At 34.0% G+C, this 72,089-nt stretch overlaps 4 protein-coding genes across 6 annotated transcripts; 2 read left to right on the forward strand and 2 right to left on the reverse strand.

Annotated features, from left to right (window-relative positions):
• Positions 1-19,886: 19,886 nt before the first annotated feature.
• Positions 19,887-33,958, forward strand: LOC107887775 (histone-lysine N-methyltransferase ATXR3-like). The gene is given in 22 exon segments (XM_041089038.1): positions 19,887-21,182; positions 21,394-23,663; positions 23,666-24,001; positions 24,266-24,322; positions 25,177-26,355; positions 26,896-27,257; positions 27,342-27,896; positions 27,990-28,090; positions 28,454-28,671; positions 28,674-29,512; positions 29,653-29,724; positions 29,948-30,058; positions 30,155-30,255; positions 30,918-31,017; positions 31,102-31,197; positions 31,364-31,531; positions 31,634-31,759; positions 31,906-31,959; positions 32,305-32,552; positions 32,638-32,746; positions 32,869-33,168; positions 33,533-33,958. Coding segments are annotated over 21 exon segments (7,434 nt in total). The 5' UTR covers positions 19,887-21,182; positions 21,394-21,538; the 3' UTR covers positions 33,710-33,958.
• Positions 33,959-34,003: 45 nt separating this feature from the next.
• On the forward strand, positions 34,004-36,613 carry LOC107886911 (transcription factor bHLH117). The gene is made up of 3 exons (XM_016811011.2): positions 34,004-34,137; positions 34,249-35,536; positions 36,240-36,613. The coding sequence occupies exons 2-3, from the start codon at positions 34,633-34,635 to the stop codon at positions 36,296-36,298; spliced, it is 963 nt and encodes a 320-aa protein (XP_016666500.1). The 5' UTR covers positions 34,004-34,137; positions 34,249-34,632; the 3' UTR covers positions 36,299-36,613.
• A 924-nt stretch (positions 36,614-37,537) lies between these two features.
• On the reverse strand, positions 37,538-38,578 carry LOC107887774 (agamous-like MADS-box protein AGL104). The gene is made up of 4 exons (XM_041088359.1): positions 38,363-38,578; positions 38,005-38,202; positions 37,668-37,853; positions 37,538-37,579 (listed from the first exon to the last, which is right to left on the reverse strand). Exons 1-4 carry the CDS (start codon positions 38,576-38,578, stop codon positions 37,538-37,540), a joined length of 642 nt encoding a protein of 213 aa, XP_040944293.1.
• Positions 38,579-42,935: 4,357 nt separating this feature from the next.
• LOC107886910 (beta-amylase) lies at positions 42,936-46,031 on the reverse strand. 3 transcript variants are annotated; one of them, XM_016811009.2, is made up of 7 exons: positions 45,496-46,031; positions 44,956-45,027; positions 44,469-44,867; positions 43,958-44,386; positions 43,668-43,877; positions 43,321-43,560; positions 42,936-43,248 (listed from the first exon to the last, which is right to left on the reverse strand). In XM_016811009.2, exons 1-7 carry the CDS (start codon positions 45,742-45,744, stop codon positions 43,045-43,047), a joined length of 1,803 nt encoding a protein of 600 aa, XP_016666498.2. In that variant the 5' UTR covers positions 45,745-46,031; the 3' UTR covers positions 42,936-43,044. The 3 variants fall into 3 exon arrangements, with proteins under 3 accessions (XP_016666498.2, XP_040944973.1, XP_040944974.1); XM_041089039.1 differs by having other exon boundaries at positions 42,936-43,560; positions 45,496-46,027; XM_041089040.1 differs by lacking the exon at positions 44,956-45,027 and having other exon boundaries at positions 42,936-43,560; positions 45,496-46,014.
• Positions 46,032-72,089: the final 26,058 nt, after the last annotated feature.

Consider the following 72,089-nt stretch of genomic DNA (forward strand, 5'->3'; position numbering starts at 1 on the left):
ATTATTAAATTAAAAAATTCATCGTAATTTTATCATTTCAATTAAAATTATATTTAATTGTTGATTGAATCTTAGCTCATCGTTGTCAATGTAGTAGGACATAGATTAGAGTGTGTTGAAGTGCATTATACTCTTATTTAATTATCGAGAAAGATTATGAGTAATTTTAGAGATTGTATTCTATTAAAAAGAGCAGATATAATAAGAAGGTAGATTTATATTAAAAAAATTATAACTAATTTTTAATAAATTGATTACGTGTTCGTGCACATGGCATAATGTAATAATATTTAAATCAGTTATCGCAAATGGCAAACTGAATGGAAGAATACATTTTTCATTTGTTTAGTTTTCGAGCATTCAGTGTGTTATGAAAATAAAAAGATTAAAGTTATGCAAACCCAAATTTAGATTGGATATGGGCTTGGGCTTGGGCTTGGGCTTAGTTGAAGAAACTAAGAACATGACACGATTAATGGATTGGTTGTTGTGAACGGAAATTATTATTATTAGTATATTATATAATTTTTAAAATATTACGTACTTTATATTTATAAAATACCATGTAAAAAAAAATTCCAACTTTAATTGGAATGATAAAATCGAGACTATAAAAATTTTGGATTAATATTATTAATAATAAAATGATATATCATTATTGGTGTAAAATAAAAAATATTGAAGGACTTGAAAATAAATATAATTAAGTATTAATTCTAATTATTTTGTTTCTCTTTTGGGTTTTTTTGAGTTTTGGATTTTAGATTTTGAATTTGATGTTTTTGTATTTATTTATATTTAATAATTATAATAAATATTTATTTTTAGGGTAAAATACCCAAAAAAAGCCTTTTTTTTTAAATTTACCGAAATGGGCACGATATTTTATTATTTACCGGAATGGGCCATTTTCCCCTAAATCGCATCCACGTCAGCGCGAAGTCAGGGGACGTGTCAGCAAATCGCGTCCACGTCAGCGCGCTTTGCTGGCGTGGACACAAATAGTGTCCACGTTAGCACTATTTGTGTCCACATCAGCAAAGCGCGCTGACGTGGACGCGATTTAGGGGAAAAAGGGCCCATTCCGGTAAATAATAAAATATCGGGCTCATTTCGGTAAATTTAAAAAAAAAAGGTTTTTTTTTGTATTTTTCCCTTTCATTTATTCGACGGATATGTGCTGGTTATCAAGACAAGTCAATTCTCCGGCCATTGCTGAAATCTTACAATTTTTTACGATTTAAAAAAATTTAAAAAAATAATTTTTTTAAATTATTTAAAAATAGGGATTTAAGAGAAATTTAAGAGCAAATTGAGATTAAATATGGATTTGAGAGAAATTTGGAAGGAATTTGAGAGCAAATTGAGAGGAAATTGAGAGGAAAATTGAGAGAGGATTAATTTGTGAAAAAAAATAAAGGGTGGGGTATTTATAGATTTTTTTGACTCGTTGGGGGGGGCAACGGTAAAAAAAATGGCGTTGCACTGTTCACACGCGGGGAAATCTTGTCCCCAGGGGCGCGCTACGTGGCAGCAAATCGCGTCCACGTCAGCGCGCTTTGCTAACGTGGACACAAATAGCGCTTACGTGGATGCTATTTGTATCCACGTCAGTAAAGCGCGCTGACGTGGACGTGATTTGCTGACACATCCTCTGACTTCGCGTTGACGTCGACACGATTTAGGGGAAAAGGGCCCATTCCGGTAAATAATAAAATATCGGGCCCATTTCGGTAAATTTAAAAAAAATGGCTTTTTTGGTATTTTGCCCTTATTTTTAAACCTTTCAATATTTTTTTACAAGAGTTGATAGACATTATTGTTGTTAAGCGATGAATCTTGACCTTCATGGCGAGTCTTCAATTTGGCAAAAGAAGAAATGGCTTCCATCAATAAACTTTTTTACGGTGGAATTGCTCATGGTAGATATATGATAAATATACTGTAACAGCCTAATTTTCAGTGGTGTCGGAAACAATGGTTTGAGACTACTAAATTCGACAAGTGAGTTCAAAGTTTTATTTTTTATTATTTCCAAGTTGAGTGTGATTTTAGAAAAATTTCTGAATTAGTGATTAGTATTTTAGAAAGATTTATTATATAAAATGGTTTCGAAAACGAGATATCGAGACCTCGTTTTTATAAATCGAGCCGTAAATATTTTTTATAAATATTTATGGAGTGTTATTACAATAGTATTAAAGTCTCGTTAGAAAATTTTAATATTTTAATAGTTAATTAAGTAAAAAGGACTAAATTAAAAAATGTGCAAAACTTGCTAATTAAAGAAATAGGTATTAAATAGCTTAAGTGGTAAATAGGGGAGGACCAAATAGGCAATTAAACATTTATTAGGAGGCTGAAACGGCATGTGCAGAGAAAAATCTTGAAATTTGATGACTTAGGGGAAAAATGGTCATTTGGGAATTAAGATAAAAATTTAAAACAAAGACTAAATTGAAAATCTAGACATTTCTTCATCAATATTCAGCCAAAAACAGCCATAAGAGGGCTTATAAAGTTTGTTTTTCATATTTTTACTTCAAGTGAGTTTAATTCTTGCCTTTTTCTTGAAATTTTTATGTTTTTAAGACTTTTACAATTAGGTCCAACTATCTATTTCAGTAGCTTTTGATTTCATGGGTAATTTTGAAAGTTACCATTGATGAGTGCTGGAAGTTTGTGATGAATTAACATGGATTTAGAACTTTAATTTTGTTATGTGATGATTTTATCAAGTAATTTCAATAGAAATTGATTTTAGGACCAAATTGTGAAAATTATTAAATATTAGGGTTTGGTATCAAATTTTGTTTATCAAAGGCTGTCTGATAGTTTATAATATTTAGATAAATTGTCAATTGGGAAAAATTAGCTCATCTGGTAGGCTAACTGGAGAGGGACTAATTTGTAAAAATTGTACAAGTTGGGGTAATTGTGTAATTTTGAAAATTGAAGGGTATAAATTGTGAAGTGGACTGAAACTGAAATGAATTTTGATGAATGTATAATTTTACATTTTAGATCAAGAGCCCGTAGACAAATGTGAAAAAGGGAAAATAGCAGAATTGTCCTTGAATTACTACAATTTCCACCGTTTAACCCAAGTAAGTTCGTATGATTAAACCTTAATATTATATGTTAAATTGATGAATGGTAGTATGTATTTATTCATATCATTTGTGGAAAATAAAATTATTGTTAAAATAAAGAAATTAAATTGAATGTTCAAATCCGGTCGGAAATGCGGAATTGAGTACTATCGTTATTGGGAAAGGATGAATTGACGAAAATGTAAAGGATGAATTGACGAAAAATGTAAAGGATGAATTGACAGTAATGTAAATGATGAATTGACGGTAAGTTATCTAAGTAAACTGAGGTGCAGCATTTGTTGCGAACTTTCGTGTTTACTGTTCATTTAGCTCTTACGAGCTTTTCTTAACTCATATGAGTTTATGTTTAACCCTAATGGGTTTCCGTTCAGTTCCTATGAGCTCAGCTCAACCCTTACGGGTCTTGTTTAGCACTTATATGTTTCAGTGTAGCCTTTGGCCTTCTGAATATGATGTACTCACATCCGTAAGTCGTACTCCGATTTGGTAAGGGATAGAAGAGACATATGAGATTAATATAAGAAGATTTAAAGTTATTGATAGTATTGATGTGAATTCATAAATTAAAGTTGTGGTTGGCAGGAAATGTAATTTGAATGATTTACTTACTTGATTTGATTATAATATGTTCAATGTTCGGTAAGATTTATGTTAAAACCATCGAAGTTACTAAGTTTCATTAAGCTTACTTGTTTTGTTTAATGTCTTTGTAGATTGTTGTGAGGTCGGGGGATCGAATCAACACATCAAGCCACAGTATCCAGTTTAATCTAGTAGTTTTTGCAATGTAAATTTTGGTTTATATGGCATGTATAGGGTTGGTTTGGCAATGAAATAGTTGAATTGTGGTTGTAAATGATAAATGTTTATGAGTATGTAATTAGTAGTAGATTTTATAAATCTATGAAATGAGTTAAACAAGTAAGTGTAATAGTTAATTAAGTATTTGTGATGTCATGTCATGTTTAAAACATGTGTTTAGCTTGTGTTGATTGCTTGATTGGGTTATATTTATGTATTGAAATGGAGTGTATAGGTTGATGTCAAAATGGATGAGAAAAGTGTGGCATTAAAATGACCTATTTTCGTCCACACGAGCAGAGACACGGGCGTGTATCTTACCCGTGTGTAACACACGGCCTGACACATGGTTGTGTGGTCTGGCCGTGTGTCCCCTGAATCTTAAAATTTTGAAACAGAATTCCCAGGTTTTTGCACACGGGCGTGTGGCTTAACCGTGTGACCCCTGCACCTTATACACGGCCTAGCATACGAGCGTGTGGCTTGGTCGTGTGACCCAAGTCAAAGAGTTACACAGGTATGGACACGGGCTGAGGCACAGTCGTGTGCCTCACATCGAATGCCCACACGACCTAAGACACAGTCGTGTCTCCTGGCTATGTGAATCACACGGCCGGCCATACGGGCATGTGTCCCGTGCTCTTAAGAGAATTTTTGAGATTTTGAGAAAAATTTCCTGAGCATCCGGTTTAGTCCCAATTCACTTTTAAGGTGTATATTGGGCCTCGAGGGCTCATAGAAGGGACAATATAAACAATTTATGATTAGTTTCGGATATGTTTATTAAATGTTGTGAAATATTCGTATTTAATCCGTAAAGTTCGGTAATACCTCGTAACCCTATTCCGGCAACAGATAAGGGTTAGGAGTGTTACATATACAATGTTGTTGGAATCCAATAGATTGGATTAATTAATAATTGGTTGATATATTAATTTTAACAAAGAGATGGAATAGGTTTACGAGTGAATCACTCATAACTGCTAACAAAATTTAAATTTGAAGAAAAAATGATTATTGAATCAATTTATAAGTTGTTTAAATTTTTTACTTTTTACTTGTTTATTTAATCATTGTTGGAATGACGATTGAATGAATATTGAATTAATTTATAAGTTGTTTAATTTTTTTTATTTTTTACTTGTTTAATTAATCATTATTAGAATGACGGTCGGATCAATATGGTTTTCAAAACATTGGCTGAAAAGGGACATTTTATTTAAATCACTTTTACATCTGTTGAGGCTTTTAACAAAATAAAAAAAATCGTAATTTGGATATTTACTAGTCACAATAAACCTATTCAATAGGGAATTTATAGGCCTATTGTAAAAAATGTGTGAAAATATGTGAATGATCTTCCTTTCATCATCAATAGTTCAATGGAATGAGTCACTCAAAGAACCTAGAGCCTTTAGCAACAGCCATTCACTTTTAGGAAAGGTTGTTAGAGTTAGGTAGTTTGTTAAGTTCAATTGTTCATACACATGTTAAGAAAGGTCATTTAAAATTCATTATATATGAAAGGTACGAGTATTGTAAAGAAAATGATGAAGAAATGTAATTTTTAAAATTCAAGATTCATTTTTTTCTTTTATTTCTCTCTCATATTTTCATTTTTACTCAATCATTTGTTTATATTGCCTCGTCTCTACAATTTATTGTTTGATGAAAGTTTGTCACTCACTCATTTGTTTGTATTGTCTTTTTTTTTGTTTCTTATTTTCAAGCATAACAATTTTTTTCTCATAAAACCAAGGCCAACCATTTTGCTTGTCTTTGTCGGAGTTGCTTAACAAGATGAGTAGAATTTGACCTCTATTTACAAGTGAAAGTTTTTTGGAGCCGATAGGCTTGTGCTTCAACAACATAATAAATATGTGACATGATGGGATCTAGTGCCCTAAGTGTAGTGTATTCCACAATTTATACTTGTAAATTTTCAAACAAATTTATTTAAATAATATTCCATTATATATTGATATCATTTATATCTGTCTTCAACAACTTTTGCACATAAAGCAAAATGTAAGCAAATATTGGCTCATTAATTATCGAATGTTTAACTAATATTAAGTTGTATTATGTGGTTAGATCATAATGTGAGTAGACAACTTATATTAGTAGATAAACTAAACAGTCCGCAGTCAAATCAAAATTGAGCAAATCGATTAAAAGACTATTATGTCGTTTATCAAGTCCAATTGGGGAGAATATTGTCTTAGGTATCGAAGCTGATGACTCTTAAAAGATAATGACATAAATGTCATTGTTTGGATTGTCAATACATCGAATAAGACCCAAGTTGAATTTATCCTAAATCTATTTATGAATTTATTCACTTGTGATGTTCATAGTGTAGCATACCTTAATTCGAAGTGGATGATGTACTATGTATGCATGACTCATATACTTCAATGTATTAATAAACCTAAGTTCAAATAGATAAGAAATCGAAAGCTGGTACGTTGAGTATACGACTTCTGCATGATGTAGCATCATTCCATAACAATGGAATCATAACCCTATAAAGGGTAAATTGTATCCTCCCATTGGCATTACATATTGATGAAAAAGGAACGTGGCCACGGGTTATTTGTCACAAGACAAATGATTTACTTACTATGTGTCAGTAATTGGCTTTTTCATATTGGAAGACGTAATGATAATCGTGAGATAAAATAGTATCATATTGGGAGAATAAATTTTATCCCAAAGATATCAAGGATGTCCTATGAGGATAACACACTTATGACAATGTCATTAGATGAACACTTAAAGTAGTTTTCCTAATGGTATATAATATGAGAGTTCAGTCATGGTACTACAATGGAATGACTCCATGATTAAATAAGTTGTAATTAATAGGCGAAATGTCAGAACTTAATTACAAATTATTTGAGCTCTAATTATATACGTACAATCGTTCCCTCCGTAATGAATATTAATTAATTAATAGGTTAGTTTAACATTGCTTTTGAAAAGTGCTTTTAAAAAGTGTTGTGGAAAAGTGCATTTGAGAAGTACTTTTGAAAAGTTTAGCTTAATATTTAAGTGTTTAGTATTGATGTCAAAAAGTACTTTTCAGAAATAAAATGTTCATTTTAAACATGGTATTATAAAGTAACAAATATGCATTTAAATAATGTTCAAATTAGTTAATATTATGATATTTTAGTAATAATATAAAAAATAATTTATTATAACTTATTGTTAATATTTTAATATATGAAATATACATTTTAAATATTTTAAGCAATTAATATGAATTATTTATATAAATTGTACTTTAAACATTTAAATATAACCATTAAATATTTGTAATTAGATATTAACACATTTGTATTATTTTATTTTATTTTAAAATGTAATTTAAATATATAACCCATATTAGATATTAACATAACATAGAAAACATAAACCTAACAAATTAAAATGTTACATGTATTTAAATTAAAGTTTCAAAAAGGGGTAATATTTATATACCAAATATAAATATTAAAAATTTTACATTAGCATTTGCAATTTTAAGTGAATTTATTAAACTAGAAGCTATAGCATTTCTTGTTAATTCCATTTCAAAATCACTTGAATTGTTTGATTCACCATCATCATCATCACTTTTTCCATCATGCACATCTTTTGGATCAATAATATTCTCATATGCCCTGTTAATATTTTCGTATTCCATAAAATCTACATCATTTCGACAAACATATTTTCAGATAAAATTGTATATCATCATTGTAGCAACAACGATCATTGTTTACTTTTCAAAACTATAATTTGGCATATCCCTTAAAATGATCCATTTTTTTTTCAAATCACCAAAAGTTCGTTCAATCATACTATGTAATGATGAATGTGAATGATTGAATATCTCTTCTTTACTAAATATAGGTCTACTTCTATGAAAGTCAGGTAAATGATATCGTTGTCTTTTATATGGTCCAAGTTAACCTTTCATTTGAAGATATCTAGAATCAACAAGATAATATTTTCCTACATGTTATAATATGACAAACAATTAATTTAAGAGTTGTTTTTTCTTTTTAATAATTAAATAACTTATACTTTATTATTTAAAAAAGAAATAAATGAAATATCTTACCACTTGGTGGGTGTGGAAATTTGTATTTTGGATCTCGAATTACATCAAGAAATATCTTAACATCTGATAGATCCTTCCTATCCAACCATAACAAAGGTGAAACACATATTGAAATTACATACTACCATAACATTCTGAGTCAAGACACCTTACTTTTCAATGTAGGGAATTTGTACATTTGGTGGAAGAATAGCGATAATATGGGTACCATTAATTGCACCTATATTAATTGCACCTACAATAATTGCACCTATGCAATCCTGCACAAATAATCATATTACTCTCATGCATATTTTTAATCGACAAAAAATATTAAAATATAATAATATAATTTTAAATTTTAACCTTAAAATGCGGCATACATCTAAAATCATTATGTATTTGTTCGGGTATTGAGCTAAAAAAATGATCATCAGGTATAATTAGATCAATGGCCATCCTTGAAACTTTCTCAAGCACAATTGCAAAGTATTGACTTATTATTGCTCCAAACCTTTGAAATCTTTCTCGATATTGAGAAACTTTTTCACTGGTGCCCAAAATGTACAAAAAAATCTCAACGTTTCACAAGAAGGTATGTGTCTTGAAATTTGCAATTTGTATATTGTCTCCAAAACTCTCACAAACTTGTGAATATAATTTTTAACATCCTAAAATTAATCATACAACGTGATTCATGACCGTCAAGGATCTTTCAGATCCATGCCTTACCTAATTGTTTTGAATCCATGCATGGTTGCTTCAGTATATACTTCTCATAACATACTTACACAGAAGAAGATGCAACAACAAATAACCGGTTAAATCATTCCATGCGTTGTAAAATCTCTTTCTTTTCCCTTTCATCATCACTTTCATCTCCGTTGGAATTGTCAACCATACTCATCACCTGTGAACAAATTTTATATCCAAAATCAAACATAAACAACTATTGATAAAACTAGATTATACATAAATAAGTAGAACATAAATTCAATATCCAAAAACCAAACATAAGCAACTATTGATACAACTAGATTACACATAAATAAGTACAATATAAATTCAATATCCAAAAATCAAACATAAACAACAATTGATAAAAACTAGTTTTGCATTGTTGTTTAGTCACATTGTAGATATCTCTAGACCCTAAAAGACTAGAAAATTTTCAACTCTCCTCCATTTCCTTCTTAAGCCATAAAGCTTTAATATTGGGATTAATTAATAAAAATATAATTCGCTCGTCCTTATTGAGTAATCATTTCAGTGAGAAAAAGTATAGTGAACTAGCTTCTGGAACTTCCTCCGACATGCTATCAAGCACTTTGACTGCTTGTGAAATACCATATGGATCCATAACAAGAGTCAAACTACATGTGCCTTGACTCATGTTATCAACTACACTGCATACTTTTTTAATTTGACTGGACAATCTTCCAGCCCCTCTAATTTGCTTTGTGGATTTCTTCCTTCCAGTTTTAAAATGTGAAGTAGATATCTCAAGTGTTTTTCTTTTTTGACCGTTTCCATCAATGTGAACATCATTTCTCGCATTTTATTCCTTATTCTCTTCAAGTATGTCATTGTCAACATCCTCAAAAAATTCACTACGGAGTGTACTAAAAGAATGTGCCTATGCTTTATCACCGGTTGCAACTACCCCCATGAACATTTGGTCCAACTTCTATTCGAATTCAAAATCAATGCCCGATGTTCTGAATTTTTGAGCTTTTTACATAACCTACATATAAATTGGTAGTTTAATAAGAAATTATCAATAACCTCATAAATAAGAAAAAACAAAAATGTTAAGAATTATTAATGTACCTTTAGCCTACTCTCCCACCAATCATCTGATGCATCAACGTATCTTTTTATAGGATTCCACCCTAGACTAGCATCTCCGCCTTTAAGTCTTTTCTAAGCCTTCCATTCTTGTTTCAAGCTATCTTGCCTAATTTTAAGTTGTCTTTGTGAATAAGCCTTGCATGTTTCTTTCTTGAAGTTGGTTATTATTTTCAGCCATCCATCTTTTGTGAAATGAGTACCAAGTCTATTGCCTTTTAATATATCTTTAATACAAATATCATAAAATATTTCTATCAATCTCTCATCCCACATTGCTTTGACCTTTTCACCACTAACTTTAACCACCGAAATACTCATCTATTGTGTATATAAACATATTCGTTTAAGCTAATAAATCAAACAAACAAATCATAGATGGAGACCAAAGCCATTTACCTATGAAGGAGAAAGTAAAAAAGGAAAAAGAAAAAAGAAGCATACCTTGAAGGAACAAAGATCAAAATATGTATCTTTGAATAAGAAAGGCAAGTCCTCTTCCACTGCTGATACTTTTGTTGTATTTCAATCTGCCATAAAATCAAATCCAAGTTAGGGTTCCATTATACAAATATGACTCCACAAAAACACATTCAAAATGGCCCTGAAAATGCAGACAATTTGTATATACATATTCATCACAAAAATTGAATCCAAGTTTTGTACTGTAAGGATACATAACATGACATAATAGAGACCAAAATCAAGCAAAGCCTCTATCACAATATGCAGACCTTACATTTAAGCCAAATGTATTGAACATAATAGATCAACATAGGCCAAAGAGTCAAGATATTTTAAATTTAACATGTAATTTAACCTTGACATTCGTAATATATATTGTGAACAACTTTTTCAAGTTCCAATTTGCACGGGTTACAATGAACATGAAAACGATAATTATTACATAATATCTCAGAATTAATAAAAAGAAATACATTCTCACCAAAAATTTATGTGCAGAATTTATATATAAAAAAAGGATTTAGGTAGGAAATTTGTATAAAACCGGATTTAAGGTTAGTAACATCTCTAATTTATTCATCAAATGGTTTAAATTTTAAATTTAAAAACAATTCATTCTCACCCAAAAGAATATATTTATTATGCCTCTATTTAAGAACATAAAAGATAAATTGTTTCCATTTATAAAAAGATAAAATTCACTATCTATCCTTTCCAATGTCTAACTCTTCCACCTATTAATCTTCTTCTTCTTCTCTAGAAACCAAACTATATGAGATTCTTTTCATCAGAAACAAATTTATTCAAGACTAGAAATTACAAAAAATTTTGATATGGTCAGTATGAGGGACAAAAACCTAATCATACAAATCCCAAATAAGCAGTTTGTGAGACAATGTTGCCTCTTAAGCTTCTTGTCAGCATTTAGATGGCTTTAAGACATTTTGATTCGACTATAACATATTACCAATAGTTGGGATTAATCAGCATGGAACCTAATCTAGTCACTAGGGTTACAGCTACAAAAGTGTTCATAAAATCATAAATTGTTTACTCTTGAATAATAACATGAGAAGACCATTGGGTACTCCTGAAGTTTACTCTTGAAACAAACCTGTTTAGGAGCTAAAGTGCTTGTAAACACTAATACAACAACAAAAATGACAAAATTGATAATAATTTAAACATAAATGAGAATAGCAAACTGAGAGGAAGAAATCTGTTGAAATAAGTCTTCATTCAAATTGTTATGGAGGGGATAAATTGATGCAATGAATACCATCACATATTTCCTACTGAAATTTTATCCAAGAAGACTAATGTCACCATTGTAGATATTTACCTCAAAAACAGAGGATTGAAAAAACATTGGCACTACCAAAAATCAAATACTATACGAATACTTTAACTATTAATAATTAAAGGCAAGAATAAGCATATTCGAGTGTTAAACAATATTGAAAAAGAGGATCTTCTAATCATTCAGACATCCTAAACTTCAAAAAATATATGCTACATATTTCACATATGATCTTGTCATTTAGTGAGTTAGGATGATATAAATGTTAATTCTTTCTCTGACCTTATAGCAATATACTTTTGATAGTCGTGCATCATCTCTATACATATCAAAAGACAAGTTTTATGTTCTTCAGAAGTTTCAGCATAGCGTCAAATAAAACTCTAAAAGGTACTAATGGGATACAATCCAACAAATCAAAGGAGAAAAAACCAACAAAAGAATCAAAGCGAAATGGGGAAAAAAACCCAGCAAAAGAATCAAACTCAGCAACCAAACAGAAAACCTAAGAAAATCAAAGGTGAAATGAGAAAGTTAACTTAAAATGGGGAGCAACAAAACTCAGCAGCAACCAAAAAGAGCTTAACCTGAAATGGAGGAAAAAACGAGAAAGTTAAATGGGGAGTTGAAATGAGAAGATGAGATTAAGGGAGTAGAAAGAAAGTGAGAGAGAGCAACAAAAACCCTTGGAGAAAATGAAAGAGAAGGGAGAGCCAGAGAAAACTCAAAAGGGAAAGTACCGTGTATTAGAGGGATGGAAAAGTAATTAAGCTTTGAAAAGTGCTTTTGAGAGGAGAATAGCTAAAAATTTTAGCTTCTCCATTTGGCCAAAAGTGCTTTTGAGAAGCTAAAGATCTCAGAAAAAAGTTACTTGTTTAGCAACACTTTTATTCCAAAAGTGTCTTTCGAGCCAAAAGTGCTTGTCCAAAGCAATGCTAAACAAGACCTTAAAGTAGCTTTCATAATGGTATGTAATAAGAGAGTTTAGTCATGGTACTACAATGTAATAACTCCATGACTAAATAAGTTGTAATTAATAGTCGAAGAGTCAGAAATTAATTACAAATTATTTGAGCTCTAATTATATATGTACAATCATTCCCTCTGCAATGAATATTAATTAATTATATGAAATACTCATCAATAAACTTCACAAATAAAACTTCACCATTTAACAAATAAAAATTAAGCAAGGATAAAAAATATCCTACACATTAAACAATAAAAAAATCCACAACATTATTTAAAAAATCTACAATCATTTCATACTAAATATATAAAAGAAAATTTAATAAAAAATACACAAAAATTTGTGTTCATGAAGTATTTAGAAATTATCTTTTTTTCTTTACTTTGTTTGTTATATAAATTCTTTTTTTTATCTTTATTAATTTTTTACTTTAAATTTAAATTTGTTCCTCTACTTTGTTTAAAGTTTAAAATTTAAAATTTAAAGTAGAAAATAATAAAAATAAAAAATAAAAATTTTATATATCAAATAAACTAAAGAACAAAATAGATAAAATTTCTAAATGCTCCATGAACATAACTTTTTATGTATATTTTTTATTAAATTTTCATTTATATATTTAGCATGAGATGATATTATCGTAGATTTTTTAAATAATGTTGTGGATAAATTTATTGTTTAACTAGGGTTAGTCACTCCTTTCTCCTAGTTAAATTAGGAGACAAGTTTTTCTGTCAGATAGATATTATTTGTATTTTACTAATTCAACCAAAACTCTCCTATCTCTCGCTATAAATAGATGGCATTGGTAGAGATATTTACACATCAGCTTTAAATATTGTTATTCTACCCAAAAACAGCGAGAATTGATTTTTAAGTACAAATTTTTTTTGGGGAATAATAATTTTATTGGTTTCTATTGAGAGAGAATTACTTTCCTACTGAAAGTAATAATTTGTTTTTGGTTCTGTGTTTGACTTGTGATTGTTTGAGCCTACACTTGAAGCAATTTGTACTATGAGAATAGTGGAGAAGGTCATTCGGTTGAAAGCTGGGAACATCTGGGATCTATCTCGCACAAAGCACATGTACTTTTCGAGAAAAATTTTATTGTTATAAAAATAAAAAATTGACTTGGATTTAAAAAGTAATAATTTTCCACCATGACAAAACCATTCTTAAACTGATCTTTTTCCAACAATAGACCCACTGATAACTAAACAGGCTCATATAGATTTTCTACACTTCTAGCATTTCCAATGAGGTCTCTTTAGCACTCCAGTTTAGTAAGCCAACATTCCAACTGTAACACCCCTAACCCGTATCCGTCACCGGAACAGAGTTACAAAGCATTACCGAAGTTTACAGATTTAAAAATAGTTTATACATATCGTTTACTATTCATAGCCAAAATCAAACATATTCAATCATAATGTCCCTTGAATGGGCCCTCAAGACCCAATTTATACTTTAGAAACAAGTCGGGACTAAATCGGGAACCCAGAGAATTTTTCGCAAAATCTCAAAATTTTTCTTAAGTGCAGGGGACACACGCCCGTGCGGTCAGCACACGGCCAAGTGACACACCCGTGTCTTAGGCTGTGTGGTATTTGAAGTAGGGTACACGGTCGTGTCCTTAGCCCGTGTAACTCTCTAACTTGCAATACATTTACATACAGGGGTTACACGGCCAACCACACACTCGTGTGCTAGGCCGTGTGGACAATTTAATTTTTTAAAATTAGGTGCAAGATTCACACGGCCAAGACACATGCCCGTGTGCTAGGCCGTGTCACACATGGCTAAGACACACGCCCATGTCTTTGCTCGTGTGAGCAATTTGAAGCATTCTGCTTCTCAATTTTAAGATGCAGGGGACACATGACCAAACCACAGGCCTAGGCATATGGTCATGTGTCACACATGGCTGAGACACACGTTCGTGTCTCTGCCTGTGTGAACAAAATAAGGTCATTTTCAAGACTTATTTCTTACCCAACCTGACATCAACCTATCCAACCAATTTTTTTGTACCATTACAAGTCACATTAGAACATTCAATTCAAGCCAATTTCAAGTTCAATACATGTCATAACATTCCATTTATCCAAGTATTTGATCTTACCTAATTAGCCATATAAATATATGCATAATTTTACCCATTCATGCAACCATTTCGATACACACATCAAGCGTGATCAAACCTTATATAACTACATCAAAACATGCTTAACACTAGCCATTCCAATGGCTAGTTACAACCAAAATATTTCATCATTATGCCTATCTTAGCTTATACATGTCATTATACCAAAAATTAGCTTGCTTTATATATCGATGAGTCCAAGGGATAGTGTGATGTGTCTCCAACCAAGTTCCAACCTTCACGAGCTTCCGAGCACTATAAATAGAGGAAGTATAACAGAGTAATCATGTTATGCTTAGTAAGTTCGTCTAACAGAAAATTTACTTACCAATCATTTACATTTAAAATAAGTATACAAAATTCATCCAAAGAAATTCGGCAATTTGCCTAAACACATACAATCTCAAGAAACTTGTTAGTCATGTATTACATGTAAACATCAAGAATCAATGATGAGCTCATCATGTAATAACTTTGATATACATATGCTTTTCATATCATATTTTCATTTAACATGTGCATTTCCATGAGAAATTATCTTAACCTTAGTTTAACCATGTCAAAACTTTGCCTGTTGAATTTATTTGAAATATCGATAGATACACATGTAGTACACTCAAAGTGTACAAAACTGTAATCTGTCAACTCATATTCAGGGGTACCCATTAGGGCAAATAATCAGGAAGCACTCTCTCGAGTCATTTAATAGGATGCTCATGTGAGCCATGTAACAAGGAATTTATTCGGGCTATAACAGGAAACTCATAAGAGTTTAAAATAGGAAGCTCATTGAGCTTAACAGGTAACTCCGAAGAGTTATTATCAGGGAGTTCTGAATAACTATATAATAAGAAGTTCAAGCGAGCCATACCAGGAAGCTCAAAAAGAGCTTATATCAGGACGCTTATAAAGAGCTGTATTTGTGTCCGCAATATATCCAGGATCACAACCGATCATATAACAGAACGCTCACAAAGAGCTACGGTAGTCAGCAACACATGCAGGATCACTACCGATCAGGATGCTCGCAGGAACCATGTAACAGGAAGCTCGAGAAGGCTTGTAATAGGATGCTCGTAAGAGTTATGGTGTGTCTGCAATATATGCAAGACCATAACCAATACGGGAAATCCTGTATCCATCAAATTTCATCTATTCAAATGTGATTTAACGTTTATCGGGCATTATCGGATATGTGACTGATTTTCATACATAAAACATTTATACAATTCACATATATACAACATTCAATTCAAACATATTAATATACCTAATTTAGTTACACGAACTTACCTCGATAATCATTTGTATACGAGGATCTACTAATTTGACACCTTTTTTTTCCTCGATCTAACTCCTTATTTGATCTTTCCGAATCTATATGAGTAAATTTAACTCAATTTAATGAAATTTATATTCAATTCAATCAAATTCACATTTTAGGCAAAAGTACTATTTTGCCCCTATACTTTTGATTAATTCCAATTTCATCCCTAGGCTCGGAAAATGAAATTCATGCAATTCAATCCTTAATCCAAGCCTAGTTGAATTTTTCATATAACATTTACAGCTCATGTATTTCAAAAAGATAAAAAATTTTCCATGAATTTTACATCTTTTCAATTTAGTCCTAAAATCACAATTTTATGAAAATTTCCTTTACAAAAATTGTTTATCTATCAATAGACTTTCATTTTCTACCATGAATTTCAAATTTTCAGCATACTCATCCATGGAAAATTTTTTATACTTTGATAAATTTTCAAATTGATCCTCAAAATAGATAAATTAGGTTATTACGATCTCGAAAATATAAAAATTACTAAAAACGGGACAAGAATTCATACCTAATTGAGCCAAAACAACTTGCTTGAACTCACTTTCTCTTAGCTAGGGTTTCCATGGAAAATATTTGGGGAAGATGATAAAATAAGATGATATTAGGTTATTATCATCTTTATTTAATTCAAATTCCAATTTAGTCCTTTTCTTTTTCTAATTTTCCATGGATGAATCATCATAAATATCTACTAACTCCATTTAATGGTCTAATAGCCATATAAGGACCTCAAATTTTGAATTCTATAGCTATTTAATCCTTTTAGCTACTAGAACTCAACTTTTACATTTTTATGCAATTTGGTCCTTTCTATAATTAAACATGTAATCGGTAAAATTTTCGTAACAAAATTTTCATACATTTTTTCTATCATAATGCAGACCATGCAATAATATTAAAATAATTTTTCTTTCTAACTCAAATTTGTGGTCCCGAAACCACTGTTCTAATTTCACTGAAAACGGGTTGTTACACCAACCATAAGGAATACCCTTGGCTAGTTGGATTGCCGATAATATCTTAGTTTCACCTTTCATGTATTGACTTGCTGGCACAACCCACTATTTCTAACGAGTATCCAATATATATATGCAATCGACAAAAATAACCAAAAGAGCATTAATCTTGTAAAGGAAATTCAAGTCAAAAATAAAGTCGTAATCATCTAAGTGAATTACCTCGAAGTCTTCCTTTCCTTTCCACTGACCAAGATGTAACTAAACTCTTTGTGCTACTCTCACTATTGAGAGTTCTTTAGAATTAACAGTTTCGATCTTTTTAGTCGATTTGCTAACTGAGAGACCAAGTTTACTTGTAACTTTTTGTGGCATGAAAAAATTGATGCCCTTGTATCAACAAGAGCACTCCTCATTTGTCCTGCAATGTTGATGTCTACAAACATCAACCCTTTTTTTCTCAGATCACTCTTTGCTTTCGTAGAATTGAGTATCATTGATCCAAGACTCAATACACTTTCCTCATCGGGTTTCGTTTTCTCTTCTTTACTAATCGCGGATTTTTTAGATCCCTTTAGACAATTCTATATCATATATGGTCCATAACATAAGAAGCACTATATAGGTTTCTTTTCATTCTCTTTTCCTTTTGGATGGTTGTTGGGTTTCGTCTTCCAAGTTTGAGTTTTCATTACCACTATTTTTATCATTTCCATTTCTATCCCGCCCTTCCTTATGGTCTCCCCTACCATTGCTCATCTTTTTGGGCTTGGAATACTCAAACTTGTCTTTTCTTGAACCAAGCTCAACAAAGGATTCCGCCTTGACCATGACTTTGGTAAGCTCTTTAACCATTAGTTGACATAACTCTTGCTTCACTCAGGGTTTAAACCCATCCTTAAACCAATAGAATGTCTCTTTCTTACTCAAATAAGGGGTTTGGGGTAACAACTTAGTGAACTATTAGACATACTCTTGAATTATGCCTTGTTGCATAGGTTGACACAACTTAGCTCGAGCTTCTTCCTCCGTATACTCGTGGGTAAAATTACTTTCTAAATTCATTCTAGAACTCTACCCAAGTCCTAATAATGGTACGAACTCGTCTTTCATCCGAGAACCTATGATGCCACCATAAAATAACGATATTAGTAAAATAGATTGAAAAAATATTTACCTTAGTGGCATCATCCTCAATGCCCATTGCACGGAAGTACTGTTCCACCCCAAAAAAGATTGTCCACATCTCTTGTGGACCTTGTCCTCTTAAACTTTTTCAGTTTGGGAACATCTATCTTATGCAACTTAGGAACTAAAACTAACATCCATTTTCCTACAGGAACTCTGCACACAACGAGCTCTCCCTTGAGCTATTCAATTCTTGACACCATGGCTTTAATTTTCTCATTCAAAGCCACGATCATTGCTTCGAGAGTATCACTCCTCTCGGTCAACTTCTCATCAGTGGATTTGATAGCCCTTTGCATCTCTTCCACATTAGCATCGATGGAACCCAACACTTGTTCCTTGAACTGATCTTTCCCCAATTCCAGTTATGCTGTGTGTCCCTCGATTACCTCAAGGGTCTCCCTCACATCATCCATGGAGCCCTTAAATTTAACAACCATACCTTCCAAAACTGACATCATATCCTTCGATCTATTAGCTTTCTTGCCCCCATGGGTCTCCCTAGGCTCAATCTACTTGTCTACTTCTTTCATTATCTTAATCAGTGCTTTACCGAACATTAGCTTTGATACCAACTATCAAGGGGTTAGAACTTTAGTCTGACAAACCGTGTGGCCTTAGGCGATTCCTTTGCTTCAAATCCGCCTAAGTCAACCTATCTCTTAAAAAGGTAAAAATTCTCAAGGAAAATTCTCTAAGGCACCAAAATAAAGCAGAAGTAAACTCTCGAGCGAAGAAGCAAAAAGTGAATAGAAAAGCTACAAGATAACTAAACACAAATAGGTGTTTAAATATAATATACAATAAATAATTAAAACATAATGTTTGAAATTAATTATTAACAAGTGTGCCTTGGTCATAAGCTCCTTTGCGCAACTCATGACATATGTGTGTGGACACGATGTATTTAGAACACAAATAGGTGTTTAAATATAACATACAATAAATAATTAAAATGTAATGTTTGAAATTAATTATTAACAAGTGCAATATGTACAATATTAAATTGAAAAAATAAAACGTACAGTGTTGTCATCAATCTTGAGTTAGTGTTGAGCTGACTTGTGACACCAACTCAATCAACAACATTATCAATATATACAATTGATGGAGGTAATAAAGTGTACATAATAAAATTAAAATATACAAATAAATAAAAATAAAACTTTAATTGAGTGGTAAATTAAAGTTTTTAAATGCAATTGGTTCGGATTCAAATCCCACTATTTGCATATATATATTTATTATTTTTAAAATTAAAAAATTAAAATCCTTCGAATAATATAACTTATTTTAATTATGAAAGTGTATGTCCGAAATTTCCCTAACCGAGTTGGTCACTTAATTAAGAGTAATATAGAAAATTATGTCTGAGAAAAAAATTATTTAAAACTTATTTGAAGACTTGAATTTTCAAATACCAAAAATTTAATTCTGGGCTAATTTTCTTTTAGAAAACTTGAAAAGTAGAAAAACATATATAGCTTTTGCGGTAAGAAAAGCTCTTCCATTGGGCAAAGCCCAGTAAGCATAGAACATCCCTACAGACTGTTGATGCACCAGCAGACTATGGCGGCTGGGCTTTCCACATGGTAGCTCATACAAGTCGATTAAAAAAATGAATGAAAATCCAATAAATTGCGCCACTTTTAGCATTAAAGTAAGCCCAACAATCATAGCCTTGTTATTCGAGAGTACTTTTCTCTCCCAAAACTCTCCATCTTTCATCTTTATCCCCCTTCTCTGCATCATATCCCAGCTCCCCAAAAAATATAACCCCCTTTTTAATCTACGCACTTTCAGAATCTCACTTGCCGACGCCGGCGCCGACAACTTTCCTCTCCATCGTCCGTCTTCGCACAACAAGAAAGAAAATATTTGATTCGGGATTTTTTTGATTAAATTTATGAATTAATGACCCTATGTTGTATTGTTTCATTTTTTTGGGTTTGATCTTCTCTTATATAGCAAATAAATCTTAGTTATTATAATTATTGTTTGTATGTTTTTTTTTGTGTAGACATAAAAAATTAAAATTAAAATATAGGTATAATTTTTATATATTAAATTTAATATCATATCATATCATATTTATTTTATTTCATCATTTTTTCATATTTAGTAAATGTCTCCTGTTTAATACAAAATCTAACATTTTTTTTTATATTTAAAATTCCTTGGCACATTATTTAATTTGCTCCAACTTGCTATATTATGAGTTTAGAAAGGATAATTTCCCTTTTTATGGATTGAAATTAAAGGTCTTCCTTTACATATTAAAAAAAATCAATATTTTAGAAATTGATAATAAAATGAAGATCTTAATATTTTTTAGGGTTGATTTTATTGGAACATTTCATAATTATTCTAAAAGGTCCATTAATATTAAAAAAAAAATACAATCCGAGTCAATTGGTTTGAAGGCGTAGGAGGGATACTGAAGAGCTGAAGGGTCAAAAACTCCGAAAATGTCCTCACTAGTATTATACGATTCAACATACGGTCCTACTTCTCCTTCTCAGTTCTCATTTGTAATTACGTATAAATAAGAGGGGTATTATTGTACTTTAAAAGAATTCACCTCTTAAATCCGTAAATTTCACAATCAAAGGTTAAAGATGGTTTAAAGGGGGAAAAAATACAAAGAAATTTACATCACGAAGGTTTCCTCTTTCAGACCAATAACACGAAGGCGAGAGAATACATTACAACACCGAGGAGGAAAAAAATAAAAAGATAAATAAATAATAGGAGAGCCAAATAAAAAGAGGGATTTGATAGAATTTTCGTTTTCATTTTTATTTTATAATTTCTATTATTATTTCTGTTTGTTTGGCGCAAAGATTTCTATTCACGCAGCAGCTCTCAAGTTGGTCGTCGTTTTCTCTCGATCTGTTCTTCACGTTCGTCGAGTTATAGCTTTCTCTCACGATTTCCTCGCCCTCGATTATTGTTTTCTCTCGGTAGATTCTTTTGTCTTTTTAATCTCTTCTTTAATTCAAAACATTGTTTCTTTTTTCTTTTTAATTCCGCGGTGTTCAAACCCTAGAAACCGTGTGGATTTCGAATGCTTTTGTTTTCTCTTCTTGATTCTTTGGTTTCTTCTTTTCACTGAACCCTACATTGATTTGGTTGATGTGGGTTTTTTTTGGTGAAATTTTTGTTGTGAATTAGGTTAAATTTGGAGGGGGGAAGATTTCGGGAGTTCGAAAAAGGGGAGGAGTTTTTGTGAAGTATGAGCATCGATAGACCCGGGAAAGGGGAGAGAGCTAGGGTTTGAGAGAAGTTGGAGAATTCGGGGAAACTTGTGGAGATTTCCATGGGCGATGGAGTTGCGTGCATGCCTTTGCAGCAGCATCAGCATCAACATCAGCACATCATGGAGAGATTTCCAGTTACAGAAAAAACGCTTTGTCCCAACAATGAGCTCACTACAAAGCCCGTTAACCTCAAAGACAACGCCCAGCAGCAACAGCAGCAGCAGCCACAAGAGCAGCAGCAACAAGAGCAACAACAGCAGCAGCCACAACCGCAGCTGCCGCGAAAGAAAAAGAAACTGGTCAAGGTTAAGAAAGTAGTGGTGGTTAAGAAGAAGGTGGTGGTGGGAGCAGCAGCAGCAGCAGCAGCAGCCGCAGCCGCAGCAACATCACAGAAGAGTGAATTGGTAGTTAAAGCAAAGACTGAAGCGGGACTGAAAAGCAGTAAAGAGATTGATAAAGGTGATAATTCTGGGCAGAAGGAGGAAGTGGAAGAAGGTGAATTGGGGACGTTGAAGTGGCCCAGAGAAGGGGAGAATGGGGAGGTTGGGACTGACAAGTCGAAGAATGGGGAAATTGAGAAGGGAGAGATTACTAGTGAGAAATGTAGGAAAGGGGAAGTAGTGAAGGAAGAGATTGTTCGTGAAGTGAAAGGTGAGCTGGAGAAAGAGGAAACTGTTTCCAAGAAAAAAGGGGAGGTGATGAATGGAGAGATTGTTACAGGTAAGTGGAGAAAAGGGGAGGTGGCGAAGGGGGAGATGGTTCTGGAAAAAGGAAGGAAAGCGGAACCTGAAAAGGGAGAATTTGGGTCATGGAGAGGCGCCAAAGATGACCTAGAGAAAGGAGAATTCATTCCTGATAGATGGCATAAGGGGGACTTGATGAAGGATGAGTACAGTTACAGTAAATATCGGAAGTATGAGTTAGGAAAGGAAAAAAGCTGGAAATATGAGATGGAACGCACTCCACCTTCAGGTAAGTACTCAGTTGACGATCTTTATCACAGGAAGGAATTCAGTAGAAGCACCCTGCATGGCAGAAGTTCTTCCAGATGGGAAACTAGCCAGGAAAGGACTTCTAGGATCAGTTCAAAGATTGTGGATGAGGAAGGCTTATATAAGAGTGAGTACAGCAATGGTAAGAACCATGGGCGAGAGTACCCTTCTTCTGGTAATAGGCCGAAGCGGCATGGCACTGATTCAGATAGTGGTGACCGCAAGCACTATGGAGATTATGGCGACTATGCAAATTCAAAATGTAGGAGGCTCTCCGATGATTTTGGTCGAAATTCCCACCCAGAGCTCTACTCACGCCACTCTGTTGAGAGGTTCTATAAAAATTCTTCTTCATCAAGAATGTCTTCATTGGAAAAGTACACTTCAAGACATCATGAATCCTCTTTGTCATCTAGAGTTGTGTATGATAAGTGTGGGCGTAGTCCAGCATATACTGAGCGGTCCCCACGTGATAGGGTCAGGAATTATGATCACAGGGATCGGAGTCCAATTCGACGGGAGCGATCCCCATGGGACAGATCCCCATATACATGTGACAAATCCCCATATGCTCGTGATAGATCTGTGTATTCTCGTGAGAGATCCCCATATGATCGGAGTCGTCATCATGATCATAGAAACAGAAGTCCTATCAATGCAGGGCGGTCCCCAGAGGATCGGCCTAGATTTCATGATCGTAGGGACCGGACTCCCAGCTATTTGGAACGGTCTCCACATGATCGGAGTAAGACCAAAAATCAAAGAGACACAAGTAAAAAGGGTGCCATAAATGAGAAGCGAGGCTCACAATATGGTTCTAAGGGGCAAGAAGATAAAGTTAGTCGGAGGGATCATAGTGGAAGAGACTCACATTCCTCAGCTAAAGAATCTCAAGACAGGATCAGCGTGCACAATTTGAATGGATCAGATGAAAAAAATGGCGTGTGTGAGTCTCACAAAGAAGATCAATCTCCAACACCCAGTGTAAATTGCCAAGAACCTCCTCTTCTTGTTGATGGGGCACCTCCTGAAGAGCTGCAATCAATGGAGGAAGACATGGACATATGCGACACACCACCTCACATTCCTTTGGTGGCTGAGTCCGCTGTTGGTAAATGGATTTATCTTGATGTTTTTGGTATCGAGCGAGGTCCTTCAAAATTATGTGACCTTAAGGAACTTGTTGAAGAAGGGTTCTTTTGTCTGATCATTTAATCAAGCACTTAGATAGTGATAGGTGGGTGACTGTTGAAAATGCAGCTTCTCCCTTGTTGACTGCCAGTTTTCCATCCATTGTATCGGACTCGGTAACTCAGCTGGTTAGCCCTCCTGAAGCTCCTGGTAACTTGCTGATAGAAACTGGAGATCTCAAGCCATTAGGCACTCACAGTGGTGATGAGACGATGAGCTTCCAAGATGACAGTGCAGCCACATCTGATTCCTTAGAAGATCTTCACATTGACGAAAGGGTTGGAGCTCTATTGGACGGTATCAATATTATTCCTGGCAAGGAGCTTGAAATAGTTGGGGGTATGCCGTCACTAACAATATTTCTTTGTACTTTTTTTTTTCTTTCTCCAATACTAACTCCTCTTGAAGTCTATATACCTACATTTTTCTGGTACTTGATTTTTTTTTTTTGTGCGGTTCCTTGGCATTTATATGTGTATACACTAATACGCATATATTTATATGTGTATATGTCTATACAGAACATAGACAGGTACATGATTGTGTTTGTTTGAGGAGATTTCTTATTTATTTCCTGTTCTCTGGAATTTTTCCATCATGCAGAAGCTCTGCAAATGACCTTTGATGATGCGGAATGGGAAGTGTGGGGGAGCTCTGATGGTACGTATTTCTTGTAGAAGCCTATATTTCAAATCATACTTTTCTATTAAGACATGGCTATTATATTTCAAATCACACCTCTGAGCATTTGATTAATTGATTCTTTCCTCCTATCTTCTACTGTGAGATAATATATTTTAAGTTGACAAGTACATGCAGCTGGAATTTGGAAAATAGTAGTATTTCAGACATTAGGGTTGGCCTTTATAATCTAATATCTGTAAAATAAGTTTTCAATTTTATTTTTGAAGTCGTCTTTATATTCTTCTAGGTTTGTGGTCAGCAATTGATTCGTCACCTCCCACAATTAATAAGGATTATTCTTAGCTCAGAATTTACTTGCTTGGTTCAGATAGCTGTATAGGGGCATCTTTTAAATTAAAATATATGAAGTTTTAGTTTCGTGTATTGATGAGGCTAGTGTAAATTACCAATAAAGGTAGCACTCTTGTACATTTGTGTTAGATTCCATCGGACTTAATTACTTAAATACTCCATATTTTTAGTTGATATATTTCAGCATATATTTTGTCTGCATGCATGCTTAATTTCTTTTGGTTGATCAAGAATTAAGATTTGTCCTAATTATGGCATCTTTGATTTTTCAAGATCAATATAATTTACCTGACGCATTTTGGTCTTTTTGGGATATTATGTGCACTTGAGCTGATCAAGATTTACCAAGCAGAGTGGGAGGCTGAATTGTAACTGAAATGAAATCAGTACAGTAGTTTTATATGAACAATATGTAATAACATTGAGATGAGTTCAAAATGAAGAAAGTAACAGGATATCTCTGGCATTTAGTCACCCATCTTGTGATGTAACGTTATTCCTTATCTTTGCTATTTCAGGTTTCCCTTGGCTTTTGAGTCGCACAGGGGATTGGCATGATAAAGTAACTGAAGAATTATCTAGCTACTCTGACACCAATGCAAAGGAGGCTGCAGAGCCCAGGGCTGTTGCAATATCTGATTGTTCCTCCTGTGCTGACTCTAGTGACTGGTTTTCTGGTCGATGGTCATGCAAGGGTGGGGACTGGAAGAGGAACGAGGAAGCTACTCAGGATAGATCTTCGAGGAAAAAACTTGTTCTTAATGATGGTTACCCTTTATGCCTTATGCCAAAGTCTGGGTATGAGGACCCTCGCTGGCATATGAAAGATGATCTGTACTATCCTTCTAATAGCAAAAGGCTTGACCTCCCTCCTTGGGCCTTCTCAATTGCTGAAGAGAGAAATGATTGCAATGATATTAGTAGATCGAATCAAATTAAGCCTTCTGCTGTAAGAGGAGTGAAGGGAACCATGCTTCCAGTAGTCAGGATAAATGCATGTGTGGTTCAGGATCAGGGTTCATTTGTATCTGCACCTCGCACAAAAACTCGAGTGAAGGAGAGACACTCTTCAAGATCTTCCCGGTCACACTCGGCAACTAGTGATGTCAAGAAATCATCAGCAGAAAGTGATTCACTATCAAAGGCTGTTAATGATCAACGCTTGAAAGGATCATGGAAGTTTGCACCCATTAATACTCCTAAAGACCATGTTTGTACTATTGATGAGTTGCAGTTACACTTGGGTGAATGGTACTACCTTGATGGTGCTGGGCATGAAAGGGGACCTTCATCATTCTCTGAACTTCAGTTTTTGGTAGATCAAGGAGTTATCCCGAAATATAGCAGTGCTTTTCGTAAATATGATCAAATGTGGGTTCCAGTCACCTCCGCTGCAGGGAGTCTTGAAGTCACTGCATGGAATCGGCCTGGGAATGTTGCATCATCTGCTGATTCTTCTGGAACTACACTTTTAGATTCCCAAGGTGTCGCTGTTAGTGATAATAATACAAGTTCCAGTTCGCTTCACAGGCTACACCCCCAATTCATTGGATATACCTGTGGGAAGCTTCATGAATTGGTAATGAAATCATTTAAGAGTCGGGAATTTGCTGCAGCCATAAATGAGGTTTTAGACCCATGGATCAGTGCAAAACAGCCAAAGAAAGAGATGGACAAGCATATTTACCAAAAAACAGGTATGCTCTAGTTAGTTTAATTGCTACATGAGTCTACATCTGGATTGGCAAAGAAATATTTTAATATAGAATGAGATGCTAGAGCTTTGCACAAGTTTCTTGGTAGTGTCAAGGTATGAGGTATTTTGCAAAATTTCGTTACATTTTCTAATATATAAAACAATCATTAATTAGGTTAATAGATAGTTGTCTTCAATATGCCTTTTTAGTGGACCTTCTCTTAAAAGCAATGAAATTTTACTTGGAATAGGCTAGTGTTTTGAGGTTGTTTCCTTTTTCCTCTGCTCACTCTTGACTTTTTGGCATGGCATTTTGGCTTTTATATGGCATACATCCAGTTTACTGGGTGTGTGTGTGTGTAGATATTTATGTCATGACTGATTTAAGTTGGTAAGGGTCCTCAGTTCTGTCTTGGACTTGGTGAAGATGAGTGTGTGATGTGTGAATTTTCACAATTTTCCCTTCGGTAAATTTACGAGACATTTGTTTAATCTTTCTTCTTTGTTCATATGTGGATGAATCTTGGCCTGCACATCGCAGATAGTGGCAAACGGGCACGAATGATGATTAATGGAAGTGAAGAAGAGTATGATATTGAAGATGAGTTGCAATCAATCCGAAAGGATGATTTTGCATTTGAAGATTTATGCGGTGATGTGACCTTCCATGAACAAGAGAGTGCATGTTCCGTTACTGAGATGGGGAACTGGGGTTTGTTGGATGGTCATGTGCTAGCACGAGTCTTCCATTTCTTGAGATCTGACATGAAATCCCTTGTCTTTGCTTCTTTGACTTGTAAACACTGGAGAGCTGCTGTCAGGTTTTACAAGGGTATTGCAAGGCAGGTTGACTTGTCATCTCTTGGTCCCAACTGCAGTGACTCTATAGCTCAGAAAATCCTGGTATGATTCATGGTTGCTTAAAGTACTTGCATATAATTTTTTTCCCCTTTACTCCTCTGGTTTAATACAATTCTTTATTTGCAGAACTGTTACAACAAAGAACGGATAAATTCCATGGTTCTGATTGGTTGCACGAACATAAGTTCAATCACACTTGAAGATGTTCTTCAAGTTTTTCCTAGTTTATCTTATATAGATATTAGAGGTTGCAGCCAGTTTGGGGAATTGATAGTCAAATTTCCCAATTTGAGGTGGTTCAAGAGCACAAGTTTGCATGCTATGACAATCTCAGATGAGTCTAATTCTAAAATAAGGACTCTGAAACAAATTACCGAGAAAACTTCATCTGGCCTTAAAACGGGCCTGGGGAATGCTATCGATGATTTTGGCGAATTGAAGAGTTATTTTGAAAGTGTTGATAGAAGAGACTCTGCAAACCAATTATTTCGCCAAAGTTTATATAGGCGTTCAAAGTTATTTGATGCCAGGAAGTCCTCATCCATTTTATCTAGGGAAGCTCGTATCAGGCGATGGGCCATTAAAAAATCCGAAAATGGATATAAGCGGATGGAGGAATTCCTTGCTTCTAGTCTAAGGGATATAATGAAGGAGAATACCTCCGATTTTTTTGTGCCCAAGGTACTGTGGATCTTGTGCTTTCTGTTTGTGCATTTTTTGTTTCATACATTATGTTTAAAAGCCTTTATTCTTTTGCTGTCATTTGGTTTTCAGGTTGCAGAAATTGAGGAGAAAATGAAAAATGGTTATTACATTGGACATGGTCTGGGTTATGTTAAAGAGGACATCAGCCGAATGTGCAGGGATGCAATAAAGTAAGGTTTTCTAGTTCCCTCTTTTACATCTTAATTTGATACATTGAATTAAAGAATATTTCTAAGTTGCGAAGGCTTTAAGTCATCCAAGCTGTAGTCATTTGACTTGTGTGGTTATGTGTTACCCAGTTAATTGTCTGAAGGCTGCCCCGCCTATAATTGTATAACATTTCTTCTTTATGAATTAAAATTGATTTCTTCTGTATATGCCTAGAGCTGTTCTCTCCCTTATTTTCATTTATTGAACATAAATTATTAATTTTGCGCCTTTCTCCTGTGCTTTATTTTTACGGCCATATGTTCAGCATATCTGATAATATGCTAACCATTCCATTTGTTTGTATACCAATTTGTTGGTTGTAGAACAAAGAATCGTGGAGGTGCTCGTGACATGAATCGCATAATTACTTTATTTATCCAGCTCGCCACACGTTTAGAAGAGGGTGCTAAGATTACATCTTCTTATGAAAGAGATGAATTGCTGAAGTCTTGGAAAGATGACTCACCTACTGGATTCTCAAAGTACAAGAAGAAACTTGGTAAGGCAGTCACTGAAAGAAAGTACATGAACAAGAGCAATGGCACTTCTTTGCAAATGGTGCTTTTGATTATGGGGAATATGCATCTGATAGAGAAATTAGAAAGCGTCTGTCCAAACTTAATAGGAAATCGCTTGACTCAGAAAGTGAAACATCTGATGAGCTTGATCGCTCTTCTGAGGATGGCAAAAGTGAGAGTGAAATTGAGAGTACCGCTTCAGATACTGAGAGTGACTTGGATTTCAAGCCTGAAGGTCGGTCTGGGGAGTCAAGAGGGGATGGATACTTCATGGCAGGAGATAGTTTTGATTCTATGGCTGATGACCGTGAATGGGGTGCACGTATGACCAAAGCCAGTTTGGTTCCTCCTGTCACTAGGAAATATGAAGTCATTGATCAGTATGTTGTTGTAGCTGATGAGGAGGATGTGCGGCGTAAGATGCAAGTATCCTTGCCAGAGGACTATGCCGAGAAGCTCAATGCTCAAAAAACTGGCACTGAGGAGTTGGATATGGAACTTCCTGAAGTCAAAGATTATAAACCCAGAAAAGAGCTTGGAGATGAAGTTATAGAGCAAGAAGTTTATGGAATTGATCCTTACACTCACAACCTCTTGCTTGATTCCATGCCAGAGGAGTTGGAATGGCCTTTAGAGGATAAGCAATCTTTTATTGAAGATGTTCTCCTTCGAACTCTGAATAAGCAAGTTAGACAATTCACAGGCACTGGGAACACTCCAATGATGTATCCGTTGAAGCCCATTGTAGAAGAAATTAAAAGAGTTGCTGAGGTGGACTGTGATAAACGAACAATGAAAATGTGTCAAGGTATACTGAAAGCCATAGATGATCGTCCTGATGACAATTATGTTGCTTACCGAAAGGTATACATATGCTTCATATCTCATATATTATTTTCTGTTCTTTATCCTCATGTTTAATAACATTATGTTGTTTTTTCCTTGTTCCTTTGTTCTATGATGCTGGTGTTTACATTATTTTTCTACTGGATATGCTTTATTAGGGTTTGGGTGTTCTCTGCAACAAGGAAGGTGGTTTTAGAGAAGAAGATTTTGTTGTAGAGTTTTTGGGAGAGGTATGATGCGAATTAGATTACAAACAGTTTCCTTTATCTATGCCTTTGTGCAAATAATATATTTTGTTACATTTTTCTTGTACAGTTTTTAACTTTCAGCTATATTTAAAAAAAAAAAAAACCTTTTTTATTTATCATCACGTGTAATTATTTTCTGGCTTTTGGCTTTTGAATGGAGAGACTCTTTGAAGTCTTTTGTCCTCACGGGTTTTAATTTCCATAGGTTTATCCTGTTTGGAAATGGTTTGAGAAGCAAGATGGGATTCGGTTGTTGCAGAATAACAGCAAGGATCCAGCTCCCGAGTTCTACAACATCTACCTTGAGAGGCCAAAGGTCCATTTCAACACGTCTTGTACTAAGTGTTATTATTGGTTAGTTAATTTTAATTGCTTTTCTGAAAATGTTTACTGATCATCTCTTATTTATCAGGGTGATGCGGGTGGCTATGATTTAGTTGTTGTTGATGCAATGCATAAGGCCAATTATGCGAGTCGAATTTGTCATTCATGTCATCCTAATTGTGAAGCCAAGTAAGTATATTCTGTTGCTCATTTTGTTCTGTGCAGAATTGGGAAGCTATATATCTAGTCATTTTGTTTCTCTTCCCCATTTCTCCCTAGTTTGGGAATTCAAGACTTCTATAGAGCAGAATAATTCAGATTTTTTAAATATGGAGTAGTATGCTCATCAGTGATTTTTTTAATTCTTTATATTAATAATTATATAATTGATGTTTGACACATATAATTCTTGGACCCGTTTAACTGTTGTCAATAAAACTCAATTGTTTGTACTCTGTTATGAGCTTTTGCACTTTCGGGTATGCTTTAGTTAAGACTGTGCAAGGATTTCGGATTCCTAAAAGCTGAAAGAAGTAGCATGGATAATAGAGATATTTGGAATTTCTTGTTTTAATAGATAGACTGTTTTCTAATATGACTATTACCCTGTGGTTCCAGATAACTTATCATTTTTTGTTAGGACAAATTGTATTTAAATCAGTCTCTGTATTATCTGTTTATTCAATAGTTCGGTTCTTTTGTGGCACATAAAGCTTTTTTCTATTGGCATGACCTGTCCTTACCCTCTGCCTGTAACTTGTGATCCTGAACAAACTTTAGCCTAGCTACAAATCAAGTTCTGACCAAGATTTTGTTTTCTTCATCTAATATTTACCATTTCTTGGATGCAGAGTTACCGCTGTAGATGGTCAGTACCAAATTGGAATCTATGCTCTACGTGCAATACGATATGGCGAGGAGATTACATTTGATTATAATTCCGTTACAGAGGTTTGAATCTTCTGTCTTATCAGCTTTGTTAGGGATGATAATTCCTATGTTCTTATAGCTCATGATTGGTGCTTATCCTGTTAGAGCAAGGAAGAATATGAAGCATCTGTCTGTCTCTGTGGTAGTCAAGTTTGCCGTGGCAGCTACTTGAATTTGACTGGTGAAGGTGCATTTCAGAAGGTATGCAGTTTCATGATGGTTTTTTTTTTGAAAAAAAAACAAAAAATGGAATCTTCTTTTTGCCTGTAAAAATAAAATGATATGGTATTACCTGTTGTCGAATAAGTTGACCTTTGCTCTTTTGAGTTTCCTAGAAGTTATTATAGGGAATTATGTTGTTCTTCAGGTACTGAAGGAGTGGCATGGTATACTTGACCGACAACAGCTAATGCTAGAAGCTTGTGAACTAAATTCTGTATCTGAAGAAGATTACCTTGAGCTAGGGAGGGCTGGCCTAGGAAGCTGTTTGCTTGGTGGATTGCCTGATTGGTTGGTTGCTTACTCAGCTCGTGTGGTATGTCTTCGGTTTGCTGTAACCTCATTACTTCATTTTTGGATTAGGAAAAAAGAGGGAGGAGGGAGCTTCTATTTTGCTGACATTTCTTTTCTGGTGTAGGTGAGATTCATAAATTTTGAGAGAACAAAGCTCCCTGAGCAAATTTTACGGCATAATTTGGAAGAGAAGCGTAAGTACTGTATAGACATATCTCTTGATGCAGAGAGGAATGATGCAGAGATTCAGGTATGTTGCTGTTCTCATTTAGTCTGTACACGGCATTTGCATGTTTTTGTGCCTTTGTTTGTATCTGCTTACGTTTGTTTGAAGCTTTTTATGCTTACCGTCAAAATGTAAGTGCTAATTGTATACTTTCCTGTTGAACGAGGTAGGCTGAGGGTGTCTATAACCAGAGGCTTCAGAATTTGGCTATTACTCTTGACAAGGTGATTCCTCCGTCTCTGAATGACATATCTGAAGTTCAAATCTTCTACATAATAAAATACGGTCATGTGTATTATGCTGACTCATATAGTAATCTTTACTTTGACCTGGTGTTTTATTATTTTGAAGAGCTAATCTTCAAAATCTTGGAAGTTTAAACTTTTTGGAATGCATGGATTACTCTTGTTTTCATTTGGTTTAATGGTTGGATGGGAGTCATCTTTGTTATAACATTGCGTTTAATGATATCAAATTAAGTAGAGGCTAGTTCCTTTGCATTATGAGAGAAAACTATGTACATGCTCTATTAGTATCCCTATATTATATCATCTTTGATTCTGTTTCAGGTGAGGTATGTCATGAGATGCGTGTTTGGTGACCCCAAAAAGGCTCCACCACCTATAGAGAGGCTCAGTCCTGAAGAGGCTGTTTCCTTTCTCTGGAAAGGTGAGGGATCACTTGTTGAGGAGCTTCTTCAGTCCATGGCTCCTCACGTGGAAGATGAAACACTTAATGATCTGAGGTCCAAGATTCAAGTGCATGACCCATCATGGTCTGACAACATTCTGAAAGAACTTCAGAAATCTTTGTTATGGTGAGTGGAATGTCCTCTTTAAAGTTGTTTCCATGCTGTTTCATTCCAGGAAAGATGCAATCTTAATCATTTCTTTGTTTTGAAGGTTGAGGGATGAGGTTCGGAATCTTCCATGTACGTACAAGTGTCGGCATGATGCTGCAGCTGACTTGATCCATATTTATGCTTACACAAAGTGCTTCATAAGAGTTCGGGTGAGTTTTTTACTATTTTCTTTCTGATGAACGTTCTTTTTTTCCGAAAGGGTAGAGGGGGATTGTGAAATAGAGAATGCTATTGTATTATCATTTTATCTAACCAATCATTTTATACGCAGGAGTACAAAGCAGTAACTTCTACCCCTGTCTACATTAGTCCTCTTGACCTGAGCCCCAAGTACTCTGACAAGTTCACAGGTCTTCAGGAATATTGCAAGACGTATGGTGAAAATTATTGTTTGGGGCAGCTAGTTTTTTGGTATAACCAGACCAGTGTTGATCCAGATTCCAGCCTGTTTAGAGCAAGTAGGGGTTGCTTATCATTACCTGACATTGGTTGCTTCTACGCCAAGGTTCAGAAGCCATCAAGGCATCGTGTTTATGGCCCAAAGACTGTCAAATTTATGCTGTCATGGATGGTAAGCTTCTTAGTTCTTTCATCCCCATTTGTAATGATGTAAGATGCTGTTTGGATTATTTGAATTTCAAAGTATTGAGGGCAGCACTCAAATTGCCTTCAAATCGAGCATTCTGTAGGTCACTTGCCTGCTGGGGATGAAGGTTGTCTGTTTAACACAGTTTTTAATGACATCCCTGATTTTTTAACCTGATTGTTTTGTGGACAAGTTAATTATCATTTATATCATAAATAGAAATGTAGCATTCCCACAGTTAAACTTGTATGTAGAGGAGCAACGGTATTTGACGGGAAAGATTATTGCCATGTATAGAAAATCACTAGGAATACTGTAGTTACTGTTTTTAATATGGTGGTTGGTGCAGGAGAAGCAACCCCAGAGACCATGGCCGAAGGACCGAATATGGACATTCAAAGGTAGTCCAAGAATCTTTGGGAGTCCAATGCTAGATGCAGTTTTAAACAATAGTTCACTGGACAGAGAGATGGTGCAATGGTTGAAGCATAGACCTGCGAAATTCCAGGCGATGTGGGATAGATGAGGACATTGTTGTAGGGGTTGAGTTTAGTGGGGAGCAGTAGGATATTATTAGCCAAATACGGTTGTAAATGTTTTTGGAATGATTTGTCAATTTTAGTTTGGCAGCTACCCTTTGGGTTAAGAGGGGTAGTTGGTAAAAAATCATTCCAAAACATCATTTTCTTGTGCCCCTTTTCTTCTCATTCTTATGTACAGTTTTCATCTTTGTATTCTGTAATTCATTTCGTTTAGTAGGCCTTTTTTGTCTAAAGAACTTTTCCTAGTCTTTGCCTCATTTATTATTTTACCTGAATGCCAAAGGAATCATCAACATATTTTTCAAGGAGGATGTATTATTAGCAGTGATGATCAAATAGTTAATAATATCATTCCTTCTTCCTTCCTATCTCAAAACTCAAAGCAAGCTAATCCCAGTTCCAAATTTTAGCAGTGAGTGGCATCCTTTTTTGTCCATTTTGCTTTCAGTATGTAACAAAAGATCCCAACTAAATCCCCAACATGTGCAAGTCCTTAACCTTATACGTCTTTATTTCTTTGCAGCAATGACATGCAGATTCACAAGCATCTCCGATGTAATTCCCCGGCGACTTGAAACCCTCCAAGAGACCAAAAAAAAAAAAAATCGACAAAGCAGAGGTTGTCTCAGACCTGACCTGATCTGTCCTGAAGGGCGGATTGTGTGTCAGTTATATATATATATGATATATGAAAGGCAGGCCAATCATCTTTGATTCTTGTGTCGCCGCCTTCGCTAATTCTCTAGGGCCACCATTCGTACTTCCCATCTAGTAATCAACCCCCACGCGTCCCCCTTCGCGTTACGTCCTTATATGAGTGTGCACACTCTCCCATTTCTCTTCACTGCTTTTATTGGTCAGTCCCCAACATTCGCCCTGAGGCCACTCTGCAAAGCAAAACACCACCATGAAAATGGAGGAATACGATTTCTGTTCCACTCTTCATCCACTTCACTCTTACGCTCCTTCACCTTTCACTTCTAGTGTTCATAATCCCGAGTTCAACAACATGATGATAAACTCCCATGAACCCAAGTTGTTCAACGATCCCAATCTCCGATCTCTCCTCCCTCTACCCTATGAACCCGACGGCCCTTGTTGCTTCTTCACCCCAGACCCTGATCCAGACCCTATCTTCCCTTCTCTTCCCCTCCCTGACCTCGACTTCTCCCTTTTCTCCTCCGATATCCCTGACCCAGCCAGCCACCCTCTTCTTAACCTCCCCTCCCCTCCCCTCTTCCTTTCTGACCTCCGCCCCCTCCACCGTCTTCCTCCTCTCTCCGCCTCTTCCACTCCCAAATCCAAACGCACTCGTCTCGACTTAGTCCTTTCCCACTCCGACAACAACCCTCAAACACTCGACTCCATCGTCAAGAGCTTCAACGCTCCTCCTCCTCCTCCAATCATCCCTCACAGCGAGCTCGCCCGAAAGCGGAGGCAAAAGCGTAGCGACAAGACCCGTTGTCTCCAAAAGCTAATGCCATGGGACAAGAAGATGGATATGGCCACCATGCTCCAAGAGGCTTATAAGTACATCCGCTTCTTGCAAGCTCAAGTCTCCATTCTCCAATCCATGCCCATCACTTCCAGCTTTGTGTCCACCACCCAACATCTTAACAATGCTTCTTTTGAAGTCGACTTTGCTGGGTTGGAAAGGCTGAACCGGCAACAGCTTTTGCAGGTGTTGATTAACTCTCCAATGGCTCAAACCATGCTTTGTTCACAGGGTCTTTGCGTTTTTGCTACTGAGCAGTTGGTTTCGCTTAACAAGGCCAAGGAAAGGAAAACCATGCTTCAACAATTTCTCTTTGGTAATTAACTAACGAAAAATAGAATCCGGGGTATACGGTTTTACACACTATACTATAAATGTTTTAGGGATTCTCTTTGATTTTTCTTTTGGTTTATATTTTTCAGTCTTTATGGTCGTACTAGCCTAAATGTTAGTGCTAGCTTTTCAACAGAGGGCTTAAATGAATGCAAGGATTAAGGGTTTTTGTTTGGTTCATCATTTCCACTTTTGGTTGATAGTAAATGATATATGAGCATTGAAATTTTGTTTTATCTGTCTGATTTGGACCCAATGTGTAGTTTTTGATCCTAAACAAAACCAACAAATCTTAATATATTTGGGGTCTTATTACATAAATCTTAAAGACTATAATGTTTACCTGGAACACTCAGAATCTTTTCATTATCAACCCCTCTTTTATGTTTTAATTAGTTTTGTATAATTATCTCTAATCCTTTTTTTTTCCAATCTTTTAACGTTGTTTATTTGCTCCATTTTTACTGTTGGGTGCATCCTGCTTAACGTGAAAACATGACATTTTTGTACCCCAAAAAAGCATGACACATTTCTGGTTCAAACTGAGATTGATATAGCTATGTCCCCTGATTTACCACTTTGTGCATCAGTGACAGTGACTGGATGAAAAGGTAAATTTTGTACCAATGGCCAACATGAACTTCAGGCTTTGCATTAGCCTAATTTGGTTTTTTTTGATATGATAGGGAGAGAAAGTGACAGGCTGAGTGACATAGCTTTTGTTTGTGCATGCGATGAATATTGAGTTAAACAGTACGAGACTGAAGCTTTATGATCAGCCAGCCAACCTCACCTCTTCATCTCAATACTCTCTTTGCATTTTGGTGAGTAAATATTGTACAAAATTGTGCTTTGATGAAAGCCTCCTTTTGCCACATTCATGGCTTTTTACACAACTCAGTCTTCATTTTTGAAGCCAATTACTTCGGTTGCTTATTGTTTGTAGTGCTGAGTGCCCCTATGTTAATGTGACCAAGGTTTGGTTCATTGAGGTTTCAGTTTGTAACTCCTTATTCCTTCCATTGGGCTTTAATTATAACTAAATGGCTACTTTAATTCATGGATCCATATTTTTGGGATTCTAGGATGGACTGAGAGTGATCACCTTTTACTTTAAAAAGCCTGAAACACAACTATTTTGTTTCAGATTTGGGAATTTCAATATGAACTTCTTGCAATAATCACCCACCAAGTACTTGAACCAAAATATATACATAAAGGGTAAATATACATCCTCTTACCTGGACTTCACTTTAAGGTTTAATTTAGTATTTAAAGTTTTCTTGCCCAATACCTAAATTTGGCATCAAAATTTAATTAGGTACCTAAACTTTTTTTGGTTCAAACAAGAGAAAGAGACAAACATAAAATTATTCATAGATAAACTTGAACAAGAAACTAGGTGCCAAAATATACATTTACTTAAAAAAAAATCAAGACATTTATTTGTACAAATGCGCATGGCAATTAACAAATGTCATATTTATGTATGAAATATGTAGACAACAAAGTAGTTTGAATATGAAAAATGATTGTATGAAACTATAATTAAATTTTTCAATACTTCATTCCTATATCTTTTCAATACGAGAATGACAAATTAAATTTTTTTTCTTGATTTTCAGCTTTTTCCTCCTTTCTTATATTTAACAATGTGATCCAGACTAGACCACCTCTGAGTATTGATTGATATAACTGCCTTTACAAAGGTGATATTTAACATGAAAATCTGAATTTCATAGTTGAGAAAAACTACAATTTATTGCGTCCAAAAAAAAAGTATATTTAAACAACCTGCCAACTACATTGTATTGTAAGCAAACCATATTTAAAATAACCATAAAATCTGCCATTCTCAAAGTTTCAAACTTCAGACAAGGAGTACACTAACACTAGTGCTAAAGCTACTGTCCAACCCTAACCTATCTCTGTCTTCTGCCATACATTTGAACAAGTCTAAGGAAGGATAACGGTGTTTGAGCTTTTACAGTGAAGGTGAAGTCTCTTTCTCAAGCAGCTTTGTCTTCTGTTTGAAGAACAAACATTGGTCATGTTAACATTCATCACATCATGTCAGAAAAAAACACACTATAGTGAAAAAAAAATGAACTCACTTTCAACTTTTCAATTCGTTGAATTGCCTTAGTAACAAATTGCTGGTGGTGTTGAGCTTCAGCAATTAAGTAGATATTCGACACATCTGGACTATATGACCACATCTTCTCCTGAGCTTCATATTTTTTCCGGTTTAGTTCACAGGGTTTTCTCTCAAGAGCCTGCAGGGAAACCAAAATAGTTATGGAAGAGCATAGTTAAGAAAGAGCAGCAAGTTATACAGAGTTTTTGTTTACCTCCAATCTGAACATGCATTGCTTTAACTGCCGATGAAATTGTTCATATGATAAAAAACAGAAAGAATTCTTTGTGAGAAAGAAAGAAAAGAAAAGAAACCATAAATTCATCTGCCTGCGTGTGTAAGCATGCAAATGTGCATGTTTGGAGAGAAAGAGATAGATACAAAGGGACATCAAACCTCTCTATTTTATCCAGTATTTCAGCTTCATACTTCAAATGTTTCAGGCTTTCGTACAAGAACTGTAACCACAGGCAATAACCAGTTAGGATCACTAAAAATTGAAGGCGAGGAGAGAAGAGAAAGAGTTAGACTGCCTCTTCATTGTCAAGATGTCTGAAATAAAGCAGAAACACAGACAAGGACCAAACCGTCAGCTTAACTATTTGTGAAACCTTTTATTAAACAAAACAATAGAAAAGTTTACAACAAAAAGCTTACAACAACATGCATTTATAACTTACAAAAGAGAAAGAAGTTCATCACCCTTCCCTTGTGAGTATAGCTGGTCAATCGACCTGTAGGAGAAAACATCAAAAGGGCAACATCAGCACCACATAACGTTGATAATTCAGTGGCCTTCTTGAGAATGCCTTTCCCGCGTTTTGAATAAGCTATTTGACGAGAACAAGGGTTGTCAATTCTCTTGATCAACAGCCTCTTGCGACCCATTATGAAAAGGGAAATCGAATACGAAAATGAAGAAGGAAGAAAACTTGTTGTAGGCTACTATGAGAAAATGGACATTATAGGACAAGGTGGAAGAATATGCATTAAATTCCCGGCCATTCAAGAAGGTCAGATAGTTATTGTAATATGCCAATTGTCAAAAATTCCCTCACTAACGGATTTTTTTAACTCGACTAAGGCTTCAAGAGTAAACTGAAGATGTTAGTATGGCAGTTACACATCGATACAAGTTTGTATTAATCGAAATGAGTTGAAATATCGAAATTTTGGTCAAAACATTACATAAATTCTTTGACATCAAATTTAGGTCCAAAACAGTACGTATTGATCGGTGCAACCGGTACTGATACAATTTTAATTACTACAATTAAATAGTATTTCATGAAGAAAATCTGTCTAACCTCCTAGTTGGGATTAGTTCACTTATTAGAAATCATGTGTTAACTAAATTTTTACAAAGTTATTATTGATGAAGTTATATATCATAGAGGGAAAAATGAGAGTGACTCAGATTATTTATATACCCTTAATTCTAAGGATAGAGATTTCTTGTTTAACATATTTAAGAGTAAAAGAAAAGGGTTCCATTACTCTAAAACTATGGACTTTCCACTTCCTATAGTAGAATACATGAATCTAATTTGTCTGAGTTAGTGAGTGAGATAGTGATCTTTAATTTTAATGTTCATTGTGCGTTGAAAATGGGTTATTTAAAACAATTACCTCATATCAGCATATGCCATTTCTATTCAAATCATGCATCATAATCATATTTATAGAAAAAGTCAACTATTCATGATAATTTAAAGGTAAAAAAAAACTTAATAAAAAAAATAAAAACTAATTAAGCCCTTAAAAAAATTCAACCTATTCAGCTTTCAATTATAAAAAAAAAAACAATCAACTAGGTTCTTTCATTAATAGAAATTGTCAGTTGACCTATTTAACCATTATGCTTATGTGACAAACGGTGCTATGTGACAAAAAAATTAAAATGTTATAAAAAAGTATCACTGATGCTCAGCCTTTGGCATGGAGACCACCTGACGGTTATGATCATAAGCGAGATTAGTACATACCTACTATTTATGCCTTCATACAAAGATCGCCAGTGTTATGGGCTGCTTGTGGGATGGCTCGTGGAGCTAAGCTAAGACCTCAAACCGGCCCTATGTACTTTGAAAAAGTTGATTAGGTTCATTAGTACAAAACTATGTAGTAGAATATATGAATCAATTCTTTTTAGTTATTGAGTGAGACAAGTTCATTATAAGTTGAGAATAGATTGTATGAAATAGTTGCGTCATGTCCGTTCATGTTGTTTCTATTCAAATCATGAGTCCTAATCACATTTATAGAGAAAAGTCAATTATTCATTACACATCACATGTGATAATTTAAGGCTTAAGAGTCAAAAAAGCCCTAAGTAAAAAGAATAAAAAAAAATCAATTAAGCCCTTAAAAAATTCACCTTCAATGACAAAAGAAATAATCAACTAGACCTTTCATTTAATGGAAACTGTCAATTGACTGCTTTAACCGTTTAGTGTGCTGTCGTGCAAAGGGTGCTGACATGACAATTTAAAAAAAAATAAAAAAAATAAAAAAATATTTTAAAATTGATAAATATATTTAGAATGAACTTGGACAACAATTTATCTAAATTCATTCAAAATGAGTGCAAGCCTATAAAATAATTAATTTATTAAAATTTATAAAAAAAATTTATATGCAAAAAATTCAAAGAAATAAAAAAATTAATAATTTATAAAAAAATTATAAAATACAAAATTGTTACATTACAACATCTTTGCTTGTTGCACTTCAATATACAGTTCGCAACCACTTTACACAACTCTTTTTCGTTGCATGTCTTTGACAACTGGAATGCTGAGGAGAACTTCGAAATCAAGCACAAAATGGAGGAAACCGATGAGATTATCACTGATGCTCTACCTTTGGCATGGAGATCGCCTAAAGACTATGATCATAAGCCGGGTCAGTAGTAGTACCCATTGTTTATGCCTTCATACAAATATGGCTCGTGGAGTTAAGACCTCGAACCGATCCTAAATATTTCAGAAAAGTTGATCAGGTTGTTTCTTTGAATTTTATAATTTTTCATAAATTATTAATTTTTTTTCAAATTTTTTACATATTTAAATTTTTATAATATATTATAATATATTTATTTATTTATTTTATAATTTTGTACTCATCTTGAATGAATCTAGACAAATAGTTGTTTATAAATTCATTGTAGATGTATCTATATATTTTATCAATTTTAAATATTTTTAATAAATTATTAAAATTTTACCATAATTAAGGATTAAATGGTAAATGCAGCACCCATTTTTGTTAAAAAAGAAGGCAGTAACACCCACCTGACCAAGAAGAACCAATTTACAAATCTCTGAAGTTGTTGGACGGATAACCCATTTTGGGACTCCTTGAGCTTAGCGGCACACGAAGAATATATAAAAGAAATTAGAGAATTCGATTTATTCTATTTTGTTATTTTGTTTTAATTTAAGTAAAATAATTTAAAGTTATTAAAAATAAAAAAAATAAAATATCACATTATCAGGGAATATAAAATTACGGAAGTGTGGTATTGAAATTACTCATATTTTAGAATTTTAATTTTATTGAGAATTTAATATTATCGACTGACGGTAATGTTTGAAATCCAAGTTGTGCGCATAGGATAAAAAGAGAAAATATCTCTCTACAATGTAATTTAATAGTACAATATATCACTGTAATTGTATCTTACAAAATACTAAAAGATAAATAAAAACAATAAAAAAAACACTAGAAATCTAACGAGCTTTAGCAAATTACGCCTACATGCTCAAATATTACCAAATATATTTCAATGCAAAATGTACAAGTGAAAAATTACAAATAGAAAGGAAGAAAATGACAAATTATGAGATAATTTAAAAGTGGAGAAACCATCTCCTTTTGTAGTGGTAGAAACATTCCACAACCTTATATTTTTTTTATATGAGATTGTGCTATTTTAACCATCCAAACAGTAAAATTTTATATCAGAATCTAACATTATCTCTGAAAATATTACATTTTTTGTACAAAAATTCACTAAAAACTGAGAAGTTAATCCAATTATGTAATACTATCAAACTATAATAATTGTTTACCTAAAAATTACTAGTTCCAATTCAACTATATACATGCAACAAATTAATAAAAAACCAACCATTTATGTTGATGTGATTAACCACTAAATTAATTATTCAATTTTTATAAAATAATATGACCAAATTTGGTACCTGAATTAAACTCATTTTGTTAATGTGATACCGGAGTTACTTTTAGGTTCAATGTGTTTCTTATATTTGACAAAATTTATATATTTTGATTACAATATTAACTTTTTAGTGTTTAATTCGAGTTTTAGAGTTGATTTAATGAGAATTTATAATTAACTACTAATATTAGCAATTAATTTTCATCAAATCAACCAAAAAAATCTGAATTAAATTACATCCATTGGATTGTATTTGACAAATTAAACAAAAATGAAACAAATTCACAATTAATACTAATTTTTTTATTAACAAAAACATTAAAAATTCAAGCCTAATAATATTAGTAAATTTAACTTTTATTAAATCAACTCTAAAATCTGAATTAAACATTAAAATGTTAACATTGTTATTTTTTATATCAAAATATATAATTTTTTTTAAATACAGGTACTAAATTACATTAAAAAAGTGTGACATCTTAAGCCATACTAATACTATAATTGGACTGGATTGACCAAGGGATATTATGAAACAGAGAGGATGATGGAGAAGAACTTAAGGATGCAATGGTTTGGTAAAAAAAAAAAAAAGAGAAGAATTGTTGAAATTATGTTTCTAAATGAAAAATGTGTGTAGTTGTACAGAGAAAATATGAGCAAATCATTTTTTTTTTGGTCTCACTTCTTCATTTTACTGTCTCTACTTGGTTTTAATGATGAAAGTTATGGTGATAAGCCTGATGATTCCTGGCAAATACAGATGGTATTTGTTATAATTATTCACAAAGTTGGTGATTATATTATAATTTATAACCATCAAGGTTTTTTTATTTATTTCGATTGTTAGAGATGTGTGATTCAAATTCTAAGAGTTTGCTTGCAAGTCAAGTTAAATAAAATATATTTTTTTTCTAGGACATTTAATATTTATGAGTATAATATATTTAGCATTTATTAAAATAATATACTTGACTTTGATTAGATACTATCATTCGAATTTGACATAGTAAATTTTTTTCTTCTCTGCCCGTGATTTTTTTTAAAAGTATTTTTACGTAAAAATATGTGAATTCTTTATTTTTATTTATCTTTTTCTTTGTGATATATTGTAATTAGCACGTTGTATTTTTACATCAACTCCATTCCCAATTATTTTTTTGACCCTTTTCTCTCACTTGAACAAGGAAAACAGCTTTCTTATCAAATTAGCAAGTACACCATCAAAATCATCAACCTTCATGTCTGTTTCTTCACCCCAAGGGAATGGCTCCATCGGCTTGGTTGCTTCCAGTAGATCTTCCATCACCAACTTTGGCTTTGACCGCTCCAATGGACCTATTTGGTGATTGTACATTCCCAGATCTGCACAGTAATCCTGAGAAAGAAAAAACACCAACTTTATCCCCTCAAGGGTATTGTCTATGCATGTATGTAGATGTTTGCTTACTTGATGAGCATGCATTTTCTTCACAAATGTCTTGAATATCTTGAAATTCTTGTCTTTCAAAAGCTCATCTGATAAACGAAGATATGTAACCCCATACATAATTTGCTTTGGCAAACCCTCTCTGCTGATACCACTAGGCCTGGCATTTAACAGCATCTGATTGTAACCATTGCTGTCGTATCTTGATAATGCATTTTCTCCTGCAACTTCAACCTCCTCTCTCCACCCCCCACTCAGAACCTGCAAAACAATGTGCCCATGGATGAATATACTCTGCAATCAGCTTGATATGTACTTCATATGAGTTTGTTTTCCTGCAGAAGAAAATGGTGACCCTATATTTTTACCTGTTGAACAAGTTCCTGAGGTCCACATTTAGCATCAGCTCTTTGTTCTGAGTCCCTCATCTCCAAACATGTGAAATTGAAAATAGCGTAATGCCTTGATAGCATCCTTGCAATAGGTCTATATCCATCTCTATCTTTCAAATTGTAATATCCTGAAGTAAGTTCTGCTGCATGACTAGGAGATTTATACCACCAATGTATTCCAGCTACCTGTTTTTTTAACACAAAAATAAGTAAAATCTGATAGATTTAAGCCTTTGGTTAAAAATGCTTTTAGTTTAATGATATACTTTTGCAGCTAGCTTCACTTTACACCCCAAGAAAGCTCTATTAGCTTCATCAAGGATCTCATCACCATGGTTTATTAACTTGTTGGAGTACCAAGTCAAGAAAAACTTCCCTTTCTCAGTCATGTATGTCCCATTCAATCCGAAGAACTCCGTGGATCCAGGCGTGTCATTGTATTCCCCGGCATTATCAGGCAATCCCCATTCGGGATGGCCTGCACCCGTTGCTGCTTCTTTGAACTCCGCTTCGAGGTACTTGTCATAGCATTGAAATTCTCCAATGCCAGGGAAAACCCATCCTTGAGTTCCTGTATAAGAGGGATACCTAAGCTCACCCGCAGGACCAAGTCCTACTTCAATATCTATTATGAGCCCTGCTTCTATAAAATCTGACATGTTCTCCCTAAAGCTCTTCATGTAGTCACTGTACAACTACAAAAAATTCAACAATCTATCTTAAGCATTATTGAAGTATATGAAAATCATTACAGAACAGCTCCTGAAATACACTAACCTGGACAGCAGTTCTTCCATCGAAAAGAGGTTGATTATCGACACCGATAGTGAGGTATTCTTTGTTCCGGTTACCTTTCCGATTGGTATAAAATATATCAGGGTCTGTTTCACCTATGTCAAGCACCCATTGTGGAAGTGGGATGGTAACTTCGTCTCCAACATTGCCACCACATCGATGAAATGACATAATGGCTTGTAGTTTCAATCCACATTCTTGAACGAGTGCAAACAAGCTCCTGTAAGCACTCCAATCGTATTGCTTAGGTCCTTTTGATTCCACAATCCCCCACCAAACATCAACCATTACCCCATCAACACCAGCTGCTCTCAGCTCCTTGAGCTGCTTTTCCATCTTGGGCTGATCTTCAAAAACATTATCATTTGAAATAACACCCAACTGAGGAGAAAAAGAAAAAGAAAAGAGTAACATAGAGTTAGTGGATAAATAATCTTTCAATAACTTGATATGTTTACTGGGAACTTACAGGAAGCATCACATAGACTGGCACATAGTTTGCTAAAATCTTTTCATTGTAAGTGGAAGGAGCAGTAGGAGCCTGCATGTTTTGGTTAACAAATGGAAATGAAGATTGGTCTGAGATTGCAGTAGTAATGAAGCTCTTGCTTTATAGACCAAATAAAAGAAATAAAAAGAGCCAAAATTCTATATGGTATGGGGCCTTATCTTTGCCAGGAAAAAGGTGCATATTTTAATTTGATTCCTTAGGGTCTTTCTGTTTGTTTCTATAATAAAAAGCCAAATGTTTATCTTCCTTTCTGCTCAGGAAATTGCACTTTGCCACTTGTGATAAAACTTGCTAGTGTTGGAACTACAAAAAGTTTCAGCACATGGACATTACAGTCATTTTAATCTCCATATTAGTTGAATGTCCTTATTAACCATCATTTCTTTGCATAACAGGCTACATAACAGGCTGAATTCGGGTTTAGCTCAGTTCGGGTTGAATTCCAATATGTATATAAAGATTGTAAGGCAAGAAATTATATATAGTTTTTCAACTCACCTCAGGCATTTCATCTGTTGATAACTTTGATGTCCCTGCTTTAGGAAATTTTGTTACATCAACATAGTTGGATCTACCTGTTTGCCCCATAGCTTCTATTCTTTTAACCTTCCTTATTACTCCCTGTAAGCTCTCAACTCTGTCTATCAATGGCATCACGGCCGGGTCGAAAACGCTGCCATAAAGCCGAAGCCTAAGTCTATCACTTCCCCAACAACCACCCTGTGTTGAACGTATAATGCTTGTCATGTTGTTGATCGTGGCTTATGCTTCTCCTGGAACAGTCGAGCGAAAAGATTAATGGAGGACTGCCAATGGCCAAAACGCTTCAGTGAGCAATAAAAATCACGTTTGTTGCTACTCATATTGGAATTATTTTTGTGGTCTTCAATCTCCATGGTTGATAAATGAAAATTATCTTATGTCTTTTTCTTTTTTGTAGATTTAAAAAAGGAGTCGTCTACATGGGGAAGGGATGAAGATGCACCCTTGAAAACACAGAGACGTGTGGTCAGGATCTATAGATATTCAGGTCTTGGTTTGTTTGTAATTGCAATTCATAAATATATATGGCGGATATGTTTCTTATGGTAAACGTCAGTATCCTCAGTTTTGTTCCTTTCTTCACTCTTTTGATGTTTGAAGGCTGCCATTGGCATCTTGTCCTAGAAGATGTTGAAGTTTAATTATTATGTGTTTAAAACGTTCATTTATCTCTATTTGGCTTTAAAGGTTTTAACCTTTTATGCATATTTTACTGGTAAACTATAAAAATAGTCATTTTTATTTACCTCATATTACATTTTGTTGAAACAATTGCAGCAAGAGCAACACAAACAACCATCAAAACTAAAACGAAAATGAAGGCCAAAGAAAATGTAACTGAAGGAACACTCTTTTTCATTAAAAAATTAAAATATATTGAAGTTACAAAATTAACTTGACAGGTACCTAAACATATAACTGCTCCCACTAATTTGACTAATTTGCTAACTTGAATGATACACAAAAGAAAAGCTGATAATGTCAGCTATTACATCCATCAAATTCAAATCAAAAGTTTACTAACTTTAGATATCAAGTTACAAGTTAACTTGATTAAATTACAAAAAAACTAAAGAAACAAAATGCTAAGTTGCTTCTGGTTATGTCTTGATGCTAGCATGCTAGTTGATCTGCTGTTGCTATTGCTGCTGGTCACTTGTTGCATTGCAGTCCATTGCTTAACATTCCTCCTTAGACTGTAGGCAATAAACACCAATTGAGGGTGAGTTTGGATGGGCAGTGCGTTTACCTGCGGTTAGTGTAAAAACAGCGGTGGCGGTGAGATTAGATATTGTAGTGATACTGTAGCGTGAGACAAAAAGTAAGCTAAACGCACCGCACCCAGTCGCCCATCCAAACCCAACATGAATCTCTCAAGACTTCAAACCTTGTTGTACTAAGAGGCTTTGTCAAAATGTCAGCCAATTGATCTTGTGAGCTGCAATGAACGAGACTTACTTCTTTGGACTGCTCAGCCTCTCGAACAAAATGGAACTTGATTTTAAAATGTTTAGTTTTGCCATGAAAAATTGGATTTTTGGCTCTGGCAACTGCTGATTGGTTGTCTACCATTATTTCAGTAGGTTCATGTTGTTCTTCATTTAAATCACATAGCAACTTCCTAAGCCAAATGGCTTGATTGACTGCTGTTGCTGCTGCTAAGTATTCAGCTTCAGCTGTTGACTGTGCAACTGTTTGCTGCTTCTTTAAGCTCCAGCAGAAAACTCCCGAGCCAAGTGTAAAGAAATATCTCGAGGTACTTCTCATGTCATCAATAGACCCAGCCTAGTCACTATCTGAGTAACCAATCAACTTAAGCACACTTTCTTTCTTGAGCATGACCCCAAACTTTAAGGTTCCTCTGACATACCTGAGTATCCTCTTAGCTGCCTTGGAATGAGTTGTGTTGCAACAATGCATGAATCTCGACAACAAACTAACAGCATGCATGAGGTCAGGTCTGGTTGCTGTCAAGTAAAGCAAGCAGCCAACTAAGCTTCTGTACTCCTTTTCATCAACTCTTTCTTGACTTCCAAAGCTAGTCAGTTTCTCCTCTTGAGCCAATGGTGTGCTCACTGATTTACAATTTGTCATCTGAAACTTGTTGAGAATTTTCAAAGCAAATACATGCTGACTGATAAAAATGCCTAGATCTAACTGATTCATTTCCATACCAAGGAAGTATGTCATGATTCCCAAGTCAGTCATGTCAAATACTTCTTGCATCTTTAGTTTGAACTCAAGGATCAAATCAGCCTTGCTTCCAATCACTAACAAATCATCTACATAAATTAAAACAATCAGCAAGGTTTCATCTTTACATTTCTTTACATAGAGTGTTGGCTCACTCAAACTTTTCTCAAAACCGAGCCTAGATAGGTAAGCATCAATCCTATTATACCAAGTTCGAGGTGCCTGCTTTAGGCCATAACGAGCTTTCTTCAGCCTATAGACTTTGTCCTCTTCTCCTTAGACTTTGAAACCATCAGGTTGTTCAACATACATTTCTTCTTTAAGAAGACCATTCAAGAAGGCTGACTTAACATCAAGTTGATGAATTCTCCATTGCTTCTGTGCAGCCAAGGCAAATAGAAGCTTGATGGTGTCTAGCCTTGCTACTGGAACAAATGTCTCCACAAAATCAATGCCAAACTGCTGGCTATACCCTTTCATCACAAGCCTTGCCTTGCGTTTGTTCAATGAGCCATCAGAATTAAACTTGGCTCTAAAAACCCACTAGACACCTATGACCTTTTTTTGATCAGGTCTAACCACCAAATCCCAAGTGTCATTTTTATGAATCATATCAATCTCAGCCTCCATGGCCTTCTTTCAATGCTCATTTCTCATGGCTTCTTCAAAGCTCGAAGGCTCAACTATAGCCACATTGCATCTTTGATAGATGTCAACAATGGACTTGGTCCCTTTCACAGGAGGATCATTCATATTTGCATTGCTGAGCTCATTTTCTGTTAATTCTAAACTGTTGTCAATCTGGTCTTCTTCAAACTGACTTATGTTTGAGCCATTTAGGCTCCAAAACCTTTCTTCATCAAATTTGACATCCCTACTTACCAAAATATTCTTGGTTGAAGGATCAAATACCCTATAGCCCTTCTTGGTGCTATTGTAGCCAACAAATATGCCTGGAATTGACCTTTTCTCAAGCTTAGTTCTTCTTTCAGCTGGTACAAGAACATAACACACACATCCAAATACTTTCAAACGAGAAACAGATGGCTTGAGTCCATGCCATGCTTCAAAAGGAGTTTTATCCTTCACAACATGTGTTAGTAGCCTATTGAGCAGGTATATAGAAGAATTGACACCTTCAGCCCAAAATGTGCTTGGAAGATTGCTTTGAAAAAGCAAACACCTAGCCATGTTCATCATTGTTCTATTCTTCCTCTCACACACTCAATTTTGCTGAGGAGTGTACACAGTGGTTAACTGATGATGGATCCTAGCCTGCTCGTATAGCTTCTGAAATCTTTCAGATAAGTATTCTGAACCATTATCAGTTCTCAAGGCTTTAATTCTGCAGCCAGATTGATTTTCTGCTAAAGCTTTGAATTTTCCAAAGGCTTCAAACACTTCAGACTTCTGTTTCATAAAATAAACCCAGCAAAATCTGGTCAGATCATCTATAAACAACACAAAGTACTTACTGCCATTCAGTGAAGGGGTCTTCATTGGTCCACAAACATCAGAGTGTACCAATTCAAGCTTTTCTCGAGCCCTTCATGCCTGGTTAACTGGAAAAGGCAGCCTAGCCTGCTTGCCAAGTTGACATACTTCACAAATAGTCTCACTTGCCTCAACTTTGGTCATGTCTTCTTCCAAATTCAACTTGTGCAGCAAATCGAGTGACCTGAAATTGACATGGCCTAATCTTCTATGTCATAGACCAGTATTAACAGTTAAGCTTGTATAAGCTTTTCTCTCAAGCTGACTTACATCAAGCATAAAGCACTTATCTGCCATAGGTGTTGAAACAATTTCTACACCATGAAAATCTTTAATAACACAAGAACCATTCTTGAAAACTAGCGAATAGCCTTTTTCAACCAACTGACCTACACTAAGTAGGTTCTGATCTATATCAGGCAGATAAATCACATCTAAAATAACTTTGTTACCTGAACCAGTGTTGATCACCATATTACCTCTGCCTTTGGCTTCAATTAGGTTCCCATTGCCTATTCTTACCTTCGAGGTGAAGCTCCTGTCAAGGTTTTTGAACAAGCTTTCATCAACTGCCATGTGATGTGAGCAGCCACTATCCACAAGCCAACTACATTTGACCTTGCTTGTGGTTGCAAAACATGAGGCAGTAAAAATATGCTCCTCCTGAGCCTGTAGATCTTCAGCAGTCTTAGCTTGTATTTGCTGAGCTTGTGCCTTCTCCTGATTTTTGCGAATCTTCTCATGATGGTCATACTGCTTACAACTTTTGCACTGAATATCTAGTCTGTTCCAGCAAAACTTTTCCAGATGATTTGTCTTCTTGCAGTGAATGTATGGTGGAAACCTTCTTCTCCCTAAATCTTTTCTTGAATTTTCTTTTCTATCAAACCAAGACTTCTTTGCTTTCTGACTTGAGCTTGAGCATTCTCTAGCTTTTCCCTGAAATGCTCCCTCAGGGTGTTCTTCTTGTCTATTGACCCTTCTTTGCTCAAGTGCATAAAGGGAGTTCACTAACTTAGACAAAGAAATGGTTGTGAGATCCCTTGAGTCCTCTAATGAGGAGATCTTTGACTCAAACCTCTTAAGAAGTGTGGTGATAACCTTCTCGACAACCCTACTGTCACTGAAGTCTTCTCCTAGGAGTCTGATGTTGTTGACAGTAGTCATTATCCTATCAGAGTACTACTTGATAGTCTCTGATTCTTTCATTTTCAAATTCTCAAATTCTCTTCTAAGGTTAATTACTTGTTGCTGCTTTGTCTTATCTGATCCCATGAACTCCTCCTTCAACCTTTCCCATGCTTGTTTAGGTGAATCACAAGCCATAATTCGAGTGAAGATCACATCAGACACTTCATTCTGCAGGTAGGCCATTGCTTTGTAAAAATATATTATAAGTGAAAATCTATTATAGAGGATTAAAATAAAATATAAAAATCGATTTTACTAGAAATTTGGTTGTTATAAAGAAATGCTATTATAGAGAGTGTCTGATATAGAGATGGATGATTGTATTACGATTGATAATAGTTACAAAAATTGATAAATAAAATTTTTTAATATTTTATTATTTCATTATATATATAACTTAGAAATAGTAGTATCATAACTTATATAGCGAAACTAAAAATTGTATAAAAATAATCATAAATCGAAAATGGTACATGATATTAATGTATATTAATATTGGTAAAAAGAATATACCCCTTTCAGTGTGATACTCATTATCATGTTATATTTTTCTATTATTTTTATTTTTACTATGCATTTATTTTATGTCATGTTTGTGTTATTTTTCATTATTATGCCAAATTTTCTATCATTTTTATTTAAAAAAAACAAATTATTTACTTCCCTTTAATAATGTGATTTCTCCCCATAGAAGCATCAAATTCAACATATAGGTAGATTAACATTAAAGCATACAAAAAAGTATAACCAAAGAAAGACATTGGCCATGGGGTCTAGTTTGTTATTTGATTGCCTTGGACCCAATTGCATTTGAAGGTCCAAATATCAAATTCTTGTTTAAATTTAGATTTTGTTTAGAAGGTTTAAATATTAAAATTATACATGAACTTTGATTTAATGTGCAATATTATATATAAACTTTAATTTTGTACAATTTTATGCTTGAAAATTTGATTTGATTCAATTTTTACAAATTACCGACAATATTATCGAATTAGCACCATTTTACATTGATATATTGCATATACAAATAATTATATTAATCTAATATAAAAATAAAGTTTGTATTAATTTCTTTAAATGTATATAAATGCATCAAAATTAAAGTTTCGTGTATAAATATGAACCACAAATTAAATTGTAAGTGTATAATTACAACAAATCAAAGTTCATGTATAAATTTAATATTTATCCCTTATTTAAATAAATAGTTAATAAATTATGATTTTAATTTATAAACTACCATTTAATTATGATATGTGTGTTTTTTTTCTATTTTTTATATAAAAGATATTAAAAAGGGATAAAATACCCTTACAATAATATAATTTACTTTGTAAAGAGATGATATTTTAGTCATTATCTAATTGAATTAGTGTCTAGTTGACTTGTGACACCAATTCAATTAAGGGCTTAATATATAGTATAAAAGTAAAAAAAAATAAATTCTTGTCCATTCATTTAAGTTAAATGAACTTGTTTGTGAATATTAAACAAACATTTTCACAAACACATTCATAAATAATAAACAAATGAACATAAAAAAATATTTTTAGATATAAAACAATCAAATATAAATGTTAATATTATATTATAAATAAAATAAGCACAAAAACAATAATCATATCATTAATTATGTAATAATCAAACAAATAAATGAACTTTAAATGATTTATTAAACGAGTTAAGAATGATGAGATAGTTGTGGTGACAAGGAGACCAGTTCACATAAGTTTGATGAAGAGTCTGAGTCAAGGAGTTAAGGAGAGGAGAGAAAGACCGTGTGTTAAATGATATACTTAAGGCTGCTGAAGGAAGGGAAAAGATCCCTCCATCATTGCACCTTGAAGTATTTATAGTGGGAAAGTGATATACTTAAGGCTCCAAGTGAGGGCCTGCTTTAACATTTCCTTTGTTGAGATAGCACGATGTTGTTATGCCTCAATGGTCATTTAGTGGTCCCCTCTTAGTGGTAAATGTATACTCGCTAATAGTGAGTGGTTGTAAGTGTACACCCACTAATAGTGGGTGTCCCAAGATGATTAGCCTTATGAAAGGTTCAAGGCATACGGGTGGTTGGCCTGCAAGGCGGAAGGTCGTCTATGAGTGCTTCTCAGATTGTTTCTTGTGTGTTAGAGCATATGGTCTGTTAGCCTGTTACTAATTTGTTATCTAAATTGGTATATTGTTAGTATTATGGTTAGCAGCAGTTAAGCATACATAAGTATATAAACTCTTTCCCAGTACCTATCCAAAAAAGAATGAAATACTAGTATTGTTTAGTAAATTCAGTTTCTCTCTTAATTGTTTTTGTTATTCATTTCAATAGAGTTACTAACATGGTATCAGTCGCTTGATTTCCTGGAACCTTACCTTCTCTCTTTGCCGATCCATGGAAAATTCCACCAACTCTACTTCTGCTGCCTCCTTCTCTAGCTCTAGTTTGATTCAATCATTTCCTCGCCATAATACAGTAAAGTTAGATGACGGCAATCTTGTGCAATGACAGCAACATGTACAATTGATCATTGAAGGTTATGAATTGCAAGGTTTTTTAGGGGGTACGTTACCTGTTCCACCTCACTTTGTGGCTTCTCCAGATGGAGTTTTAACTCCGAATCCTGATGCGTCTCTCTTTATTCAACAAGATAAGTTACTTGCCTCTTGGCTTCTCTCTACGATTAGTGCCTCGTTACTGTCTTGTTTTAAAATTGCCAAAACAACTTATAAAGTATGGAGCACTACGAATCGACTCTTTGCTGTTGCCACTGGTACTAAACTGTCTCGAATTAAGCATGACCTACACTCTATCAAGAAAGGAACATTAACTGTCAAAGAATATATTCCAATATCCAAAATACCAGTGCTTTACTTGAGGCATCTGGATCTTTCGTTTCAGAAGCTGAGAAGGTGGAGGTTATTTTTGTCGATCTCTCGTCAGATTTTGATGCAGTGTTAACGCTGGCGTCTTTCGCCTCTGAGACACTTCCATTTCAAAAGATTGTCGATGTTTTCTTAGAGTTCGAGAGTCGTTAGACTCGTGCAGTGCATGATGCTCCGTTTCATGCCAACATGGTTGAGGTCCCTTCGAGTACGATGATGGCAGATTCTGTTCGTGGAGACGGTCGGTCTTTCTCTAATTCCTATGGGCGTAGCTTTCGACCACGGATTGAATGTCAGATCTGCAGTTATTATGGTCATCTGGCACAACGTTGCTTCTATCGCTACAACCGTGACTATGACAATCTGTCGCCTTCGACCATGGCAAGTCATTTCTATACTCAACATGGACGAGATTCTCGTGGTAATATGTTTGCTCGATCTAATGGTTTTGGTGGGTCTAGGCAGTATGTTGGTCTGTGGGGGCAGTACCGGCGTCGTTTTCTAGTGGTTCCTCGTGGGAAGGGTGGCCACCGTTGTAAAATTTTGCTTCATGTCTGCCGCAGATTAGGTCTTCCCACCATTTTACCTATAATTCCATTGATGGGGTAGGCCGTGTAATTGGACCTGGTAGTGGCCCAAGTCTGAATGGTCCATATGGGACTCTACCCATGCCGCGTGTAGTGGGTTAGCAACTTGGACCCTCTGCTGCTGTTCACAAGCCACCTACTATAGGCCAAACTATTGGGCCTTCTGGTTTTGGTAGGCAGGCTGTTGCTGGTCCAAGTCTTGGACATAATTCTACAGGGCCGAATGTTAATTGTGTTGGTTTTGAAGGCCACACAACTACTATACCAAATGATGGGCTCGGTGTTCCATGGTAGACTAAACCAAGAGCCCGAGTTATTGATTTTGAGTTCTCGTCGTGTATTAGGCTGCCCCGTATTCCTGACTTTCATGCGTCTGATTTTTCGACCACTTCTGGATCCAATACTAATACCACTTAGTATGGTTCTAATTTTGATAATAATGATTCGTATGTTCCTATGCATGTTGGAACTTCATCTTGGTATCCAGATTTGAGGGCTACACACCATTTTTGTCAGAATACTTCTGGTTTAAATGAGTCTACTCCATACTCAGGTACTCATTCTATTTTAATGAGCAATGGAGCCCCTGCTAAAATCTAATATATTGGAAATTTTATTTTACCTTCAGAGAAAAAGTTACCACATCTGACTAATGTTTTGTGCGTGCCGAGTATCCGGAAGAATCTTATGTTTGTTTCTCAGTTTGCTAATGACTATAATTTTTTTTAATTCCATTCATCTTATTGTGCTATTAAGGACATCCAGACACAGGAAATTTTGCTGCGGGGCCACACTTGTGATGGTCTCTATCATTTTTCGGTCGTTCCACCTGTTTCATCTAATCTAGCTTCGCCTATTCATAACACTAGAATTCGAGAGTGTACTACCACTGATGATGTTCTTACGTTATGGCATCAAAGACTTGGTCATCCTTCTGCCTCAACTGTTAAACTTGTTCTTGATAAATGTCAATTTTTTACTAATAAAATGTCTTAATAATATCTGTATTGTATGTCAAAAAGGGAAATCACATAAATTGCCTTTTTCACATTCTATTACTGAATATATGGATTTCTTTGAATTGGTTGTTTCTGCTTTGTGGAGGCCAGCTTCTGTTGTCTGTGGGGGTAAATTGTACTATGTTTCATTTATTGACATGTGTAGTCGTTTCACGTGAATTTATCTGATTCAACGTAAATCTCAAGCAGTTCAGTGCTTTCTTCAGTTTCAGAAAATGGTCAAAACTTAGTTTGGAAAGGAAATTAAATAATTTCAAAGTGACTGGAGAGGTAAGTTCCGTGCCTTCACATCGATTTTGGCTAATCATGATATTTTTCATCATCTCTCCTGTCCCCATATGTCCGAACATATCGGTGTTGCTGAGCGTAAACATCGCCACTTTGTTGAAACCGGTATTACGCTTTTGGTCCAAGCCAATCTACCTATAGATTACTGGGCTTATACTTTCTGTAGTGTCGTTCATATCATAAATCGTCTTCCTACTCCAGTTCTGAAAGGTCAATCTCCGTATAAGGCTCTTCATGGTCATGAACCTACATATGATCATTTGAGGGTGTTTGGTTGTTGTTGTTTCCCGTATCTACGCCCATTTTTACGTCACAAATTGGATTTTTGTTCCTAGCCATGTACATTCTTAGGGTACTGTTCACAACATAAAGGCTATTATTGTCTCACACCGGATGGTAAGGTCATTCTCTCTCGTCATGTTATTTTTGATGAACGTCATTTTTTGTTCAATTCACTTTCATTGGACACTGCCTAACATAGTCTATGTGTCACCACATATTTTTCTCTAGTTCAACCCTCTAGGTCCACGGCGGCTGTGACTTCATCCTCTGCGACCTCACATTCTGCTTCCACCTGCAGTTCTCGGCAGTCTGTACCAGTTGATTCACCGGTTAACTGTGATCACATCAGTTTGTATCAGACGAATCACCAGTTGAAGAAGATTCTGATCGTGTGATTCATCGCTTTTTTCCCTCGTCAAATAGGGATAGTCTGCCATGTCTAGTCACAGTTTCTTCGGCCACTCTGCCTATTCCTCCAAAAAATAATCACTCTATGGTTACTCTGTCTAAGGCAGGTATTTTTAAACCTAAGGTTTTGACTGTTGAAACTATCGATTTTGAGCCACACACAATAGAGGAGGCTCTTGCTAATCCAGATTGGAAATTGGCAATACAAGCTGAATTTGATGTCTTAATGGCTAACTCTACCTGAGAGCTTGTCGAGTTACCTCGTGGTCGAAAAATGATCGAGTGTAAGTGGCTTATCAAAATAAAAAAAATCCTGATGGGACGGCTACTTGGCGTAAGGCACGACTGGTGGCAAAGGGCTATTCACAGGTACCTGGGTGTGACTTCAAAGAAATGTTTAGTTTGGTGGTCAAACTGGCTACTATCCGAACCATATTTTTGGTCGTTGTCTTCAATCGTTGAAACTTCGTCAGGTCGATGTGAACTATGCCTTTTTAAATAGTGATCTCACTGACGAAGTATTCGTGCAGCAGCCGCTAGGCTATGTTCAGTTTGGACCAAATGGTGAGCCCTTGGTGTGTCGTCTGACAAATGTGTTATACGGGTTGCGACAAGCTCCGCTCGCCTAGTTTGATAAATTGAAACACTTTCTTGTTTCTAGTAGTTTTGTTTTGTCTAAATCTGATGCATTCTTATTTGTTCAAGTTACGTCCAACTACATCATTTATGTTTTGGTCTATGTGGATAATATTATTGTTACTAGAAGTTTGGCTAACGGTATAAATAGTTTTATTCAGCAACTACATAAAAAGATTTCACTTAAAGTCATGGGTGAGCTTCACTTCTTCTTAGGCATTGAAGTCACTCGATCTTCCACTGGGAATCTCCACTTATGCTAGCGCATATATATCCGGGATCTGCTTGACAAGAGTTCTTTAGCTAATGCAAAAAGTGTTCACTCACCGATGGTCAGTTATTCTACTTTGTCTAAGGATGAGGGAGATCGTCTTGTTGATCCTACTGAGTATAAAAGCCTTGCTAGTGCACTTCAATATGTGCTCTTAACTAGGCCTGGTATAGCTTATGTGGTAAATCGTGTTTGTCAATTCATGCATGCACCTACTACAGTACATATGGTATCCTTAAAAAGGATCTTGCAATACTTACATGGCACTATTGATCATGGGTTAGTTTTTCAACCATATGACAGACTATCTTTAGTTGGATATGCTGATGCCAACTGGGGACTGGATTTTGATGATTGCTGATCTACGACAGGCTATTGTGTCTACTATGGTCATAAACCTATCTACTGCTATTCTAAGAAACAACAAGTTGTTTCTTGATCTACAACTAAGGTTGAATATTAGAGTCTAGCAGCTGCTACCAGTGATATTACTTGGTTAGTCTCACTTCTAAAAGAACTACAAATTTGTTCTGCAGATCCACCAGCTGTTTGGTGTGACAATTCTTGTGTAGTAGCAGTTGCCACCAATCCGGTTCTACACTCCAAATTCAAACATATCAAACTTGACCTATTTTTTGTTCGCGAAAATATGGCTGATGGTTCTCTAGTTGTCGGCCAAATGCCAGCCTGTGACTAAGTTGCTGATATTCTCACAAAACCATTATCTGTTTCTACTTTTGCTCGATTTTTTAGTTTACTTTGGGTCTTACCCATTAAGAAGCTGGGTGAATGTTAGAGCATAGGGTCTGTTAGTCTGTTACTAATTTGTTATCTAAACTGGTATATTGTTAGTATTATGGTTAACAGCAGTTAAGCATACACAAGTATATAAACTCTTTCCCTGTACCTATCCAAACAAGAATGAAATACTAGTATTGTTTAGTAAATTTAGTTTCTCTCTTAATTGTTTTTGTTATTCATTTCAACAGAGTTACTAACATTGTGCCATTAGGTGTCCATGTCGAGTGAGGGTATAACAAACTTAAATAAATTAAACAAACAAACTTCATTTGTGTTTGATTCATTTAATAAACAAACCTTGAAATCTTATTCATATTGGTTTATTTCTCACTTTTCAAAAAAATATATATTTGAAATTCCTTTATATCTACTGACTACATTATACATCGGCTAAATTTAGAGTGAAATCAAAACCTAGCATCAAAATTTTACTTAAAAAGGGTCAAATTTCTTACCATAGACAAAGGTATGCTGCAAAACACGGGGTAGTTGGTTTGGTGTGTAAGAATAAGCACTCCGAGTGACATACCTATTTAAAGCAATGATAATAAACTCAGATTAATTTTAATTAATTATAATTAATTTTAAAAAAAAAATAATTTGAGTCTTTATCAATTCAAACTAACCTTTCTAGACAATGAGATTCAGATCCTGAATTTATTAATAGTTGTATTATAAATTAAATTAAATTAATACTTGGTCAATTAATTCCAAAATATTGTATAATTATATATAGGTAATTATTTAATATATAAACGAATTTGAGATTTTAACACATATCTTATTAATTTATATTTTAATTTTTTATATATAATTTAACATCACACAACAAAATCTCAACTCCATTTGTGGAATTAAAATTTTTCATCAACAATTTACCAAATAATTATCCATTATATATTAAGTGTCAATTAGATATTTATAAAATTAAATATTAATATACATTTTTAGCAGTCAAAGTCTATCATGACTTCCTATACTATTATGTAAAGTTCATTTTAGTCACTCCATTAAAATTTGCTTTAAATTAATCTTTATACATTAAAAATTTATTTAAATCATAACACCTTTACAGTTTTCTATTAAGTTAAGTTATTGATAATTTGGATAAAATATATTATACCGAACTGGTTTACTCATGACTCGACTCAAATCATAACCCAAAAAATCCATGTAAATTCGAACTATTCAACCATACGATAGTTTAAAAATAATAAGTTTTTTGTGGGTTGGGTCATGAATAAATTAGTTGGGTATGATAAATTTTATCCAAAATATCAATAATTTATCGAAAAATTATAATGATATTATAATTTAAATAAAATTTTAATGTACAAAGATCTCAAATAAAATTTAAGAGTAATAATTAAATGCAACTTATCTTTAAATAATCAATTTGGCTTACTTAACCAATAACCAAAAAATATTTAATTAATTATTTTGCATTTCTTATACCATCACAATTAAAAACTTGTTATTGTATTGAAAAATCTTATTATTTAATTTTAATTTATCTGTTTTTGTTGTGAATCATTCAATCTTAACCGACCCTTATCTTCAATTAATTTAATAGATTTGAATTTTAAAAGGGAAAAAAATATATCACAATTGACTATTGTACCAAAAATACGTGTGTTCACAGCCAATGAACGTCAGTAGAAACAGGGATGGAGAGAAGAATTTAAGTTCGTTTTTGTCCATTAAATTAAGTTTTTAAAATTTCCAGATTTCTGTAACTCCACATAATTAAAAAAAAGCTTAACATACTGTTTGGCCCCTAAAATTAATAACTTTTTTTCATATTGATCCCTAGATTTTTTTTGGATCAGATTGGTCTTTAAAGTTGGAACCCCTAATTGCTTTTCCATATTATCATTAAATGCTCAAATTAGTTTGATATGTATTGCACTTAAGTTAGTTTGATAAAAGTGTTGTTCTCATATTAATTTTGTCCCCCTTATTGTTTTAATGTGATTTATTCCAAACTTTATTAATTATATATATATATTTGTTTAGCATCTCATTTCACAAAATTTATAATGCACTATATCATTTTATAGATTTAAAGTTAGGGGAAATGCAATACGCTCAATACATTTTCTCGTACCAAATTATGTTAGTTCGTACTTTGTAATACATGTTACCATTTAAAATTCGTGTAAATTGGTTTGTTATGATTTTTTTGTGCTTAAATTGATCTCTTTTTTTTTTTTTACAATTTAATGGATGCAATTTTTTCGTTGGGTTGATGCAAGTGGCGATGGACAAACAATTGTGAAATATAATAATTATGTAGTGGAAGCTAAATGTAACACCCCATACCTATGTCCGATGTTGGAACAGGGTACGAGGCATTACCGGACTTAAACACAATCAACCATTTCAAGCTAAAACATGTATATTTCAATATCTACCACAACCATCACACTCAGATTTACTTTGCATACTTAATCATTCATACTATTACTTTATTACTTCAACCCCTATACATGCCATATAAATCAAAAAGATGTTTTAACAAAATCTGCCGGAGTAAATCTGAATAGTGTGATCATTGATGTAGATCCGATCCTCCGAACATATACATATACGTCAATCTACAAGAAACAATAAACACACACAAGTAAGCTTACAAAAAGCTTAGTAAGTTCATAGGCTCATAATAAAATCTCACCTAAATTTCACTAACAATTATAATAAACAAGTATAATACAACATTTCCTACCAACCACAATCTTAAACAATGAATTTACTCAATCAAGCTCAATATCAGATATCAACTTATATTCCAACATTTAGCTTCAATTGCACTTACAAATACTTGTCAAATTAAGGATCGTCTTACGGATTTGAGTACACCGTTTACCCGGTGCCACGATTTGTTTGAATCCTTTACAATGCTATAACTCAGTATGGTTTTCGTTATTGAAATACTATACCTACGTTTCACAACTCAGTATGGTTTTCTTCACTGAAATACCATACTTACGTTCCACAACTCAGTATTGTTTTCTTCACTGAAATACCATACCTACGTTCCACAACTCAGTATGGTTTTCTTTACTGAATTACCATACCTACATCCCACACTTTGCCATGGATCCACCATGGACTTATTCGTTAATTCATCACTGGTTACTGAACGTATGTACTCAATCCTGCGTATCCCTTAATTTGAACTTACAATTTGATTTTCACATTTTTACAATAATCATAATTCAACAACAATACACGAATTAATACATTAAATCATTCCCACATTAACAATTAATCATAAAAGTTCAGTCGTATGAACTTACCTGGGCCAATTTGTAGGAGTTGTAAAAGTTCAGGGACTAGTTTGATATTTTTTCTTTTCTGCGTTTATCTTCAGATTCCCGATATGGTATAAAAATATGAGAAACTAGCTTGTTTCAAACCTCCTATGGCATTTTTGCTAATGAATTATGAAGAAATCTCTACATTTTTCAATTTTGTCTTTGTTTTATATGTTTAATTTGCAAAATTTCCAATTTTGCCATTGTTTCTCCTTATTTTCTTGCTGATTTTCTTGCCCAAACCGTCCAACCCATAAAATTTGGGCCTAATTTCCTTTTAAACCCCTCACTTAAGCTATTTAATCATAATTTAACAAATTTTGCACTATTCTCAATTTAGTCCTTTTTAATTAATTGACCATCCAAACGTTAGAATTTTTTAACGAAACTTTAATACCAACTCAATAACACTCTATAAATATTTCTAAAAATATTTATGGCTCGGTTTATGAGTTCGAGGTTTGGATACCTCGTTTTAGACCCAATTTACTTATTAATTTCTTTTTAAATCACAAAATTCACTAATCCAAAATTCTTCTATAATCACACTTGACTCATATGTATTTATTTATTAAATTTTAAAACTCACTGGTCGGATTTAGTGATCTCGAATCACTATTTCTGACACCACTGAAAATTAGGTTATTACAATTTAGTAGTGCAAATCAACATACTATTGAGTGAAAACAGGAAGTTGAGGATTGAGAATGTTGAACTTAAACATTGGTGGATATGGATGAGTTGCAAATGTTACAGAAGAAGGTGGTATCAGAAAGAAAAGATGAAAGCATACAAAGAAATGATCTCAAAAAACAATAAAGTTGTTATGTGTAAAATTGTTTTAATGTTTTCTTGATTATGTTCTTAGTTCATTTGTTATGCCAGTGAATTGATGCAATCAAAGTGTTTGTTGAACAATATTGTAATGTTCTATGGTATGCGAATGAGTGAAGAACAATATTGTAATGTTTTATAATGATGGGAAGGAGTGAAGAATTATTTGTAATGCCTTATTGTGATGGAAATGAAAAGAGGCTTATTGTCATTTTATATCTCTTACCTATTGCATTTCATTTCATTGTGATATTATACATCGTTTTGTTGTGGGAATAGTTTGAAATTGCACAAAATGATGAACTATTTCAACAAACTCATCATTCTATATCCATAAAGGTCTTTAATTACATGAGTGTTAAAAATGTCTAATTACATCAAGATCATATTACATACACCAAATCAGTCAACCAAGTTAACAAAATGAGTGACCGTATATACAAAAGGGGGCAGCAACATGATACAACAAAATAGGAAAAAAATAATATCATATACTACTATAACAATTAACAAAAAAAATAACATTAATTTCTAATTCATATAAGAAATTAGTCAACCAAGTTAATATTTCTAAATCTTGGTTGGATTAGACTTTGACTTTGTAATCTTAGTTGTTTTACTTTCTTGAGTGCTTAATGTTTCAACAGTGTTCTTAAGCTTCCTTTTTTTAGTTTGTTTTTTCACGTGACAAAGATATCACAGTCTCTCCATTTAACCCAAACTACATGTGAAAAAAAATTTAAACCGTAAAGCCAAAACCGTATATGTTATTTTAAGTTATTGTAACTTGGGAAAAGTAATGATATACTTACATTCAAAATTTGTAATCCCGTTTGATCATCAGTATATAACCTCTGTCGAAACCATTTTTTGGTAAAAGTGAGGTTGACTTTGATTTTGAAAACGAAAGAAACGGAAGTCGCCACCAATCTTTTTTATTTAGGTGTGATCGGATCACCTAATAATTTAATCATTTTAATAAAAATTTAGGTTTACTAAAATGATAATTTTTGGTCTACAAAATCCAGAAAACAGGTTCAGGAGTCGGTTACGCACGAGGAAGGATTAGCACCCTCAATATGCCCAAAATTGGTACCTAGTTGATTACTTAATGTTTTAATGTTGAAAGTCTGCAAAGACTTTAAAATACGATCCTTTTATTTAAAAAGACACTTGTATGAATTAAATTACATGTTAAGACCCTCTTATTTCGGAGAGACAAAATGTCACACCCAATGAGTTAGGGTACGATATTTCACATCCTCAAAAATGAGATTGTCTTTTGAAAAACTCATGCAATGAAATTTAAAAAGGATATTCAATTGTTTAAGTCAGATGAAAAATCGAAGCCCAATAAGTTAGGGCACGATTTCTCAAAATTCCAAACATTGAATATTGCCTTTATTATTTTTTAGAAAAAATCCTCATCTCGAGAAAACGAGATGCCGTATCCAATGAGTTAGGACACAACGTATCGAATCCTCGAGAATGAGCTTTTTATTTATGTGTTTTGATTAAAGAAGGATACTCAATTACTTAGATTATCGAGAAACTCAAAACCCCATAAGTTAAGGTACGACCTTTTCGAATCTCAAAATACGAAGTGTTACTTATTTTTAAAAAAATCCCTTTTTATGTATCGGATGAGAATCGTGATACAAATTAAAAAATGGTAATGAAATAATGTAAGATAATAATATAAGCAAAGTATTAAAATGATAAATAATAATAATAATAATAGAATGCTATAATAATGACAATATTGATAATCAAATTGCAACTACAAAATAAATAAAGTGGCATAAAATACAATAAAATGAACTTAGGAAATGCATAATAATAAGAAAAAGTAAATATAGCATGAAGATATAATAATCAATAGAAATAATAAAACAACAAAATAAAAAAAACAAAAATAAAAATAAAAATAAAATACACAAAAAAAAGAATAATCTATTTAAAACCTATTTTTAGTGTAAAGGATGAAGAAATAAAAATTAACAAATAATAAATAAAAAGTAAATAAATAATATAATAAAAGAATGCAAAAGGGTTGAAATTGAATTGCCCAGGATTAAATCGGAATAAAAATGAGATTAAAAGTAAAAATCGTGACAAAATAAGTAAATAAGGACTAAAATATAAGGTGCGAAAGCGTGTAGGGGCTAAATGTGAAAATATCTCAATTCTAGGGACACGTGTCTCTTCAGAGGATGCGGGACTAAATTGAAGAAAGTAAAAAAATTTCCAGGGCAAAATTTATTAAATATAAAAAGTGCAAATAGGACTAAATTAAAACAACCCAAAAAAGCGGAAGGACCAAAAGGGTAAATAACCCAAAAGGTGAAAACACGCGAATCCTCCCTGGAGCAGGTCGGATGGCGCATGGATAGGCCCTAAATGGCATCGTTTTGGCACCTTGGTCACTAACCCAAAACGGCGCCGTTTTACTTCTTTATTTAAATCATTTTTTTTAAAAAAAATTCATTTTTCTCCTCTAAAAAAAACACCAAAACTCTCTCAAACTCTCTCAGCCTTCCCCTCTTCCGACCGAACCTCGGTCGCCGATCCACCGTGGTGACTGCCGATCGTTGTCCAAGGTGGCCAAAGAAGCCCATTTTTTGGTCTTTTCGACTTCTCGACCCTAAAAAAGGTCGATTTTCATCAGAATCGACGAACCTCATCCTCCGGCGAAGCAAAAGAGGCAAATAAAAGAGTGAGTTTTTATATTTCTCTTCTCTTTTTTGTTTTAAAAAGTGAAATCAAAACAAAATAAAAAAAAAACAAAATCAAAATAAAGAATCGGGGCTACCTTTTTTTGCCCGAAAGTTCTTTTTTTTTGTATTAATATTTTCTAAAAAAAAGTGTTTTATAGCCTAAAAATTACAGCCCTCTCTTTCTTTTTTTTGTGCTGCCTTTTTTTGCTATTTTTTTGTTGTTTGTCCTTGCAAGTACGGAGGCCGTACAGTGGTGACGTGGAGGAGACACATGGCTGGGGTGGCGGTGGCGGCTTGCTGTTAGGGTTTCTCTTTTTTTGTTGAAAATAGTTTGGGTAGTTGGGTCTGAATTGTAATTGGGCTGTTTTGGGTTTTGGGCCATACGGGCTTGCTGGAATTTGGGCTGTAAAGGGACTTTGAATTGGATTTTTTTATTGGTTTTATTTATTAATTGGGCCCGGGGCAAAATTGGGTATTACAACCCGATTCCAATGAGAATATGTCTTACTCTCCTTCCACCTGATCTAAATTTTGATGGTTTTGATGCACCAACAACCGTTGCTGGTAAAGGCACATCTCCTCATAATATGAAATCAACACAACTTTCAATACAAAACCAAAACACATGAGAAGTGTCAAATCAGTTCAAATTGATTTCATTCTATCCAAAAACAATATGAATTCAATACAAGTTGGACTAACTTTTGGTACAGAAATAGGGTCAATTGAATCTTTTGCATGAGATTGGTAAACTGATATTGAAATCCCATAAACCTAGCAACAATAAAGAAGAAAACACTGTCAAGTACAATTTGGTAGTTAGAAAAAGGAAGCAAACAATTGAACTTTATTACCTTAATTTGTGTTGTTTTAATGTTAGAGGTAAGGTTTGATGTTGGAGGAGCTATATGAGGAGGTACAATAGCTGCTATAGTGGGTGATAGAGGTCAGCTGAAGCTAATGTTGATGGAGGAGGTGTTGCACTAGCTGATACTGATGGAGAACTTGGTGGAGGAAATGCATTAGTACCCTGTTTTGATCCAAATAAGCCCTAAATGGGCCCTGTTTGTTGCCAAAATTTAAAGGAAGCCTAGAAATGACTTGGATAAATTCAAATGAGTCTATTTATGTTAAAACAAAGTTTTGAAATTGATGTTCAAGTTAAGTAGTCTTAGTGTCCAAATGTGATATCCTTTACTTGTGATATATCAGTTCATTCTAGATTAGGGGTGTTACAATATATATATGTATAGCAATAGCATTATAATATCAATAACAATACCATTTTGGCATCTTCTCTTAAACAAACAACATGGAAAAATATATATACACACATAAACAACTATTAAATTTTGAGAAGATAAAAATTGGTTCTTTGACCTATTTTGGTTTTGTCAATCTCATCTCCAAAAAAAAGTAGATTCCTTGAAGGTGCAGTGCATTGTACAAAAATTCGATTTATTAGAATTTAAAATAAAATTTTAAAAATCAAATCCCTAATTTAAACATTCAATTTCAAAAACCAATTTTAGAATACCCAAATCCCCAAACCCAAATCAAAATACTCAGATTTGAAAATCCAATTTCATTCAAGAACCAAATTTCTAAATACCTAAATTTGAAAACCTAACTCTAACTATCTTGTAACACCTCTTACCTGGTCAGATCACCAGACCCGAACTACAAGATGCTCAACAGTAAACAGAAACAATCTCATGCATTTTCATCAATAGTATTCAATAAATCAATAAATACAAGTTAAGTATTATGTTTAACATGAATTTCAAACAAATCCAAGTCTCAATCGAGCTTACGAAAGCTCTTAAATCGACTCAAAATCAATTCAGGACTATTTTGAAACTTTTACAAAAAGAATGGTAAAATTTTAAAATAGGGGTCACAGGGCTGTGTGACAGGCTAAGGCCGTGTAGAGCAAGATAACATGGTCGTGTATCCAAAATGTGTCACAAACTGAAGCCGTGTATAACAGGGTCACACGGCCGTGTCATCAGACCGTGTGGACCTAAATATAAAATCTTATAAACATTCACATGGTCGTGTAGCTAGATCGTGTGAGAGATTGTAACCGTGTTTATCCAAAATCACCTTGATCATACAGAGCACACAGTCGTGTGTTAGACTGTGTACGTCATAATAGACCACCTAAGGCATAGCATAAACCAACCTTTCAAAATTGACCTATAATGTATTTCATAACCAATTAGACCTGCCCAAAACATGTGTAAATCTATACCAAAACTTCAATTTCCATAATAACTTGAACATACAATTAATATGCCACATTTGGCACCAACATGACCATCGATATAAATCTGCAATCCATACCAAAACACTTAACCATTTTATACCTCAAGCTAGGTCACATACATGTCCTTAATTAAGGTTGCCATTCACATTTGCAAATACCATTCAACATTTACTTAAGTTACCATATGCACATGTTTATATATATATATCCAAACTCAACAATACCAAAACACAAGCACATACTAGTTCATATGCATAACATCATCCAAACTTTGCCACAAATGATCCATCATTTAGCAAGTTACCATATATGCTTATATACAAGAATAAAAAAAATACTCATTAACTTGCAAAAGCTTAATCACCTTATGTACATGCCACAAATAACCAAGCTTGAAACATCAAAAGTCTACCGAATCGGGAAATGAAAGGTATGTACTTCTCGCTGATTCGGTCGACACGTTTTGGACGTCTAAAATCTACAGAAAAAATAGTAACACAGGTAAGTATTATAAATACTTAGTAAGCTCATACAATATAAATGTCTACTTACCTTAATTGCTTATCATATACCATTCACTAAGTAAAATAGTTAACCTTATCAAAGCATAATACAACATCATCAAGTAAGGTTTTGAATTTTAATCCATACATATAACCTCAAATGTTCATATTTCCACCACAATTCAATTTGTATCTCACTTCTATATCAAGTTCATTCATTTGCCAACACCAATTTCATGTACTCACATTTCCATCTTTTATTTCTACCCAATGAAACATCATAAAAGAACTCTATACACAGGTAAAAATAATATCAATTGTTCATCCGAGCTAATAAAAGAAAATAGTCTGGTTACCCGTTCGGATTAAACCTACACAACAAATTTCAATGAGCGTCTGAGCTATTCATAAACAATAGTGCTTGGTTACCTGTCTAGGTTAAACCTAAACAACAAATAGCTTGGCTAGGGCTTAATATACATGTAATGTTACTAGTCCAAGCTAAACTTGTGTCACATGTATCTTCGAGTCCACAACAAATGCTGGAGCTTGGTACTATCGAGCACCAACCCGTAACCTCACATATGAGGCTTTTACTAAGTTCATCGGGATTTAACCTCAACATTTCCATTTTGTATCAAATCATTTTAATTAAATTCAATCATCAAATTATGTAACAATTCAAACTATCAATAAAACATAATTACACATTTAAACATAACACAACAGTTTAGACTTAGTTATATTGTATGAACTTACTTGACAAAACGATGACATTTTAGATAACAGAGACTATTCGACAGTTTTCCCTTTTCCACGTAAATCCTCCGATTGTTGTAATTCTTGATCTAAACCATAATTTAATTTAGTTATCTATTCCAAATATCAACTAATAGCATATTGAAGTTAAATAAGAGTTCAATTTCGTCTATACAACATATTCATCAAATTTTGCATTTATTTCAATTTAGCCCTTAAAACTAAAAATACCATAACTTTTAAATTTTAGCTTCGATTTCAAAAATGATCTCAAACACATCCTTAATTAACATACCAGCAACATATAACATATAATTTTCACCCCACTATTTTCAAATTTTACATTTTAGTCCTTAATGACAAAGCTATCAAAATTTCACTTACAATTTAGTCCTACTAACAATTAAGCTTCACATGCTAGCCATTAACACCAAAAACTTTAAGAATCTTTCAATGATAACTTTTCTAAACTTTAACAGTTTTATAATTTGATACCTGAGATAGTTAAGTTAAACTACAACCATCTCAATAAACATAAAATTTACGAAAAATGGAGTCAATATACATACCATGCAATAGCCAACAACGGTGGAGATGGATGAGAATGAATATAACTTTCTCTTTCCATCCACCTTTTGTTTCTTTTATGTCATTTACTTAATTTTCTTTTCTTTTCTTTTTATAATATTAATCCAAATTAACTTAAGTAAACATGCTAAACCGTCCATCATACATCCAAAATGGTATTTTGGTCCTCAAACAACTTAAAAGTCTTTATAAATTGAACTTTTACAATTTTTACAATTTAATCTTTATACCTTAATTAACTATCATTTCAATTAAATTTTTAGATCAAAATTTAATATAACACTAAGATAGACTCATAAATATTAAATAATAATATTAACTAAATATTAAATAATAATATTAACTAACTCAATCATCAAAATACGAAATACCAAAACTACCATTTTTAGTACCATTGAAAACGGATTGTTACATACATAATTTCAAACAAAAACTCAATAATCTATAACTTTAACAAAAATTTAAAATAGTTTCAAACCCATTGAGAAGAAATTCTAAACTCAAAATACAGTGTTTCAAACTAAAAATTTAGAAAATATCATTTAATAAATTGAAGTCTTAAATCGATTGAAGAATTAAAGAGATTTTCAACCTGAAGCTGGGATACTCGATTTTTAAGTTGAAGAAGTCTTTGTACTTTTTCTTTTCTTTTCTTTTTCAATTTTGTTTTCTTTCTTTTAATTACAAATATAAATTAGATCTATATATTAAAAACTAAAAAAAGTACACGTGTCAAGATGTTATTAGTCAATTCCATCAGCTGGTTTAAAATTCAAACACCGTTCGTTTTAGGAGCTCAATTGTAATAGTTGGCAACTTTAAGGGCCAATCTAATCAAAAAAAATCTAGGGACCAATATGAGAAAATTACCAAATGTAGGGCAGCCTTAAAAGAATAATAATAATGGACGGCAGCCATATAAAGAGAAATGAAACCATTCAACTTTGAGCCATACAAGTGGACTCATTCATCAACGCTAAATCAACGTGTGGATTAGGACTATCCCTTTGCTTCCACACTTGTCTCTCCACATCATTCATTTCATGTCACCAACAAATTTTTTTTTTTGCTAACAAATGCCTTGAAGACGTTGCTAAAAGTAGTTTCTTTTCTCGTTGCCTATTCAACTCTTTTGTCTCTGCATGTACCCGTCCTTTCCCAATGAAAAACTGCAGGTGAAGATGAATTGAGAACCCTTTGTTTGCTGGTGGGTTCCCACATAGAGAGAGAGCCTTTTTAATTCATGGCTATAAAACCAAACTTGTTTCTTTGGCAAACTAATAATTGACTTTGTAACCACTGAACAACAAGAAATTATGGTTCATAATATCCCTTCATAACATCTCACAAAGTTTTGGGGTTTAATCATTTTTACCCATAATTATTACAGCCTTCAAATTACTGGCACAATTATTTAAGATTTTATTTCCACAACCACAAGTTCCAATCTTGTTTTTAAATATCAAGACAACACTGGGTCATAATTTTCTCACGCCACCAGCTTTTATTATATATTGGGTATTTTTCTCTCGAGTTTCTTAGCCATTCCATCTTTCTTTTTTTGAGTCTCCCCATCGTTCAAAAAGGATGTGCAAAGGTTTAGAACAAGGAGGGAACAGAAGCAGTTCTTGTCTGAAACAGGGTTTTTCATCAGGGTTGGTGAATTGTGAGCTCTGTAATTCCAGGGCTTCCTTATATTGCCAAGCCGATGATGCATATCTGTGTAGGAAGTGTGACAAATGGGTTCACCAAGCTAATTTCTTAGCTCTCAGGCATATCAGGTGTTTCCTTTGCAGTACATGTCAAAGCTTAACCCAGAGATATCTCATCGGAGCTTCACATGAAGTGATGCTACCAACAATGGTGACCTCTTCTGAAACAAGCCACTGTAATTCTGACATGGAAACCAACCTTTCAACAACGCTTAAAACACCTTTTCTTTTTCTCTGACTCTCAAAATTTTCTTCTTCTTCTTCTTCTTTTTTTTTCTCTTATGCAACTTTTGGTTTTGGAGGGATCTTATCTGGTTAGTCTGAGGTTACACATATATAAATACATGTAGGCTTCATATAGGCAAAATCGGAGAGACGAGAAACAACTTTGAAAGTAATTCTCTGGAATGAGAAGAAACAAAAGAGAGAATTGAAATATAAAATCATTATCTTGATGTAATCCTCAGTATTCTGTAACCAGATTGCCTTTTTATCATTATTGCATTTTTTCTTCTTCTTCTGCAATGTACCATATTTAGCTTTCTTTCCTTTTTCTTTTTTTTTTCTTTCTGTAATTTGGAATATAAATCATAGGAAATAACTAATGGATGTGCCTTGCTAGATTCTTTTTGAGGTTCCTTGCTATTTTTGTTCAAGCTCCAGGTTCTGGAACAGAACTGATCATCAACATATAACACAATCACTCTTTTTCAGTGTTGGAAATCCAGTTTTTTGGCATGGTTCTTTTTACTGATTTTTTATCTCCTGAAATCTGTTTGCAAAGGTCTTCAAATCTCACTATACGTAAGCTCTTCAGTTTTCATGGTGGGTGAGGCACTCCCACTCTGCGAACTGTTCAGGCGCATATGATACTTTACATATTTGTATGATTGTTGAGGGTCCATAGCGCTATAGCCCTTAACAAGAAGATTTACTGCAAATTTTGTATGATTGTTGGTGGTTCATGGAGAGAGAAAGTAGGCCTAATGTTACCTGCACCTGTTAGTCATTCATCAGAAAAGTCAGAAAAAAATTATTTACTAAAATTTGATCATTCTGCATCAAAAATAATAGGTTGATGCCTCGGTAAAGGCTAAGCCCGGCTGATGTGTTATTTGTCTTCCAATAACAAGCTAAATATTATAGAACCATTCAATTTTCCCAAGTGTGGTCCAACTCCAAATCATGATCCTGAGAGGAAGCAACAATCTGAAACTATGCACTCAGTGTCTATAGGGTCCCCAGTAACAATTAAATACAAAAATTGCTTTACATCACAGAAGGGGGGTATGGACTATGGGAGTGAGGGGCCTCGTCAGCAAAGGGGAAAAGTTAATTGTCCCATCTGCTGCATGATTTCATCAGATGATGTCTGGTTGGTGGGCCCATGGGAATAACTCAAAGTTTCTGAGTATGTTCAAATCATGATGAGCCCTGCCCATGCTTTGTTTGTGCTTTCATCTTTATTGTGCTAAAGGGCCATCCTATCTTATCATATTATGAGAATCTTAATGATTGATGATCACAAAGTTCTCAAAGGAACAAGACTCGGGATAAAGAAGATTAAAACTTATGTTAATTTTTCTATTAAAACTTCTGTTAATTTTTCTAGTGTCTATCTCCAGCAATGGAGTTTATAATCACCAATTTTCATGTTATGAAGTTCAAACAATTCAAGCCAGCCAAAACCTGTAGCTCCCATTGATCAATCTCTATCACTTACAGAGAATCCTCTGGTATAGTTTCAGTATGGTTAAGCCATAAAAAAGAAATGAAGGGAAAGGAAGTCAAAAGTTA

This window comes from Gossypium hirsutum, chromosome D02 (assembly GCF_007990345.1).
Source record: "Gossypium hirsutum isolate 1008001.06 chromosome D02, Gossypium_hirsutum_v2.1, whole genome shotgun sequence".
Taxonomy (NCBI): Eukaryota; Viridiplantae; Streptophyta; class Magnoliopsida; order Malvales; family Malvaceae; genus Gossypium; species Gossypium hirsutum.

Coding starts and splice junctions, on each gene's coding strand:
- LOC107886911 (XM_016811011.2), top strand. CDS start 34,633: ATGAAAATGGAGGAATACGATTTCTGTTCCACTCTTCATCCACTTCAC. Junction 35,537..36,239: donor GCTTCAACAATTTCTCTTTG/GTAATTAACTAA, acceptor TTGATATGATAG/GGAGAGAAAGTGACAGGCTG.
- LOC107887774 (XM_041088359.1), bottom strand. CDS start 38,578: ATGGGTCGCAAGAGGCTGTTGATCAAGAGAATTGACAACCCTTGTTCT. Junction 38,203..38,362: donor TCTTTCTCTTTTGTAAGTTA/TAAATGCATGTT, acceptor CTCTTTCTCTTC/TCTCCTCGCCTTCAATTTTT. Junction 37,854..38,004: donor CGCAGGCAGATGAATTTATG/GTTTCTTTTCTT, acceptor CTATGCTCTTCC/ATAACTATTTTGGTTTCCCT.
- LOC107886910 (XM_041089039.1), bottom strand. CDS start 45,744: ATGACAAGCATTATACGTTCAACACAGGGTGGTTGTTGGGGAAGTGAT. Junction 45,028..45,495: donor CAACAGATGAAATGCCTGAG/GTGAGTTGAAAA, acceptor CAAAACATGCAG/GCTCCTACTGCTCCTTCCAC. Junction 44,387..44,468: donor ATGGAAGAACTGCTGTCCAG/GTTAGTGTATTT, acceptor AATTTTTTGTAG/TTGTACAGTGACTACATGAA.